Source organism: Mus musculus, chromosome 11 (assembly GCF_000001635.26).
Source record: "Mus musculus strain C57BL/6J chromosome 11, GRCm38.p6 C57BL/6J".
NCBI lineage: Eukaryota > Metazoa > Chordata > Mammalia > Rodentia > Muridae > Mus > Mus musculus.
Genome location: NC_000077.6, coordinates 23,144,013 through 23,216,101, shown reverse-complemented (window position 1 = coordinate 23,216,101; position 72,089 = coordinate 23,144,013). Strand labels below are relative to the sequence as shown.

The 72,089-nt window shown below is 43.0% G+C and overlaps 1 long non-coding RNA gene and 1 pseudogene across 1 annotated transcript; one reads left to right on the top strand and one right to left on the bottom strand.

The window, feature by feature from the left end:
• Positions 1-43,195: 43,195 nt before the first annotated feature.
• On the top strand, positions 43,196-43,304 carry Gm24398 (annotated as a pseudogene).
• A 6,422-nt stretch (positions 43,305-49,726) lies between these two features.
• 1700061J23Rik (RIKEN cDNA 1700061J23 gene) lies at positions 49,727-63,962 on the bottom strand. Its single transcript, NR_131065.1, has 3 exons — positions 63,865-63,962; positions 50,791-50,931; positions 49,727-50,024 (listed from the first exon to the last, which is right to left on the bottom strand). It is a non-coding gene; the product is annotated as an RIKEN cDNA 1700061J23 gene (long non-coding RNA).
• Between the last annotated feature and the right edge of the window lie 8,127 nt (positions 63,963-72,089).

Below are 72,089 nucleotides of genomic sequence, written 5' to 3'. Positions count from 1 at the left end.
CTTTGTAATAACTCCAGCCTTTCTCAAGTTGACACACAAAATCAGCCAGTACAATATGTGAATATATATATTATGTATATAGGTGATGTATATATAAATGTATGTATAAATATTTAAATATCTGATATTAAGGATGAATTGAAATCCAGGCCCCTATTTATTTATTTATTTAAAGAAAAATAAATATACTTCTGTGCTAATTAGTTTTTATTGTCAACTTGACACAACCTCAGGTCATCTGGGACGAGGGACGCTCAGCTTCAGAATTGCCTGGTGCAGATTGGCCTGTGGCCTTGTCTGTGAGACACTGTCTTAACTGATGGTTGCTGTGGGAAGGCCTAGGCAAGTGTGGATGACACCTTCTTTATCAGTCAGGGTTCTCTGGAGTTACGGGACTCATGGGATGTCTCTTTATAGTAAGGACATTTATTGTGATGACTTACAGTCTGTAGAACAACTGACCCAACAATGGGCAGCTGTAAATGGGAAGTCCAAGAATCTAGCAGTTGCTCCGTCCAATGAGGCTAGTTGTTTAAGTTGATCTTCTGTAGAAGTAGGTTCCAACAAATGTGCTGGCAAGTAAGTACAGGCAGTCAAAGAAGAGTGAATCTTACTTCTTCCAATTTTGGCCTCCAGCAGAAGGTTTGTACCACCATACCTGGATCTGGGACTTGCTTTGTCACAGGCTGACCTTAAACTCAGAGATCTCCTTGCCTCAGTCTCCTGAGATTAAAGGCGCATACTACCTTGCCTGGGCCTAAGCTTTTCTTAGCTACTATACCTCAAGATTTCCATGTCAAGATCCAGGTCAGAAACTTGTGTCTTTCAGTCTCAAGATCTGGATCACAGGGCTGGAGAGATGGCTCAGTGGTTAAGAGCACTGACTGCTCTTCCGGAGGTCCTGAGTCCAATTCCCAGCAACCACATGGTGGCTCACAACCATCTGTGATGGGATCTGATGACCTCTTCTGGAGTGTATGAAGACAGTGACAGTGTGCTCATAATAAGTGAATAAATCTTTAAAAAAATGATCTGGATCACAGGTGTGCCCTCCACACCTTCCAGATGTAGTCAAGCTGACAACCATTAGTAGCCACCACACCTCCCCCAGGCAGGTGAGCCATTAGCCAGTAAACAATGTTCCTCCCTAGTTTCTGCTTTAGATTCTTGCCCTGAGTTCCTGCTCTGATGCCCTCAAGTAACAGATGAAAAACCCCTTTCTCCCCAAGTTCCTTTTAGTCACAGTGTTTTGATAAAACATAAAAAGAACAACTTAAAAAAAATTTTTTTTTAATTAAAGACAGGGTTTCTCTTTATAGCTCTGGTTGTCCTGGAATTCATTCTGTAGATCAGATTGGCCTTGAACACGGAGATCTGCCTGCTTCTACTTTCCAAGTACTGGGCTCAGAGGTATGTGCCTCCACACTTGGCTGCAGTGGGTGTGGCTGTAGCAGAAGAACCATGCGCTAAAGAGAAGTTTATTTCTGTCTCCCAGTGCCACCAGCAAACCTGTATATTCGTGTCCTGCACATTTGTTGTATGACCTTCATTCCAGTTGTAGTTCACAAATGAAATATGAAAGGGGTATTTGTTTATTAATTAAAGAATTAGTTGTTTTTCATTACAAATAACATCCATTTCCAAAGGGTGTTAGAAACCCTAGTGACAGATGTAACAGCTTATCCCCTTGTTAATTTAGATATAGAGCACAAAGAAGCAGCAATTGAGCACTTGTTAAAATGAACATTTTTAGCCAGGCTTGGTGGCTCAGGCCTTTAATCCCAGCATTCAGGATGCAGAAGCAAGTGGATCTCTTGAGTTTGAAGCCAGTCTGGTTTGAAGCCAGCCTGGGTGACATAGGGAAACTGTCTTGCCCCACCATCACACTCTCCTCCCCCAAAAGACAGAAATTTAAGATGCTTATCCAGGCTTTGGTGACATGTGTCTATAGTCCCTATACTTGGGAAGCAAGAGCAGTATTGCAATTTCATGTCAGCTAGTACTGCATCAAGAGATCACATCTCAGGAAGAGACAAAGAAGGAAAGACAGAGAGAGGATGGAGGGAGAAATTCTGTATTCTACTATGATTTACCTATTTATTATTATGTTTAAGATGTGTGTGTGTATCTGTGTGTAGGTATGTGTGTATGAGTGCAGATGCCTTCAGAGGCCATAGGATTCCCATGGAACTGGAGATGTGACCCAATTGATGTGGGTGATGGGATCCTAACTCAGGTCCTCTGCAGGAGTAGTGTGTGCTCTTTACTGCTGAGCATGTCTCTAGCATGCATTCTGTATGGTAAGTGATCCCCAGGAGACTCATGGGCACTTGAAACTTTGAGAAGTGCTGGTTACTCAATGACCATAGACACTGTTGTGTGAACACTGGTAGGGCCTGAGGTGAAAAGGCTAGTTTGCTTTGATAGTGTACATAGAGCAAAACGATGGTGGGATGGGTAAAGACTCGGAAAGGGCTCCCCTAGGTCAAATGGAGCTCAGTGCAAATGAATTCCCTCCATCCATCAGGAGGATCCTGCTCTAATGGCTCCAGGAAAACAAACTAGAATAAACAAAGAATTCAGCCCGAAATATAACTAAGTGTGACCCAATTTATTTTAATTAATTTCTTTATTTCCAGAGTGATCTATACAGTTGATCCAATTTGCTACTTTCTCCTGAGCATATGACGTATCGACAGTCATGCATTAACTAAAGGAGATTAAATAATAGCTTCTGAGTGCTTGGGACCAGAACTGTCGGTTCACACCTCCCCTTTGCAATGAGAACGTCATGATAAAATCAGGTGAGAGATCATATATGGTCATTGGCAGAACAGCAGCCCCAGATGAGGTGCCCACGTTAGAGAAATCCCGACTCTGACTTAGGCAAGGTAAAACACACTAGCGCTTTTCAGATGGAGATAAACAACAATCCAAACAACACAGAGTACTCTTTTGTTTTCCTGTGTACGTGTGTGGTGCAAACACTCATGTGCATTTGTATCTCCCTCAGTGTGTGCACATGGATGTGTAAGCCTGTGGAGGCCCAGGGTAGGTGTCAGGGGTGTCTTCAGTAGCTGTCCACCTCATTCATTGAGTCAGGGTCTCTCAAGTGAACCCAGAGCTCACTAACCAGCTTTGTGGGGGGTGTTCCCTATTTCTGCCTTCAGTGCTGGAATTACTGGTGTTTGTATGTGTTCTGAGATCCAAACTAATCCTCCTGTGTTCATGAATAGCACTTTAATGGAGTTGTCTCTCCAGTCCTGTATTGTAATTGCTTTGGTTTTGGGATGGAATCTCATTATGGAGCCTTCCCCGGCTTTGTAGATCAGGCTGGCCGGGGACTTACTGCTTAAGCCTCCCAAATGCCAGGCATGTATACTGAACCGAGCAACAGCAAATTTTTAGCTGGTGACCAGCCCTGGCACTTGGGGGAAACAGGTAGATGAGAAGTTCAAGGTCATCCTTAACTGTATAGAAAGAAGGTTTGAGACTAGACAGGATCTTGCTCTGCAGCTCTGGCCAGCCTGAATGCTGCAGAAACCTTCAGCCTTCTGCCTGCCAAGTACTGGGAGTGCAGAGTGCAGGTTTTTTGTTTTTGTTTTTAATTTATTTATTTATCTATTTTATATGTATGAGTATCCTGTAGCTATCTTCAGACACACCAGAAGAGGGCTTCAGATCCCAATACAGATGGTTGTGAGCCACCATGTATGTGGATGCTGGGAATTGAATTCAAGACATCTGGAAGAGCAGTCTGTGCTCTTAACCACTGAGCCATCTCTCCAGCCCCAGAGTGCAGGTCTAAGAGCAGCTTTCTCTATGAAAAGATTTTATGACATCACTGTTAAATTTGATCCCTATAGAAATTGTCAAGCTGGGCTGGTGAGATGGCTCAGTGGTTAAGAGCACTGACTGCTCTTCTGAAGGTCCTGAGTTCAAATCCCAGCAACCACATGGTGGCTCACAACCATCTGTAATGAAATCCGCCGCCCTCTTCTGGTGTATCTGAAGACAGCTACAGTGTACTTAGATATAATAATAAATAAATCTTAAAAAAAAAAAAAAGAGGGCTGGTGAGATGGCTCAGTGGGTAAGAGCACCCGACTGCTCTTCCGAAGGTCCAGAGTTCAAATCCCAGCAACCACATGGTGGCTCACAACCATCCGCAACAGGATCTGACTCCCTCTTCTGGAGTGTCTGAGGACAGCTACAGTGTACTTACATATATTAACAAAATAAATCTTTAAAAAAAAAAAAAAGAAAGAAAGAAAGAAATGGTCAAGCAAACACGGGAGTGTGGTGGCACACTGTCTGGAATCTCAGTGCTTGGGAAGAAGTCAAGAAATCAGGAAACTCAGGGTCGTCCTCGGGTACAGCAGGTTTCAGCCCAGCCCGGGCTATGTGAGATTCTAAGTAAAAGAAAAGAAAAGAAAAGAAAAGAAAAGAAAAGAGAAAAAAAAAAAACTAAATAAAAACAAAGAAAGAGACTAATTGAGATGGTGTTGTCGTCAGCGACCCCATCTCGCGGCAGTGAAGTTAGAAAGTGGGGCCTGAAGAAGCGCCTGGTCCTGGAGACGCTTCTCTTCCCTCAGCCACATTTAGAATTCACAGAAAATATTTAAAAGCCTCTGCGAGGTAACTTCTAATCCCCCATGCAGTTTTGAGCCAATCCCACCCTTGAGGCAGCCACGCCTCCCGGGAGCAGAGGTGGAGGGGCGCTATTGTTCTGGGTTTCCTTTCTTTGTCCACTCCCGCCCCTGCCTCCGCTGCCTGGCCACCTCAGCCTTCCCCCTCTGCTCGGGGCCTGGGTTTTCCCTGCTCAGCCCGTTAGTTCACAACTCACAGTGTTGCACCCGTTTTTAAACTTCCTTTTCTCCAAAAAGAGCATTTCTGTAGTTCCCAAGGACTGTTCCGTCTAAGAATAAACACTGGCATTCAAGCGGAGCGAAGGGATCTACTTATTGGGGCTTGTTTGTTTTGAGACAGAGTCTTACCCTGTAGCTGAGACTGGCCTGGAACTGGAGAGCCTTCTGCCTTCACCTGCAGAAGTACTGGGTTTACAGGTGTGTACCACCAAGCCAACTACAACACACTTCTGTCTGAGTCGTTGGCACACTCTGTAGAATAAAGCAACTAGTCATAGTAATTGGTTACTTAAAAATTTAAAATCAAACCCAGCATATCAGATGTACATATGAAATTTGGACACTGCCTCCAGCCCTCATCCCCTCACCCCCTACCCCCACCCCACCCCCCACCACACCCCGTGGCAGCTTCCTGAAGGCAAGGAACACTGGTGTCATGTGACACTGCCCACTCTGCTCCATTCTAAGGATTTTGATCAGTGCATAATTGTAGCCCAACAGCTCACAGTCCCTCCCCCACACCACAGTAGACTCAAAGTCAATACACACAATTAAGAGGTAAAATTGTATTATTACTTATATAAGGAGAGCATCAGGACTGATCCCAAAGAAGTGTCTCGGGAGGGAGCTTTCACTGGGAAGCGAATCAAATCCATACAGAAAAGTCTCTTCATGTAGAAGTAGACAGTTTTCTGAGCATGTAGTAAGACAACATGGTTTTTCACTTAACATACTGATTGTTTGTTTGTTTTGTTTGTTTGTTTGTTTTGTTTTTTTTTTAATTTAAAGGGGGGGGGATAGACTGGGTGGTGACAGATACCTTTAACCCAGTATATGGGAGTCTGACACAGGTGGATCTCTATGACATGTCTAAGGTCAGTCTGGTCTACATAGCAAGTTGCAGGCCAGCCAGAGTTACTTGGTGAGATCCTGTCTCAGAGGACTAGAATTTTGTTCCCTGTGTTCACATCAGGCGACTCATGGTTTCTGGCCTCCATGAGCACACATATGTGTGTATACATACACACATATGTGTATACATACACACTTACACATAGGCCAAGTGTTACATTTATAAACAGTCCTGATCAGTAAGTTACATTATATTGAAACAAAGTGCTACAACATAAACTTCGAAATGAAGGTTAAAGAAAAAAAAAAAAAAAGAATTAAGTTGGGAATTGAGGGTAGAGTGTTGACTCAGCAGTTAGGAGTGCTTGTTTCACAACCAGGAGGACTGGAGTTCTGATTCCAACAGCCACATAAAAAGCTGTGTGTTCAGTACGTACCCAGGTGTGAGTGGAGCTGGTACTGGAAGATCTCTGAGGGTGGCTGGCTTCCAGCCTAGCCCAGAGAATACGAGCTATAGGTTCAGGCAGAAACTCTGCCAAGAGGCAGGAGAGATGGCCGTGTGGTTAAGAGCACTGGGCCGTTTTCCCAAAGGACTTAGGTTTGAATCGCAACACCTACAAGGTGGTTCACAAACATCTGTAACTCTAGGTCTCGGGATTCTGATGCCTCCCTCTGGCTTTTGCAGTAATCAGGCACAGACACAGTAAACAGATACACATAAAGAAAAAATATTCCATAATAATTAAAAAAGGAATAAGCTGAGAATGATAGACAAGATACCTGATGCCTTCAGGTGTCTGTACCTGTATACACATGTGCACATACACTTACACAAACTCATACGCACATAGATAAATAAATAAATCATCTAAAAAAATAAAAGAAGGGCCGGGCAGTGGTCTCGCACACCTTTAATCCCAGGCAGAGGCAGGAGGATTTCTGAGTTTGAGGCCAACCTGGTCTACAGAGTGAGTTCCAGGACAGCCAGGGCTACACAGAGAAACCCTGTCTCGAAAAAAACAAAATAAATAAATAAATAAATAAATAAAGGTTTGAAGTGGAAATTTCTGGTTTCTTTGGAAATTCAATTGTGTCATATGATGTTTCCTGGGGCAGACAGGTGAAAGGAAGTTTAGAATATTGCAGCAGGCACATGTAAGACATGTTTTGCTGAAGTGGACATGGGATGTGACCCCACAGACGGTGGGAGGGGCTCTGACATTGGCTCACCTTGCTAGTTGTCACTGATGATGCTGTTGTATTGGTTCACCTGGCATCACTCTGCTGGTCTTCCCTTGGCATGACTTCATAGAGAGTAACTCACCAAAGAACTTCTGATGTTCTGGTGACTTCTTGTTCTTCTGCCACACAGGCCGCTTTACTGAGCCTCACGGTTTCTTCTGGCTGGAACTGCAGTTCATGCGTGGTGATTGCCGAGTGGATTGGAGTGCATCTGCTGATGATTTGTGTCTGTGCTTTGCTAAAGGACTTCAGACAACAAAGATTGGAATCACCCCCAAAGAACTGTTTCTATAAGAGGTCCACAACTCTGTTTCCTATCTTTCCCCATGACCTTTGCTGGGTGGTGGGCTAAAAGGGAGGTTGAAGCGTTTAAGAACCCTTATTAAAGTAGGTTTGGAAAAAATCAAAGCCTACAAAGGTTGTGATACAGTACAACAGATTTCTCCCTTCAGGAAGAAGAGGAAGGCTAGGAAGGTAGAAACTGGCAAAATTCTCCAAGGCTCTTCACTAACTATACATGGAATAAACAACTATTTAGGGAGTAGGCACTGACCAGTAGAACAGCAGAGAGCCAAGCTCTGGGACCAGAGAGCTACCATCAAGGCCTGCAAGGAGCTCCAGGCCTGAGGCTGCTATATCCTCAACTATTTTGGGGTGGACTTAGGTGATGTATCTGCTTTTTAAAAAAAAGATTTATGTTTATTTCTATGTGTGTGTGTGTGTAACTGTGCCGTGTGTGTAACTCTGTGCCGTATGCTGGTGCCCGAAGCGATCAGAAAAGAACATTAGATTCCCCTGAAGCTGGATGTGGGTGCTGGGGATTGAACTCCAGTCCTTTTCAAAGTCAGCATGAACTCTTACTGGCTCAACCATCCATCTCTCTAGCTGCTTCTTCTTTCCTCCCTCCCTCCCTCCCTCCCTCCCATCTCTCCCTTCCTTCCTTCCTTCCTTCCTTCCTTCTTTCCTTTATTTCTTCCTTTCTCTCTCTCTCTCTTTCTTTTTCTTTCTTCCTTCCCTTCTGTCTTAGTCAGGGTTTTTATTCCTGCACAAACATCATGACCAAGAAGCAGTTTGGGGAGGAAAGGATTTATTGGGCTTACACTTCCATACTGCTGTTCATCACCAAGGAAGTCAGGACTGGAACTCAAGCAGGGCAGGAAGCAGGAAGCAGGAGCTGATACAGAGGCCATGGAGGCACGTACCTTACTGGCTTGCTTTCCCTGGCTTGCTCAGCCTGCTCTCTTATAGAACCCAGACTACCAGCCCAGAGATGGTCCCACCCACAAGGGGCCTTTCCCCTTGATCACTAATTGAGAAAATGCCTTACAGTTGGATCTCATGAAGAAATTTCCCCAACTGAAGCTCCTTTCTCTGTGATAACTCCAGCTTGTGTCGAGTTGACACAAAACTAGCCAGTACACCTTCTCTTCTTCTTCTTCTTCTTCTTCTTCTTCTTCTTCTTCTTCTTCTTCTTCTTCTTCTTCTTCTTCTTCTTCTTCTTCTTCTTCTTCTTCTTCTTCTTCCTCTCCCTCCTCCTCTCCCTCCTCCTCTCTCCCTCCTCCTCTTCCTCTCCCTCTCCCCCTCCTCTTCCTCTCCTCCCTTCCTTTTCCCCCCTCCTCCTCCCCCCTCCTCCTCCTCCTCTTCTTCTCCTCCTTCTCCTCCTCCTTCTTCTTCTTCTTTTGAGACATTCCTACTCCTGTAAGAATGCTCTTAACCATACCCTGTCAGTGACCCCAGTAAAAACTCACAGTTTCCTCAAGTTGGACTTTGTGTGATTATTACTTTGGTCTGTTGTAGGCTTCCTTTCTGGGATGTGTGTTGTGTTTCCCTGGGAAAATTCTTCCACATATCAAGGAAGATCACTGACCATTCAAGGCCAACCTGGTCACTGTGAGCTCAGACACACAGGCTACACAGTGAGACTCTGTCTCAAATTAACAAAGTAAAGGTTATTCCAAGTCACTTAGAAGAATAATTCTGTTAAATTGCCTGGTTCCTTGTATGTTTTTCCTGATTCCTTTACTGATGAATGAGAAACCACTGTCTGTCTGATGTATAAACTGTCTATTCTCCTGCCTAAGAAGATTATGGTTTATAGACTTAATTGCTTTTTGTTTGTTTGTTTTTGTTTTTGTTTTTTTGTTTTTGTTTTGAGACAGGGTTTCTCTGAGTAGCCCTGACTGTCCTGAAACTTACTCTGTAGACCAGACTGGCCTCGAACTCAGAGTCTGCCAGCCTCTACTTCCAGAATGTTTTGATTAAAGGTGTGTGCTGCTGCCACCACCACCTAGCACATTTCATTTTATAAAAACTCAGAGTTGGGCCCAGTGTCACTATCCTGTAATTCCAGCTACTCAGGAGAGTCAGATAGGAGATCATGAGTTCAAAGTCAACCTGACTAGCTAGTGTGAGGCAAATCTGGCTACTCTGAGATACCCTAACTCAAACACACACACAAAAGGAGGAGAGGAAGGAAAGAAACAAAACTTTTTTTTTTTTTTTTTTTTTTTTGAGACAGGGTTTCTCTGTGTGCCCTGGCTGTCCTGGAACTCACTTTGTAGACCAGGCTGGCCTCGAACTCAGAAATCCACCTGCCTCTGCCTCCTGAGTGCTGGGATTAAAGGCATGAGCCACCACGCCTGGTTAAACTAGAATTTCTTGTTTTGTTTTTTGTGAGTTTTCTCTTTTAAAGATTTATTTCATTTTATTATTTTATTTTATTTTGTATATATGACTGTTTTACCTGGATGCATGTTCTGTACCATGTATTTCTGATGCCCACAGAAGTCAGAACAGGTGTCAGATGCCCTGGAAGTGGAGTTACGGATGGCTGGGAGACACCAGCGGGTACTGAGAATTGAACCCAGTTCCTCTGCACAGCAACAAGTGCTTTTTCCTGTTGAGCTGTCTTTCCAGATCTTTTGTGAGTTTTCCTAAAAAGCATTTGTCCTTGCATTCATGAAAACTTTCTAACTTTCAGTGCAAAAGCCCGAAGTGGGTATCAAGTGTCCTTTGTCACTCCACCTATTCCTCTGAGGCAGGGTGTCTTCCTGAACCCAGGCTTACATTGTGTGTGCTGGGCTAGGAGCCGGCAAGGCCCAGTGATTCTCCTATCTCTGCCCTCACTTGGAGCTGGGATTATAGGCACACATGTAGGAGAGCTGACAGCTGACCGGTTGATGAGTGGGATCTAAACTTTGTTCCTTAGGATTATACAGCCAAGTGCTCTTACCCACTGAGTTGAGCTGTCTCTCCATGTGTGTGACTATGTGTGTGTGCTTGTGAGTGTGTGTGTGTGAGTGTATGAGTGTGTGTGAGTGCACGTGTTAGTGTATGTGAGTGTATGAACCACTATGCCCAGCTTACTCATTCATTTGTGTGTGTCTGTGTTTACATGTTTCTTTCTGTGTATGTGTGTACATGAATGTGTGTGTGTATTCACACCTGTGTGTGGAGGAGGTCAGTCTGCCTTGGACATGGTCATTGGGATCAGCTTAGGTCCTATGCTTGAATAGCAAGCACCCTACCAGCTGAGCCTCCCCAGCTCAGCAGACTTTTATCTTTACAGCTTTAATATTGCTTCTATTTTAGATTGTTAACACACTATATTGGGGGTTAATATTAAAAACTCAGAGTCTGAGGGATGGTTCAGAGGTTAAGAGTTCTTAATCTTTCCAGGGACCCAAATTTGATCCCCAGCAACCATGAGAGGTAGCACAACTGCCTGCAACTCCAGTTCCAGAGGATCTAACCACCTCTTCTGTACTCCAAAGCACATGTACTTATTTATACATACCCAGACATAGACACATATGAACACACACATATATACACAGATTAAAAAAAATATTAACAGCAGGGCGGTGGTGGCACACGTCTTTAATCCCAGCACTTGGGAGGCAGAGGCAGGCAGATTTCTGAGTTCGAGGCCAGCCTGGTCTACAGAGTGAGTTCCAGGACAGCCAGGGCTATACAGAGAAACCCTGTCTCAAAAAAAAACCCAAATAAATAAATAAATTAATTAATTAATTAAATTCTACTGGGAGTCAGGTATGACATATGACTATAATCCTAGAAGTATGGAGTCCGAGGAAGGTCTAAGGTCAGCCTGGCGTACACAGAGAGCCACTGTCTCAGAAAACTAAAACAACAACAACAAACAACTGATCTTTCATTGTTCCTGGGGCATAGCTTACTGACAGAGCTCTTGTCTTGCTTGTGTTAGCCTGTGGATTTTATTCTTCACTAACAATAAAATGAAATAAATAAATCCTTTATAAATAAAGTGTTGGGAAACAGGTGTGGTGGCTCACACCTGTAAGCCCAGCACCTGGAAGGCTGATGTAGGAAGACCACTGTGAGTTTGAGGCATGCCCAGACCACAGAGTAACATGAAGGCCAGCCTGGTGTACAGAGCAAGACTGTCTCAAAAAAGAAAAACAAAAGACACCCCCCCCCCAAACACATACACAAGAAGCAAAGACCACTCACACTCATTACTTGAGGGGTGGAGGCAGGAAGATTAGGAGTCCAGTGTCAACATCTTAGCTGTGTAGTCAACTAGAGGCTAGCCTGGGGTACATGAGACCCTGTCTCAACACAGCTACATACCTGCCAAAAATGGAGAAAGAATTTCTATTGCAGGAGACACAGGTGTGGAAACACTGTAGAGGACACAGGTGTGTCACTAGGGTGGACCTCCGTGTTTAGCCCCTCAGTAACAGCAGCAGGCCCACGGAAAGCTGTCTTTTTCCTCTTTTCCTGTGTGTAGGTGGGGTTGAACCCAGAGCTTCACCTTGTGCCTGTTTAGCAAGCTCTCCACCACTGGGCTCCACCCTTAGCCCCAGTGGAGTTCTTCCTCCCAGCGGGCTGAGTGTCAGGGATCCAGAGAGGTGTGCTAGCAGCGTCGACGCTGTGTCTGACACTGCTGACGGGTAACTACGGGTGACGAATCTTCTGCTGCACAGCACCGCTGCAGCTCTGGGCCCAGAGGATAGGGAGAGAGGGTCCGGTGATGTTCTAGGTCCGCTTTCAATTTCTGAGGACATGAAGAGGGAGGAGACCAGGTGATGCCAGGCCCAAAAGGAAAAGAAACCCCAAACAAGTCATATGGAGGGTGTGGCGGGAGAGAAGAAGGGCAGGCACTGAGAAGAAAGACCTTCCTTTGGGGCTACACAGTGAAGGCAGAGGAAGATGGAGCATCCGTTTTCTGAGGCAGGTCATGGGAGACCTGTTGTGGGAAATATGAAAAAATGAACCAGCACGCTCCTGCTCTTGTGCCGGCAACTCTCTGCCCAGGCAACTCTGCCCCGGCTGCCTGGCCGGCCATACACTGGCAGGCAAGGGCCAACCTGTTTTATCTTGTGGAGACTCTCTGACTCAGAGCTCCAAAATCTTTCCACCCAGCTCACTAGGTTCCCACTGGCGGGTCGTTACCACGCTAGCTCCATGCTTCAAAGCCCCCACGGCCTTTGCGGTGCACATCAGGCGAACCAATGCTTCGCCGCGGTACCTTTGTCTTTGGAACCCAGTAGAGTTTCTGTGAGAAGAAAAACACCACACAAACTTAGCTCAGAAACAATGGTAACTCAATCTGTGGGTGCAACCACTAAAACTTTATCTTGTAAGCCCTATTAAATCTGATTCCTCCAGCAGCGAATCCAGACAGCAGGAATCTCTAGCAGCTACATCTTACCCTTACGTGGTGTTCTTCCTCTCCAGGTGATTCGACTGAGTTCCAGAGAGAAAAAGAGTGTATTGGGGTCCTTGGACCTGTAATATAGGTGGTTGCAGTATACTTGATATGGGGGCTGGGAATCGAGCTCAGGTCTTCTGCAGAGCCCCACATGTTCTTTTAACTGCTAAGCAATCTCCAGCATCCTGTACATGGGCTTATTATCAGTTGTAACCTGAATCCATTGAAGGTTGGGGCCACTTTGCTTCTGTCTCTTGGCCAGGAAGTAATAGGTTCTGAAATGGTGGGAATCCGTGCTGAGATAGGAAGGCAAGGACACACAGCACAATGGCTAAGAAAAGAAGAGATATGGTTGTTTGGCTGAGGATAACCTTGAACTACTGATCCTCCTGCCTTCTGCCCTGAGCACTGGGGTTACAGCATGTACTCTGACGCTTGGCTTATTATACATCATATTCTCCTGGTCTTGGAGGCAGGGTTCACAATCATCAGCTGGCACAGAACTTATGGTGTTTCTTCTGGCTCAGTGCTCTGAGTACCGAATCACAGGTCAGTCACCACCAGTACAACATTTCTTAAGTTGATGTGTTGAATTAAAGACTAAAAAAATTCCTTTTGCAGAATGAGTTGTCTGTTTCTCAATGGAGTTTAAACATATGAATTAGTCGTTCAAATTTTGTAGGTAATGTACATTTACTATAGCTGTTTTTTTCCAAAACAATATATTGAAAAATAGGGCATGTCTATAGTGATGTATGATCTTGGTGGGTGGAGTCAGGAGGATATAGAATTTAAGGCCAGTTTGTGCTAAGGAAAACAGAAAGAAAAAATAAAAGAAAGAAAGGATAAAATACTTACTGTCATAGCACAGCAAGTGGTCTGTCAATATGTCTTTCTCTGCGTGTGAGTGTGTGTGTGTTCAGCCCATTTCTAATTTCTGATGGAGTTGAGTTGTGTAACCTAGGTACCTCTTGGAGAACCAGAGATCATTTTAGCTTGATACATTAATATTTAACAGACTTGCGACTGATGAGTTGAAGATAAGAAAATTAATTCACTCTCCCTAGGTTTTAATTTCTTGATAGAACCACAAGTCTGTGCCAGGGCTAGGCTGCTCCTGGAGGTGGTTTTGGCCTCTAGACTCTGGAAACAGAGCCAGCTCCTCCCCTGGGTTTCATTCATCTTTGTTCTCAGACAAGTGTCTCTTGATTGGCTGCTGATGTCAGGATACCTTTATCCCCCACTGTGTACTAAGATCTTGAGCTCTTAGAACATAGATTGGGAGAGAAAAATTCTTTGCTTAGATAATGCTGTCATTTAGCAATTCAGCTTTAAACACTGTATTCATAATGAATTACAGATAATTAATTGGTCCATTGGTCTTACACATTGGCTGAATATTCCACAGAATTGAGTAGATTGGTTTTCATCAGCCCCCAGCAACCTGGGCCTCTGTTCGTTTCTCAGTTTTTTACTTACGGGCTCTGTTAAAGGAAGGTATCCTAGCAGCCGTCTCTAAGCTACAGTTTTGTGGGTTTGTAATTGCAGGATCTCTCTAAGATACGGGGGGGAATCACCCCTGAGCATAGCGTGTGGTATACCCTATAATCCCAGCACTTGGAAGCAGATCCAGAAGGAAACATGTACATTTAAGGCCAGCCTTGTGTACAAAATGAGTTCCAGGCTGGCGAGGACCACAGATTGGGATCGTGTCTCAACCGCACAGAATGGGCTGAAGAGATGGTGAAGAACACTCGCTGGGTTTGTAGAGGACCTGGGTTCAGTTCCCAGCATCCCACATGGCAGTTCAACATCTGTAGCTCCAGTTCTAGGGTACCTGGTGTCCTCTGGAAGAGTGGTCAGTGCTCTTAATCGCGGAGCCATCTCTCCAGTCTTGTTTTCCAGTTTCTATAAGACGAGCTCAGGAGCTCCAAATTTCTTGTGATCCCCAAGACCTCTCAGTGTTTCTTCTGTTTTGAAGTCCTTCAGCTTGGGACAACTGAAACATTTATTACACATTTCCCTTTCTCAAGGCATATGCTCCTGGTGAGACACTGCTTTAAGAACTAAGAGGTTAGCCGGGCACTCGGGAGGCAGAGGCAGGTGGATTTCTGAGTTCAAGACCAGCCTGGTCTACAGAGTGAATTCCAGGACAGTCAGGGCTACAGAGTGAGTTCCAGGACAGCCAGGGCTACACAGAGAAACCCTGTCTCTAAAAACAAAACAAAACAAAACAAAACAAAACAAAACAAAACAAAACAAAAAGAACTAAGAGGTTAATGAGTAAATGATTTACATTTTTAATGTGTGGGTTTCATTTAGGCAGCAGAGTAAAGCTAGTAATTACTCTCAGGTGGCTGACATATGGTTCCTTGGTGAACTGAATTCATATAATTACAACTATTCCTGGAACATCCTTTTGAAAGCAACCACTCTGGAATCAGTTTGACAGTTCCTCCAAAAATTGGACATAGTATTACAGGAGGATCTAGGAATACCATTCCTAAGCATATACCCAGAAAATGTTCCAACATGTAATAAGGACACATGCTCCACTATGTTCATAGCAGCCTTATTTATAATAGCCAGAAGCTGGAAAGAACACAGATGTCTTTCAACAGAGGAATAGATACAGAAAATGTGGTACATTTACACAATGGAGTACTACTCAGCTATTAAAAACAATGAATTTATGAAATTCTTAGGCAAGTAGATGGATCTGGAAGATATCATCCTGAGTGAGGTAACCCAGTCACAAAAGAACACACATGATATGCACTCACTGATAAGTGGATATTAGCCTAGAAGCTCGGAATACCCAAGATACAATTTGCAAAAAACATAAAACTCAAGAAGAGGGAAGACCAAAGTATGTATACTTCGATCCTTCTTAGAAGGGGGAACAAAATACCCATGGAAGGAGTTTCAGAGACAAAGTTTGGAGCAGAGACTGAAAGAATGACCATCCAGACACTGCCCCACCTGGGGATCCATCCCATATACAACCACCAAACCCAGACACTATAGCAAATGCCCACAAGAGCTTGCTGACAAGAGCCTGATATAGCGGTCTCCTGAGAGGCTCTGCCAGTGCCTGACAAATACAGAAGTGGATGCTCACAGTCATCCATTGGACAGAGCACAGGGTCCCCAATGAAGGAGCCAGAGAAAGTACCCAAGGAGTTGAAGGGGTTTGCAGCCCAAGAGGAGGAACAACAATATGAACTAATGAGTACCCCCAGAGCTCCCTGGGACTAAATCACCAACCATGGTGGGACTCATGGCTCTAGCTGCATATGTAGCAGAGGAGAGCCTAGTCAGTCATCAATGGGAGGAGAGGACCTTGATCCTGTGAAGGTTCTATGCCCCAGTAAAGGGGAATGCCAGGGCTGGGAAGCAGGAGTGGGTGGGTTGGGGAGCAGGAGAAGGGGATAGGAGGTTTTCAGAGGGGAAACCAAGAAAGGGGACAACATTTGAAATGTAAATAAAGAAAATATCTAATTAAAAAAATCACTGTAAAAAAAAAGAAAGCATGAACTGAAACTTTCTAGATTGCTTTGGTAAATCTATCTATCTATCTATCTATCTATCTATCTATCTATCTATCTATCTATCTATCTATCATTTACCTTTATCACCTATCTCTATATGTAGCTCAGGTTGGCCATATGCTTACCCTCCTTCTGATCTGCTTCCCAAGTCCCAAGGACTGAGATTACAGATGTCCACCATCCCTCCAGTTTTCTTCATGACATTTTTTTTTTTCGAGACAGAGTTTCTCTGTATAGCCCTGGCTGTCCTGGAACTCACTCTGTAGGCTGGCCTCAAACTCAGAGATCTGCCTGCCTCTGCCTCCCAAGTGCTGGGATTAAAGGTGTGCGCCACCACGCCCAGCTTGATTTTGTTTTTGAGACAAGGTAGCTCAAGCTGGCCTCCTCCTGCTCACAGAGTATCTCAGGGTTTTCCTTTGCGTTCTTGAGCTATCTGTTCCCACATTCCAAGTGCAAGGAATGCTGGTGTGTCTTCTCAGAGGTGATCATGGTGTTGTCTCTAATATTTGCATTAGAATGTGTTCTCTGTGCTGTATACACCTAGATTTAACTATCCAGTTATGGAAATATAGGATGTTGTCTTAGTTAAGGTTACTATTGCAGTGATGAAACACCACGACCATAAGCAACGTGGTTATTTCACCCAGTTCATATAACAGTTCAACGTCAAAACCCTCAGGACAGCAGGGACCTGGAGGCAGGAACCTGGAGGCAGGAACTGATGGAGAGGCCATGGAGTGGTCTTCCTTCTAGCTTGATCTTTATGTCTTGCTCAGCCTGCTTTCTTATAGAACCCAGTACTACCAGCCCAGGGACTTTGGCATCACTCGCAGTGGGCTGTGCCTTCCTCACCAACCACTAATTAAGACGATGCCCTATAGCTGGATCTCATAGAGATAATTTCTCAATTACGGCTCCCTCCTTTCAGAGGCAATCGAGAAAATGCCACCATAAAATCCAGCTGTAGAGTTTGGTCAGTAGTGGCACACACCTGTAATCCCAGCATTCTGGAGGCAAAGGCTCTGAGTTCAAGGCCAGCCTGGTTCACTTAACTGACTGATGTGAGGTGGAATCTCAAGGTTGTCTTGATTTGCATTTCCCTGATGGTTAAGGATGTTGAACATTTTTTCAGGTGCTTCTCAGGCATTCGGTATTCCTCTTTTTTTTTTTTTTTTTCGAGACAGGGTTTCTCTGTATAGCCCTGGCTGTCCTGGAACTCACTTTGTAGACCAGGCTGGCCTCGAACTCAGAAATCTGCCTGCCTCTGCCTCCCAAGTGCTGGGATTAAAGGCATGCACCACCACGCCTGGCTGAGAATTCTTTGTTTAGCTCTGTACCCCATTTTTTAATGGGGTTATATGAATTTCTGGAGTACAGCTTCTTGAGCTCTTTGTATATATTGGATATTAGTCCCCTATCAGATTTAGGGTTGGTAAAGATCCTTTTCCAGTCTGTTGGTGGTCTTTTTGTCTTATTGACACTGTCTTTTGCCTTAGAGAAGCTCTGCAATTTTATAAGGTCCCACTTGTCAATTCTTGATCGTACAGCACAAGCCATTGCTGATCTGTTTAGAAATTTTCCCCTGTGCCCATATCTTCGAGGTTTTCCCCCACTTTCTCCTCTTTAAATTTCAGTGTCTCTGGTTTTATGTGGAGGTTTTTGATCCACTTAGACTTGAGCTTTGTACAAGGAGATAAGAATGGATCAATTCACATTCTTCTATATGATAACCGCCAGTTGTGCCACACCATTTGTTGAAAATGCTGTCCTTTTTCCACTGGATGGTTTTAGCTCCCTAGTCAATGATCAAGTGACCATAGGTGTGTGGATTCGTTTCTGGGTCTTCAATTCTATTCCATTGATCTACCTGTCTGTCGCTGTACTAGTACCATGCAGTTTTTATCACAATTGCTCTGTAGTACAGCTTGAGGTCAGGCATGGTGATTCCACCAGAGGATCTTTTATTGTTGAGAATAGTTTTTGCTATCCTAGGTTTTTTACTATTCCAGATGAATTTGCAAATTGCCCTTTCTAACTCAGTGAAGAATTGAGTTGGAATTTTGATGGGGATTGCATTGAATCTGTAGATTGCTTTCAGCAGGATAGCCATTTTGACTGTATTAATCCTGCCAATCCATGAGCATGGGAGATCTTTCCATATTCTGAGATCTTCTTCAATTTCTTTCTTCAGAGACTTGAAATTCTTATTATACAGATCTTTGACTTCCTTAGTTAGAGTCACACCAAGGTATTTTATATTATTTGTGACTATTATGAATGGTGTTGTTTCCCTAATTTCTTTCTCAGCCCATTTATCCTCTGTGTAGAGAAAGGCCACTGATTTGTTTGAGTTAATTTTATATTCAGCTACTGCACTGAAGCTGTTTATCAGGTTTAGGAGTTCTCTGGTGGAATTTTTAGGGTCACTTATATATACTATCATATCATCTGTAAATAGTGATATTTTGACCTCTTCCTTTCCAATTTGTACCCCCTTGATCTCCTTTTGTTGTTGAATTGCTCTGGCTAGGACTGGCTAGGTAGGGAGAGACTGGGGAGCCTTGTCTAGTCCCTGATTTTAGTGGGATTGCTTCAAGTTTCTCTCCATTTAGTTTAATGTTGGCTAATGGTTTGCTGTATATTGTTTTTATTATGTTTAGGTACGGGCCTTGAATTCCTGATCTTTCCAAGACTTTTACCATGAAGGGGTGTTAGAGTTTGTCAAATGCTTTCACAGCATCTAATGAGATGATCATGTTTTTGTCTTTGGGTTTGTTTATATAGTGGATTACGTTGATGGATTTCTGTATATTAAAACATCCCTGCATCTCTGGCATGAAGCCTACTTGATCATGATGGATGATCTTTTTGATGTGTTCTTGGATTTGGTTTGCAAGGATTTTATTGAGTATTTTTATATCGATATTCATAAGGGAAATTGGTCTGAAGTTCTCTTTCTTTGTTGGATATTTGTATGGTTTAGGTATCAGAGTAATTATGGCTTCATAGAACGAATTGGGTAGAGTACCTTCTGTTTCTATTTTGTGGAACAGTTTGAGGAGAGTTGGAATTAGGTCTTCTTTGAAGGTCTGATAGAACTCTACACTAAACCTATCTTGTCCTGGGCTTTTTTTAGTTGGGAGACTATTGATGACTGCTTCTATTTCTTTAGGGGAAATGGGACTGTTTAGATTATTAACCTGATCCCGATTTAACTTTGGTACCTGGTATCTGTCTAGGAAGTTGTCCATTTCATCCAGGTTTTCCAGTTTTGTTGAGTATAGCCTTTTGTAGTAGGATCTGATGATGTTTTGGATTTCCTCAGGTTCTGTTGTTATGTCTCCCTTTTCATTTCTGATTTTGTTAATTAGAATACTGTCCCTGTGCCCTCTAGTTAGTCTGGCTAAGGGTTTATCTATCTTGTTGATTTTCATCAAAGAACCAGCTTCTAGTTTGGTTGATTCTTTGAATAGTTCTTTTTGTTTCCACTTGGTTGATTTCAGCCCTGAGTTTGATTGTTTCCTGCCATCTACTCCTCTTGGATGAATTTGCTTCCTTTAGTTCTAGAGCTTCTAGGGGTGCTGTCAGGCTGCTAGTGTGTGCTCTCTCTAGTTTCTTTTTGGAGGCACTCAGGGCTATGAGTTTTCCTCTTAGGACTGCCTTCATTGTGTCCCATAAGTTTGGGTATGTTGTGGCTTCATTTTCATTAAACTCTAAAAAGTCTTTAATTTCTTTCTTTATTTCATCCTTGACCAAGGAATCATTGAGTAGAGTGTTGTTCAGTTTCCATGTCAATGTTGACTTTCTATTATTTATGCTTTTATTGAAGATCAGCCATAGTCCGTGGTGACCTGATAGAATGCATGGGATAATTTCAATATTTTTGTATCTGTTGAGGCCTGTTTTGTGACCAATTATATGGTCAATTTTGGAGGAGGTACCATGTGGTGCTGAGAAGAAGGTATACCCTTTTGTTTTAGGATAAGATGTTCTGTAGATGTCTATTAAATCCAATTATTTCATAACTTCTGTTAGTGTACATGTGTCTCTGTTTAGTTTCTGTTTCCAGGATCTTTCCATTGGTGAGAGTGGGGTGTTGAAGTCTCCCACTATTATTGTGTGAGGTGCAATGTGTGCTTTGAGCTTTACTAAAGTTTCTTTAATGAATGTGGCTACCCTTGTATTTGGAGCATAGATACTCAGAATTGAGAGTTCATCTTGGTAGATTTTACCTTTCATGAGTATGAAGTGCCCCTCCTTGTCTTTTTTGATAACTTTGGGTTGGAAGTCAATTTTATTCAATACTAGAATGGCTACTCCAGCTTGTTTCTTCGGACCATTTGCTTGGAAAATTGTTTTCCAGCCTTTCACTCTGAGGGAGTGTCTGTCTTTTTCCCTGAGGTAGGTTTCCTGTAAGCAGCAAAATGTTGGGTCCTGTTTGTGTAGCCAGCCTATTTGTCTATGTCTTTTTATTGGGTAATTGAGTCCATTCATGTTAAGAGAAATTAAAGAAAAGTAATTGTTGCTTCCTGTTATTTTTGTTGTTAAAGTTGGGATTCTGTTCTTGTGGCTGTCTTCTTTTAGGTTTGTTGAAGGATTACTTTCTTGCTTTTGTTAGGATGTGGTTTCCGTCTTTGTATTGGTTTTTTTCTGTTATTATCCTTTGAAGAGCTGGATTCGTGTAAAGATAATGTGTGAATTTGGTTTTGTCGTGGAATACTTTGGTTTCTCCATCTATGGTAAATGAAAGTTTGGCTGGGTATAGTAGCCTGGGCTGGCATTTGTGTTCTCTTAGTGTCTGTATACATCTGTCCACGATCTTCTGGCTTTCATAGTCTCGGGTAAAAAATCTGGTGTAATTCTGATAGGCCTGCCTTTATATGTTACTTGACCTTTTTCCCTTACTACTTTTAATATTCTATCTTTATTTAGTGCATTTGTTGTTTTGATTATTATGTGTCGGGAGGAATTTCTTTTCTGGTCCCGTCTATTTGGAGTTCTGTAGGCTTCTTGTATGTTCATGGGCATCTCTTTCTTTAGGTTTGGGAAGTTTTCTTCTATAATTTTGTTGAAGATATTTGCTGGCCCTTTAAGTTGAAAATCTTCATTCTCATCTACTCCTATTATCCATAGGTTTGGTCTTCTCACTGTGTCCTGAATTTCCTGGATGTTTTGAGTTAGGATCTTTTTGGCATTTTGCATTTACTTTGTTTGTTATGCCCATGTTCTCTATGGAATCTTCTGCACCCGAGATTCTCTCTTCCATCTCTTGTATTCTGTTCCTGATGCTCGTGTCTATGGTTCCTGATTTCTTTCCTACGGTTTCTATCTCCAGCGTTGACTCACTTTGGGTTTTCTGTTTCTACTTCCCTTTTTAGGTCTTGGATGGTTTTGATCAATTCCATCGCCTGTTTGGTTGTGTTTTCCTGTAATTCTTTAAGGGATTTTTGTGTTTCCTCTTTAAGGACTTCTACCTGTTTAGCAGTGTTCTCCTGTATTTCTTTAAGTGAGTTATGAATGCCCTTCTTAAAGTCCTCTACCAGCATCATGAGATATGATTTTAAATCCTAGTCTTGTTTTTTTGGGTGTGTTGGGGTATCTAGGACTGGCTGAGGTGGGAGTGCTGGGTTCTGATGATGGTGAGTGGTCTTGGTTTCTGTTAGTAAGATTCTTACTTTTTTTTTTAAGATTTATTTATTTATTATATGTAAGTACACTATAGCTGTCCTCAGACACTCCAGTCAGATCTCGTTACAGATGGTTGTGAGCCACCATGTGGTTGCTGGGATTTGAACTCCTGACCTTCGGAAGAGCAGTCGGGTGCTCTTACCTACTGAGCCATCTCACCAGCCCCAAGATTCTTACTTTTACCTTTTGCCATCTCTGGCATTAGTTGTTCTAGCTGTCTATGGCTGGAGCTTGTTCCTCCTGTGATTCTGTTGGCCTCTTTCAGCAGTCCTGGGAGTCTGGCTCTCTCCTGAGTCTCAGTGGTCAGAGTTCTCTCTGCAGGCAAGCTCTCCTCTTTCGGGGAAGGTGCGCAGAAGTCTGGCTTTCAGACCTGCCTCCTGGATGAAGATGAAGGCCTGAAACAGGGCCTGTCCCAGAAGATGTGTTGCCTCTGCAGTCCATACTCTCACCTGCACAGACTGGTCTCCGAGGGACCCAGGAAACAAGATGGCTCCCTTACCTGCTCCAGCAGTCAGAGTCCTCCCAGGTGGACATCTCTCCTCTGGCAGGGAAGGTGCCCAAATGTCTGGAGCCTGAAATGGGGTCTGTCCCAGAAGCTGTGTTGCCTCTGCAGTCTGCTTGCTCACCCTCCCGCAGTCCGCAAGCTGACCTGAGCAGACTCTCCACTACTTTCTAAGGTGTCAAACCAACAATTGACCTTGATCTTCTGAGCATCCTGCTTTCATCCAGCCCCATGCCTGCTTTGTCAGACAAAATTCTAAACTAACATATTGCTCCAGGCACGGATTGTTTTCTAATACTTCAGTAACTAGTGCTGATTGAATTGTGGAGTCTTATTCCCAGGGATTACATTTTTTAAAAAAATTAGGGACTGGAGAGATGACTCAGCAGTTAGCACTAGCTGCTCTTCCAGAGGACTGGCATTTAGATCCCAGACCCCACATGGTATCTTTCATCTCTCTGGACTTCCAGTTCCAGGGGGTCCATGTTCTCTTCTGACCTCCTCAAGGGCTAAGCATGTATGTAATGCACACATATACATATGTGCAGGCAAAACCCATGCACACATTTAAAAAATATATAATATAATATATATAGGCAGGGTCTCGTGTAGCCTAGGCTGGCCTCAAATCATCATGTGCCTGAGAGTGACCTGCAATTACTACCTTCCAAGTACTGAAATAACAGGTGAGGAGGTTTGAACAGTTATGGCCCCCACAGACTCATGTGTTTGAATGCTTAGCCAAAGAGAGTGGCACTAATAGGAGGCGTGACCTTGTGAGAGGAAGTGTGTCACTGTGGGGGTGGGCTTTGAGATCCCCTATGCTCAGGCTATACTCAGTGCAGCACATAATCTTCTCCTGCCTTCAGATGAAGATATAGAACTCCGGGTTCCTTCTCCAGCACCTGCATGACACCATGCTTCTCATTATGGTAATAATGGACTAAACCTCTGAAACTCTAAGCCAGTCCCAATGAAATGTTTTTCTTAATAAGAGTTGCCTTGGTCATCGTGTCTGCTCACGGCAGGAGAACCGTAAGACACCAGGCATGCCTCATATCAGGCCTTGCTCAGGAATGATCTCTGCTTCTTTCTTTATTGGGAATCATGTTTTAACTGTAGAGACAACTTCTGGATTAACATAATTATTAATCCATAGCGTCAAAGCTCATAGTCCAGTGTGACGTTTGCATGTGCTGGATACTATCTGAATTCCAGATGCTGTTTCAGGAAGTTAAACCTACATCATGCTGAAGGCCTCTGAATTTGAGGACAGATCCTGGAACACTAAACAGTTGTTTCAATTGTTTGAGACAGACGCTTGTTATCTGGTTGGAGCTCAGCTTGAATTTAATCCTCTTGCCTCAGCTTCCAAGTTCTGGGTTTATAGAAATGTGCCCTTCACTGACTTTCCCACATCGCCCATGTGACTTAAGGTGACTTAAGGCTGCCTCCTACCTGCCTGGCAAGGGGCTCTTCTCTCCTTCTTGTTTTCTCAATTGTCCCATGTTTTTCTAAGGTACTGTCCTGGCCAGGGGTCTTCATAGTTGTCACTAGGGAAAGCAGCTGACAGAATTAGAATGTTCTGCGAGTCCTGAAGGCTCTTCCTCTTTATCCTCACCCCCAGGTTTGTGGCAGCAATGATGTGAATGTCCCCTGCTCCCAGCCAAAAAGGATCAATGTATGTGACTTGCTGAAGAGCAGCAGATAGGCTGGCAAATCACCTTTTAAAAATATTTATTTATTTATTTATTTATTTAATTTTATTTTTTTCAAGACAGGGTTTCTCTGTGTAGCCCTGGCTGTTTGTAAACCAGGTTGACCTTGAACTCAAAGATCTACCTGCCTCAGCCTTTGAGTGCTGGGAATTAAGCAAAGACCTTGTACACTCAGGGCAGCCCTCTGCCCAGTGTCCCAGCCTGCAGCTCCTCAGTCTCTATGGTGCTTGCTACATGAGGCACTGGAAACATTGGCTGCACTTATTTGTTTGTTGTTTGTTTGCATGAAAGGTGATCTGTCTTCTGTAGCCCTGGCTGGCCTGGAACTCACTGGAACCTGGAAAATTGTAGGCCAGGGTGGTCTTGAACTTTCAACCTTCTTTCTCCCTCACCCTTAACAGTGCTGGGCCACTACACTAGGCTTTGTTTATTGCACTTTCCAGGTTTTGAAGATGGTGAAAGACAGCTGGTGAGGCACAGAAGCTGAAGAGAAGAAACCATTTGCTGAGTCTGAACTAAGCAACTATGTCACAGTAGATATTAGTCCTGTTCAATGCTGCAATCCTGGATGCCCAGTATTAAGGTTCAATAAACTATTCTTGCTTAACTGAAATCAATGTTTGGTTTGAGGGGCCATTCCTGAACCCCAACAAATCCATGCAAATCTGTGGCCATTGCCTGAAAAAACAAACATAGCAGAACACCTCAGCTGGTCATAGTAGCACACACATTAAATCTCAGCATCTCGAGGCAGAGCCAGGATGATCTCTGTGAGTACAAGACTAGAATGGTCTACATAGCAAGTTTCAGGACAGCCAGAACTACATAAAAAGACCTTATTTCACAAACTAAAACCCAAAACACAAACTATTCAAAATAGAAATTTTGCTCATGTCACTGGAGAAGCAATATTTTCTTACAGACTATTGCAGCTTCTGGTTTGCCTACCAACTTCCTGCATTCACCAGAGATCTCTTTCATCATCTCTCACATCAGCCAAAGTAGCCCTAATACTTAGAAAGTACAAACTGGGCCAAGGATATGGCTCAGTGAGTACATCCCAATGTAAGACCAGAACTCAGATCCCCAGCACCTTCATAAATGCTGGGGTGACATGGTGACTCACTTGTAATCTTAGTTTATCAAGAATTGGGTACAGGGCCCTCTCAACAACCTGGCTAGTTAGATTAGTCAAACTGGCCAGTACTGGGTTCAAGTGAGAGACTACACCTAAATGTAGAGAAGAGTGACTGAGGAGGCACCAGCATCACCTGTTTATGCCCATGGGAACACACATGGGGCAGGCTGTAATGTAGCTTAGGCAAGAGGGCTTGCCTAGTATAGTATACTCAATGCCCCAGACTTGATCCCCACCATCATAGCACTTATCCATCACTTCACAAGGACATGGAGGTAGGAGCATCATAAACTCAAGGTCATTGTCCACTACACAGCAAGTTCAAGGCTAGCTTGGAAACTTTCTACAACAAACAAAATTAAATAAAAACAAAAAATTATTGTGAGGAGCGGGTGTGGTAGCAGTCCCAAGATGGCGTCCAGGACTGCAGCTAAGTCTTATGACTTGCACCTGACTTCCTCATACACCTGAAAATAAGCCACGACCATCGTGAGAGCTGTGCAGGTGCACCATGATGCTGGCGGTGTAAACAAGTCCATATTTGGTGGAGACATGCCCCTGCCGCCCTGATTAGCTGAAACTGTGTGCCTGGTGAGGTGGCATGGCCTGCCATGAGTGGATGGGGGCTGAGAGTATATAAGAGTGAGATGCCCGGGGTTTGGGGGAGAAAAAGATGAAGGGAGAGAGATGAAGACAGGATCGACCTAAGACAGGAGCCATGGCCGATGGACAGATTTGCCCAGACCTAGTCCAGCATCATATTATTAAACAAAAAAGAGGGAGATGTAGGAAGCCAACTCTAAGATGGCGCCGGGCACCAGGTGTGCCGTTGTCATAAGCAACATCAGCACAGGTGTAAGTCCAAGTCTGGCGCCAACCCCTCCCAAGCAGGTACATGCAAATTAGGTGCCGGCAGACTGACCAATCCCAGGGGGCCACGAAGCCTTTCCCTGTGCTGGAGAGTATATAAGCAGACCTCCCTGGGTGCCCAGGGTCTCTGTAGCAGCATCGAGGCGTTCCTGCAATAAAGGCTGTTGAGAAGAATCCAACCGTGTTGTGTCTTCCTTGCTGGCCAAGGTGGGTGGAACAAATTATAAACACAATTATGTTTCTCTCTTATTAAAGAGCCCCCACGTCAGGGGAGCCCAAAGAGTCTTGCATGGTGTCCAGCCTTTGCCTGTTTCCCTAGATCTGTACTGGACTCTTTCAATTCCTTTCTAGCTTCTGCAATTGCTGAGTGTCTTTCCCCAGACTTTGAATAATTCCAACATTGCTTCTAGGTCTTGGTACATTCTGATCCGTAGTAAGGCTCTCCTGATACCACCTCATGTTTCCTTAGGTTTCATATTTATCTACTTGACATCTATGAGTCATAGGACCAAGCTAAAGGCCAGGATTTCTATTATTTTAACAAGATTTGTATTATTTTCATTTGTGTGTGTGTGTGTGTGTGTGTGTGTGTGTGTGTGTTGGGAGGGTGGTGCCAGAACTTGTTGGATCCCTTGGAGCTAGAGTTACAGGCACTGTTAGGAAAACACTCAGCCCCTCTGGGGAGCAGCAAGCACTGTTAACTGCTGAGCCATCTTCCCAGCAACTCAAAATTATTTTATCTCCTTTGTAGACTATCATCAAGGGTGCACAAAAATTGTGTTTCAAAGCCTTGGATTAACCCCAAATGTATAACCTTAGTAACTTCCTTTAACACCCACACACCAGGCTAGTGTTTCTCATTCCATAACCTCACACTGGGTGAGGTGCCCGAGTACTGAAGCCTGGCACCCCAGGATCATTATTAGTCCTGTTGTTATTGAGAAGAGGGTCCCACGTAGCCTGGTGTAGGCTCACTGTGTAGACAATGATGAACTCAAACTTCTGATCCCCTTACATTCTTAGTTCTTGTATGGTAGATACTCAGTGTTTGTGACAGGGAATTAATCTAGGCTTCATATATGCTAGGTAAGCACTCTATCAACTAAGCTAAATTTTTAGTCATACCTGTGTGTATGTCTCTGTATGTGTGTGTCTGTATGTGTGCCTGTCTGTATGTGTGTATCTCTGTATGTGTGTGCCTGTCTGTATGTGTGTATCTCTATATGTGTGTGCCTGTCTGTATGTGTGTATCTCTGTATGTGTATGTGTGTCTCTATGTGTATCTCTGTATTATGTGTGTGTCTATTTGTGTGTGTCTGTCTGTATGTGTGTGTATCTCTGTTTGTGTGTGTGTTTCTAACCATATAAAATATAGAATTTTCTAAGCATTTTATATATTTAAGACAGGGAGTTACTATGTAGCCAGAGCATTCTCAGACTTCTGATGCCACTGCTTTGGTATTGAGGCATCTCCCATGCCAGCCTTGCCTTTCCCACAGAAAACACATGAAGGTTCTCGACCCTGCTTTCACATTCTCCATTTCTGCTTTCTGACCAAACTTGGCACCTCTGTACCAGATTCTACAGGGTGTGGCCTTTCTCTTCTCCTCTCCTCTGGAGCTGTAGGGGACTTTCAGTGGCTTTAACGTCTACACATGCTGTCATTGAGTCAGTTTTGCAAGTTATAACCAAAGTACACATCCAACTACCCTATCAACAGTGGCTTCTCTTAGAGGAAATTACACCTGCTTATTTTCTTTAAAATATTTTTCTCAGTGTGATGTTTCCATACCTATTTCACTTCTGTTTGAAAACTAAGGTAGGTACCATAAAGACTGCCCCTGGTCAGGCTGTGAACACCTTTAATCCCAGCACTTGGGAGGTAGAGGCAGGAGGATATCTGTGCAAGGGCATCCATAACTAACAAACTACATAGCAAGCACCAGGACAGCTAGGACTACATAGAGAGACCCTGTCTTAAGAAAAAAAAATCCAAATCACTCTTAATCATTTTTATGTCATCACTATTTGACTCAGAGTAGACAATTAATATTTACTAAATGATTATAAATGCATTTAAAAGGAGTTATTGTTAAGATAAAGAATAGGGGGATAGTGCTCAATTTAATTTAATTTAAAATTATTTTGAAATTATGGGTGTGTGTGTGTATGTGTGTGTAAAGGTGTTCACAGAATTCATAAGATGGTGTCAGATCCCTTGAGTGAGGCTGGACTTAGAGGTGATTGTAAGCCACCCAAGGGTGCTACGAAATGAACCCAGGTCCTCTAGAAGAACAGAAAGCACTTATAAGTTTTGAGCCATTTCTACTGCCTTTGTTTATTTGGTTTTGATTTTTTAAAAATCTTGGCAACAAGGTCATAGGACCTAAGGCTGGCCTTGAATTCATTATGAAACTGAGGATTACCTTAAATTTCTGATCCTTCAGCGTTCACCTCCCTAGTGGTGGACTTACAAGCACACATTACCACATCTTCACATCTCCATCCAGGTTGTGGATAACACATCACACACAGACACACACACAGACACACACACACACACAGACAGACACAGACACACAGACATAGACACAGACACAGACACAGACACAGACACATACACATACACAGAGAGACATGTATTCATGCTTACTGAAGCAGAGCAAACATGATTTGTTAAGGGAAAATAAAACTCATGAGAGTAACAGGCAATTCAAGGAGGAATATCAGGAAGTGTATTAAAAAAAAAAAAGAAAAGAAAAGAGAAAAAAAGTTTTCCAAGACTGAGGCTATAGCTTGATGGTAGAGTACTAGGGTATCAAACGAGAGCCTTGGTTTGATCCTCATAACTGCAAAAAGAAAAAGTAATACAATAATAAAAGTACAGTGATACAATAAAAAGCCATCTTATATTACTATCCTCCCAGAATCTTGAAATATAATAATTTTTCTTCTTTATATTTTTTATTTTTAACTATTGTTAAATAGTTCTTTGTAGTTGAAGTGTGGTGTAAACACAATGATATTTACTTTGGAAGTACAGATGTTAAAACTCCTTGTATTTTACAAGCTTAAAGTAGGAATATGACTGCTATGCAATGCAAAATTTGCTATTTAGCTGAAAACAGACAAGGCACTGGCCTTCCCATCTATTATAACTGGAGGGGAGCTTCAACCACCAGCTGAAAAAATAAACAGAGGGTCAGCAGGCATTCCCTCAAAACATTCCAGAGCAGAGACTTCATGTAAACGATCTAAAGAGCCAATGCCTCCTGATTAGAATTCATAGTTGCAAAATTCATACAGAGCAAAGGGTCCTGGAAATTAATGCCGATTGCGGAGAATGAGTTACGGGACAAGGAAATCATACTTGGGCTCAGAGAAATTCAATCCAGTTTCATAGTCTTAATTTCTCACCGTCTAACAGCTGTGCCACAAGCAGAGCTCTGGCTCTGCGCTATGGTGGGTGGGGCTATCAGTCCCGTCTGAGTCCTGCGTGTTCTTTTCAGAGGCACCACAAGGGAAAGGTGGGCTTCTGCACTGCTCTTCTGGCTGGTGAAAGATAGCCTGCTGACCCCATTTGGGCCCTACTTTGTAGGTTAAAATTTCCTCTTACCTCCTGCTGGTACTGGGGATTGAACCCCAGGACCACACGCATATGAGACAAATACTCTACTTGTGAAATAAGTATCTACTTTCTATCTTATGAGATAAGAAAGTAACTGTCAGGGGCTGCAAGAAAACTCAGTGGCTAACAGAGCCACTGAAAGGAAATAAAATTTGAGACATTACATTGATTCATGTAATTTATGTCAAATAGCCCAAAGAGTTGTTTGTGAGCTTTGAAACCTGGGGCTGAAAACATAGCAGAACAGGCCAGGACATGCCCGGGCAGGCCTGTCATTACATGTCCTGACTGGCCTGGTACCTCCCTATCTCCTGCCCTTCTGACAGTCTGTTGATGTTTAAATGGACCAATCATGTGAAACAGCGCCAATTCCTCCTCCAGCCCCACCCCTTATCTATAAAAACCCCTAGCTTCCAAGCCTCGGGGTCGAAACCACTGTCTCCTGTGTGAGATACGTTTTGAACCGGAGCTCCGCCATTATGGCTCCACCATGTGGTCCACACCTCTGTCTCCAGCGGGAGATATGTGTCAGCCCGGAGCTCCGTCATTAAACTACCTCATGCTTTTACATCAAGATGGTCGTCTGTTCGTGATTCTTGGGTGCGCACCAGACGGAAATTGAGTGGGGGTTTCCCCACTAGGTTCTTTCACCACATGAGTTCAGTGACCTGAGTTTCAATCCCCAGAGCTTATGTAATGGTGGAAGGAGAGAACTGACTCCAGGAAGTTGTCTTGTGATATCCATACATGTGCTGTGGCACCCCATCTCCACACACATTTCATGCACTCACACATATGCACACACAATAATAATGATAATAATAATAAAAGTCAGGGCTCTGTGTTTAAGAGAACCTGGGCTTGGTTCTCAGCACCCACATTGTGGGTCATAACTATGTGTAAGTCCAGTTCCGAGGGATCTAATGCCCTCTTCTGGTCTCTGTGGGTACTGCATGCATCTTATATATAGACACACACAAGGGAATCACATAAAAAGTGAAAAAGCAACTGTCACTGTGTTCCAACTCTGTGGATTAAATATCTGTGTATTGTATGGTGACTGGGCTAAATATTCTTCAGATCCTCGGCAGCCAAACTGGTGCTTGATCAGGTAAGCATCTTGGGGGCCTTAGTTAAGGTCAACATTCCATCGTACATGTTGTGGGGGTCTGTGTTGCTCTTACAGAACTCACTAGAGTAGGTTCACACAGCTTGAAGATGACTGTGATGTCAGCACATTCCTCCCTTGTCAAAGCATGCTGTGTGCAGAGCTGGATAGGCCTGTCTGTCATTCTACCTGGTCTTTTGTGCGCTCAGGTCAGTTGGCAATGGTAGGGCTGGGCATACAGTTTGCCATGTATCAGGTCAGCTATTGCTGACCAGCTCCATCCCCCGTGGTTTTCCATTCCTGTATGTGCAATTGATGTCCAGATAAGATTTCTTTTATTTCTAATCAAGAATATGAATGTGACACTCTCTCTCTCTCTCTCTCTCTCTCTCTCTCTCTCTCTCTCTCTCTCTCCATGTCCAAAGAAGGTAGAAGTAGCTAGAGTTACAGGTTGTAAGTTACCTGGTATGGGTGCTGAGAATTGAACTTAGGTCCTCTGGAAAAGCCATACCTGCTGTTAACAAGTGAGCAATCTCTCCAGCCACACCCCCATCCCTTTTGGGATAGTCCTACAATGTTGCCTGGGCTGAACTCCTGCCTTAGTCTCTCAATCTCTCAATTTCCCAAGTGCTAGATGTGAGCCACTACACCCAGCTCTGCCCCACATGTTTTAATTTTATATATTATTTTTGGGAGAGTTCTTATTCTCTGATATAGAGAAGATTGCTAAACAACATGCATGTTAGACTTCAAAACCTCTGTGAACTCCAGAAAAAAAGCATATAATGGGCTGGGGGCAGGGGAGGTACTGAGCTGGTAGAGTGCTTGCCTAGCATGGACAAGACCTTGGTTTAGATCCCCAGCACCACATAAAACAGACTGTGGTAGCACACCAGTAATTTAAGCATTCAGGAGGTAAAGTAAGAAGAACAAGGAGTTCAAGGTCATCCTTAGCTACATAGCCGGGGCTACATGACACCATGTCTTTATTTTATTTTATTTTTTAAAAGATTTATTTATTTTTACTATATGTAAGTACACTGTAGCTGCTTTCAGACACTCCAGAAGAGGGTGCCAGATCTCATTACAGATGGTTGTGAGCCACCATGTGGTTGCTGGGATTTGAACTTTGGACCTTCGGAAGAGCAGTCGGGTGCTCTTACCCACTGAGCCATCTCACCAGCCCAACACCATGTCTAGAGAAGAGAAGAGAAGAGAAGAGAAGAGAAGAGAAGAGAAGAGAAGAGAAGAGAAGAGAAGAGAAAAAAAAAAAAAAAAGAAAAAAAAGGGAAAGAAAAATGCGTCGTCCTGGTGATTCATGAAGTTTGTCAGTCCAGAAAGTGTAAAATAGCTCATTTAGCTATGATATCTCTGAATGTCCACTTGGATGGAGAACTGTAACAAGGCAGTAATTGTTTAAAGCATCTCATGCCCTTTTACCATCTGCCCCCTCCTTTGCCTTCACCCCCAGCCCTATGGTACTCATTCACATTGCAAGAATGACCCCAAACCTCTGTGTAGTCCTGGCTGTCCTGGAACTCACTCTGTAGTCCAGGCTGGCCTCAAACTCAGAAATCTGCCTGCCTCTGCCTCCCAAGTAACAGTTCTTAATTATAAAAGAAACCACGTTGATTATAGTACCTTTGGAAAATTTGGTCTAGGACAAACAAAGAAGGAAAAAAAAAGCAACCCACAAGTGATTGTGGTGGGGCAGGTTTTTAATCTCAGCACCCGAAAGTCAAGGCAGGAGGATCCCTGTAAGTTTGAGGTCGGCCTGGTCTATATGGTGAGCTTCGGGACAGACCAGCCAGGACCACATAGTGAAACCCTGTTTTAATAAAATAAAATTAAGCAAAAACTTCAAACAAAATATAATCTCACAAACCTAACCTCCAATGCCACGTCTCCACTTTGCATCTCTTGCATCCACAGTTACACAGCTTCAGAAATCTGGATGATTCCTTGTTTGTTACTTTGTAACATTGTGTTTTGGAAGGGTCTTACTCTGTAGGCTAGACTGGTCTGGGACTCATGATGATCCTCGCATCAATGTCTCCAATGCTGATATTACACTCGCCATACCATTAGCATCTGGTTGTTTTAATTTCCCAATACAATGTAACCATCCCCCTGTTCCATCACTCAGATCTCTAGTTATGTAAATGGACCATGTAGATGTCACCAGTCCTATATTTATATAGGACTTTAGTTTGTGACCTTATTCTTAGAATAAGAGCATCTCCATAGGCATATGTGCATGCACATACAGACCCACACACACATTGGCACATGTCTCTTATACTTTGTAGAATAATAAAGGAAACTCATAGTAGCAGATTTTGGGGGGCGAGAAGTTAAGAGCATTTTTCAGACCCTTTTTAATTTTTTTATTTTTTGAAGCAAGGTTTCTTTGTGTGTCTTTGGTTGTCCTGGAACACATGCTGTAGACCAGGCTGGTCTTGAACTCACACAGAGATCCACCTGCCTCTGCCTCTGGAGCACTGGTATTAAAGGTGTGTGCCACCACCTCTCAAGTTGTTTCTCAGATTCTTGATTCATACTAAACATTTGATCATCTTCGGCTCCCAAAAGAAATTCAATACACTTTAGTCTGTTTTTTTTTTTAATTATCATTTCATGTGCCTAAGTCTTATTGCTTGCAAGTATGTGCATGTACCACAAGTGTGCCCAATAGGGACAAAAATGGAGTTTTAGACAGTTATGAGCTGTCATCTGTTGCAGGGAACTGAATATTGGTCCTCTGGAAGAGCACCCAGAGCTCTCAACCATTGAGCCATCCCTCCAGCCTCTTATTTTTGTTCTTTGAGACAGGGTCTGATATATCCCAGACTGGACTTAATTTCATCTTGGAGATATTCATGAGTTCAATCCCTGGGTCCTACGTGGTGAGAGAGGAGAACTAATTCCTGCAAATCATTCTATGATCTCTATGCACGTGATTACACATGTGTGCATGTGCACACACACAGAAAGAGAGAGAGACAGAGACAGAGAGACAGAGACTTCATTACAGACATGCACACTCAAAGCAGAGCGGCAGCCTTCACGGAGGGAGGCTGGGGTTGCAGGCAGCATACTTAATGGCTGAGCTTAAGGGGAGGGCTAGGGTGGATTTCCTAGAAAGGTTGGAGTATCCAGAGTAGTGTCTATTCCTTCTTCACATCCTTACATGGAGTTTTGGGGGGTGTTGTTTGGTATATAAATGGTAGGTTCAGCCAAAACTACAATGCCAATAATATGGAAATGTCATAATGAAGCAAAGAACATTAGTGTCCGTATCAGTCAGCCATGCCGGTCCTAGAGGTTCTGGCAACTCTGTTTTTCCCTCACTGTTTGAGTGGTCATGTGATATCCGCTATACTGCTTCTTTGCTGTTGCGTCAGCCTTCAGCAAATATGCTGTGGCATCGTCCTCTATTGAATTTACTCAGCCTCATTCCGTTATGCTTCTCTATATAGCCCTGGGTCTCTTGGAGCTTGCTATGTAGACCAGGCTGACCTTGAACTTGTCAAAGAGATCTGCCTGCCTCTGTTTCCCGAGTGCTGGGACTAAAGGGGTGAGCTTGATGTTTAATTCATTTTTAATTAGCCACTTATAGTTTTCCTTATAGAATTTTCATATCTTCTTAGCTTTGGTTAATTCCCCCACCCCACTACTCCCTCATCTCCCGGCTGCTTGTCCTTGTTGCACTCTCTGCCCCCCACGTTGTCCTTTATACTGCCATATTACAGCTGTGCTGGTGCCCTGTTGCCCTACTCTCAGCACCCATACACCCTGCCCCTCCCGCATCTTATGGGCTCCTTTCTAGTTTCCAGCCTCTACCCAGGCTTACTCCCTCCTAACTGCACATACTTAACAATTAGAAGCTAGGATCAACTTTTGAGAGGGGAGGTATGGTGTTTGCCTTTCTGAGCTTGGGTTGATGTATTCATTACTTTTCTATTACTGTGGTTTATTTGGCAGTTCCAGAGAATAAAGGCCCATAACGCCAGGGAATCATGGCAGCAGGTAGAAAGAATGGTGACAATGGTAACAGAAATTGCTGATGGCTCACATCTCTAGCCAGAAGCTGGAAGAAGGAAGCACACAGGGGATGGTGAAAATCTTGTAAATGCCCTAAGTCCACTTTCAGGGGAGTGTTTCCATTAACAAGTCTACAATTCCAAATCCTACCTGAACAGTGCCACACACTGGAGACCAAGCAGTTAGACACCTGAGACTATGGGGGTGGGGGGCATTTCTCATTCAAAATACACCACACCTACCAAACTTAATGTAATTTTTCTAGTTCCATTCACTTTCCTACAAATTTCAGAATTTTATTTTTTTTCACAGCCAAATAAAATCTCATTGTGTATATGCACTGTGTACCACCCATGTATGTACACATCCAGTTTTGATTGTGTTTCCTAGCTGTCTGGACAAAGGCTTAATAGATGTGCATGCGTGCAGCAGGATGTAGAATCCTTTGGACACATGCTTTGGAGAGCTACAGCTGGGTCACATGCTGGCTCCATTTTGAATTATAGAATAGATTTATTTTATTATTTTATGTATATGAGTGTTTTACCTGCATGTATGTCTGTGTTTTATGTAGGTGCCTGGTGCCTGCAGAGGTCAGAAGAAGGTGTCAGATCCTCTGAAACTGGAGTTATAGACAGTTATGAGCTTAGGTGGGAATTAAACCCAGGTCCTCTGCAAAAGCAAGTGCTTTTAACTGCTGACTCGACTTTCCAGCCCTTAGTTCCTTATTTTTTCATTTACATATATTTACTCGGTTTTTATGTGAGCTTGTGTGAAGACATTTACATTCTAGATATTAGCCCCTTGTCTGAAATATAACTGGCAAAGATTTTCTCCTAGTTTTGACTGAACATTCTGTTGACAGTTCTTTTGCCATGAAGAAGAGTTTTTGAAATGATATTTATTTAATTTTATTTGAGTATTTGGCCTGTATGTATATATGTATGTATGTATTATGTATGTATGCATGTATGCATGTATGTATGTATGTATGTATGTATTATGTATGTATGTATGTATGTATGTATGTATATGATATATATACCTGGTTCCTGCAGAAATCAGGTCCACTGGAATTGGGGCTATGGATTGTCATGAGCCCCCATGTGGGTACTAGGAACTGAATTCGGTTCTGTGCCAGAGCAAGACATTCTCTTAACTGTTGAGTCACCACTCCAGAGCTGTGAAGAAGGCTTTTAATTTCACACAAATCCAATTGTTAAACATTTCCTGAACGACTGGAATCCTACTCAGAAGTTTCTCAGCCATTTCTGCACCCTGAAATGTTTTCTCTTCAGTTACAGTATTTCATTTTTCATTTTAAATTTTTATTATCTATCTCTCTATCTATCTATCTATTTGTCTATCTATCTATCTAATTTTCAAAATGTGCTTTCTTAGTGCAGCCCTGGCTGTCCTGAGCTCACTCTGTAAACCAGGCTGGCCTCAAACTCAAAGATCCACCTGCTTCTGTCTCCCAGCTAACTACAGGGATTAAAGACATTGTTAATCTTGTCCTATTTTGTTTTATTTTGAGAATTTCATACATTGAGTACTGTAATTAAGCATTTTATGAGATTTTTTTTCAGGGGTGTTTTTTGCTATTTGTATTTTTGAGATAAGATTTCTTTGTGTAGATTCCTGGCTGTCCTGAAACTTACTTTGTAGATCAGGATGGTCTTGAAGTCAGAGAGATCCACCTGTCTCTGCCTCCAGAATGCTGTGATTAAAGGCATGTTCTACCTTGTCTGGCAGCATTTGTGTATTTTTTTCCCATTTATTTATTTTTTAAAGATTTATTTGTTTGGACACACCAGAAGAGGGCATAAGAATCCATTACAGGTGGTTGTGAGCCACCATGTGGTTGCTGGAAATTGAACTCAGGACCTCTGATAGAGGAGTCAGTGCTCTTAACTACCGAGCCATCTCTCCAGTTCAGCATCTTGTGTTTTAAGTTGAGGCTTTTGGGTTGATTTTTTTGTTTTTCGAGACAGGGTTTCTCTGTGTAGCCCTGGCTGTCCTGGAACTCACTCTGTAGACCAGGCTGGCCTCGAACTCAGAAATCTGCCTGCCTCTGCCTCCCAAGTGCTGGGATTAAAGGTGTGAGCCACCACGCCCGTCTCAGAATCATTCTTTGGAGCAACTCCCATCTGTGTTGTCTGGAAATCTGCAGTTCAGTTCACAGGTCAGCAGTTGCAGCTCGATCCACTCACAAACACTTCATGGACACACCAGCAGTCCAGTAGAAAGGGTATAGCAAACACAAATCAGCATTGGTCCTAGCAGAGACAACCAGGCCTCAGCCTTGACTTGAGTCAGAAGTGGGAACCAGGAGGGACCAGGAGAGACCAAGATGGGCCGGGAGGGACACCAGGATAAGTTCTCAGCTGTGCCTTTCTCAGTGAAGTGATCAGACACAGACACACAAGCTTTGCATAGCTAGCTCTATAAGCAAGCCAGCTTCAGTCTCCATCACTGGCTGTGGACTCCCTTTTATATGCCCTCCAAACATCACGTGTCCTCCATGGGTCTTGCCTTAGCACGTGAGTCTGTCTCAGCTGACATCACTGCCAATTAGCTCTAGTCCTTGGAAGTGACAAGGAACTGCAGTACACCACCAGGAGGTTTTTTTGTTTTGTTTTGTTTTGTTTTTTTTTGGCACATTTCTCTCCATGGAGTCCTGACAACTACGCACCGTAAGGCAGATTAATATGTGTGTTGTTAGCAAAGAATCCTTCATCATGTGTCCTTGCATGTGCTTGCCTTAGCAGAACATCCTTTCTCCTGTGTCTGCATCAGCAAAATATTCCTGCAGAGTCTACCTTAGTTTTTCACCTGTGTCCACTTGAGTGCTTGCTGTGGAAGCATGAGGCCCCTGAATCTAGACAAGCATTCAAAGACAGATTATCAAGAGCAAGTAGCTCTGCCCTTGAGGTACTATCAACTGGTAAATAGTAGGTTACAAAGAGCATCCAGGTAGGAAAAATTGTCACAGAGAACACTTCTCCATGTGTTTGCCTCAGCAAAACACCATTCAGCTGACTTTCCAAAGAACTCATAAATTTCCACTTCATCCATCAGCCTTTTCTGAAACACCAACAGGTTTTCCTCTTGCCCTTGTATAACCGCCTCAACTGGAGGTTACCATGTGCTGTCTGAGGCCTCAGCGACTGGAACACTCCTCCATTGTTGATGGGAGTGCAAACTTGTACAGCCACTATGGAAATCAATATGGCGGTTCTTCAGAAAATTTGGAACCAATGTATTTCAAGATCCAGCTATACCACTCCTGGGCATACTCCAACTTATCACAAGACACTTGCTCAACTATTTTCATTGTGGCTTTATTCATAATAGCCAGAAAATAGAAACAACCTAGATGTCCCTCAGCTGAAGAATGAATAAAGAAATTGTGGTACATTTACACAATGGAGCTAGTTTTCAAATGCTCATAAAATTCTTCTGTGAAAGTAGCATCACATTTGATCCAGGACCCTAGACGTTTCCACAGTGATTTGACATTAGAGTTCACCTAGATGTTCTCCGTGACATTCTTTCCTACACGGATGCTCTTTGTAACCTACTGTTTACCAGTTCATAACACCTCAAGGATAGGGCTGCTGCTCCTGATAATCTGTCTTTGAGTGCTGCTCATCTAGATTCAGGCCCCATGCTTCCACAGCAAGCACTTTCCTCAGACCCCAGGACACTGATTTTGACATATCAGACATGCCAAGTGTAGAGACTTGCTTTAAGTTTTTTCTTTTCTTTTCCTTTCTTTTCCTTTCCTTTCTTTTCCTTTCTTTTCTTTTCTTTTCTTTTCTTTTCTTTTCTTTTCTTTTCTTTCCTTTCCTTTCCTTTCCTTTCCTTTCCTTTCCTTTCCTTTCCTTTCCTTCCCTTTCCTTTCCTTTTCTTTTCTCTTCTTTTCTGTCTTCTGCCTACAAGAGATGTGAGTCTTCATACAAACTCCAATGAAACCAGATGTGATGTCAATGCCTATGATCAGACATTCAAGACCATCCTCAGCTATATAGTGATCCAGAGACCTGTCTGGGTCACGTGATGTTCTGTCTTACAAACAGTCAGCAGAGTGCTTGTTGTACAAACCTGAGGACCCAAGATGGCCTGCATTGATTCCCAGCACTCGCACTGCCTTAGTTCTGATGTTTCTTTGATTCACGATTCCAGGTTACTGTCACTGTGGGAATCCTGGATGGCAGAACTTGAAGCAGCTAGTCATCTTATATTCACAGACCAGAGCAGAGCAAGCATGGGAAGAGGTGACTCAGAGGTTAGCGGTTCTTCCTGCCAGGCCTGCCAGCCTGAGTTTGCTTTCTCAAGGCCCACAGGGTAGAAGAGCGCTGAGTCCTGTAAACTGACCTCTGACCTCCATGCATATGCCATGGCGTGCACCCCTTCCCAGTACACACAAATAAAAAGGGCAGAGAGCAATAAATGAGTGTAGGCCAGCACTCAGTTTGCTTTCTCTACTCTCACACAATCCAGGGTCCCTGCCCCAAAATGGTGCCTCATAAGTGGGTGGGTCTTTCACTGTGTTAACTTACTTTCTTTCTTCCTTCCTTCCTTCCTTCCTTCCTTTCTTTCTTTCTTTCTTTCTTTCTTTCTTTTTTTTTTTCAAGACAGGGTTTCTCTGTGTAGCCCTGGCTGTCCTGGAACTCACTTTGTAGACCAGGTTGGCCTCGAACTCAGAAATCCACCTGCCACTGCCTCCCAAGTGCTGGGATTAAAGGTGTGCGCCACCATGCCCTGCTTCACTCTGTTAACTTGATGTAAATGATCCCCTGCAAACATGCCTGCATGCCCTTCTAGGTGATTCTGGATGTCATCAAGTAGACAATGAACACCAATCATTGCACACATAAGAAGTCCTGCTTGGTGACTTGCGCTTTTTACAAGGCCTGGGAAAAGCAGAATACACAGATTCCTGGAGCATAATGGCCCCCCAGTCTAGAGAAATCTGTGATCTACAGGGTTGGGAGAGATCCCGTCTTGATAAACAAGGTGAAGAGGGAGCTATCCCAAAAGCTGTTGCCTGTACCTGGGATATGTTTGCCTTGTCTGGCCTCAATAGGAGAAGAAGTACCTAGCAGCACAGAGAATGAAGTGCCAGGCTGGGGGGATACTCAGGAGGGGTACCCCTTTAAAGAAGAAGGGAAGGGGGGCTATAGGGAAGGATTATGGGAGAGGGTGGCCAGGAGTTGGGGGCAGTGAACAGGAAGAGGGCCATGTAAGGCACAGGTTTTATTTTTCTAGGGCATACCCAAAGTGATCCACTTCTCCCCAGTGATGATGTTTAAGTACCTATGACCCAGACCCAGTCATTTCCAAAAATCCCATCAATTGACAGCCACCCTGACATACATGAATGTTTCTAGTGACATTTCATTTTCAAATCATAGCAGAGATCTTCCTGGTTTTCATACTTGATCTTGAGTCTTTGGAGCCTGTTTACAGTGAGGCACCTGACTCCATCATCTGGCATTAGTGCTTTCCACAACCTGCCAAAACCCTTAGGTGTTTTCTTGGGTGGTTCATTCTCATATAGTAGTATTCTATCCAAGTTTATTAGCAAAAGATTTAACAGTCATATTGAAAGCTGGGAGCTGGTAGTTCTCCAGAGATGGAGTCTTTGCTGCCAGATGAAAAAAATATCTGACCCAGTTCCAAAATCTAATATTAAAGGTTGTTTTTGTTATTGTTGTGGTTTTGTTTTGAGACTGAGTCTTGTATAGCACAAGCTGGTCTCAAACTTGGCTTGGTCTGTGGTCTGAGGATAAGTTTGAACTTCAACTGCTCCTGACTTCATTGCTTGGGTATATGCCACCAATCTCGCTTTATGTGGTGCTGGGCATCAAACTCAGTGGCTTGTGCTGCCTAGGCAAACACACCTTTATCTAAGTTACCTCCTCAGCTCGAGAATCTGTTTCCTCAAACCATTTTTTTTTAAACCAAACTATCTTAGGTTGGGTTGTCCAGGAAATGGATTGACATAGATTTTCTTGCAGCTGATTATTAATACATGCTTTCCAACTCAGTACCTGTACGACTGCTGAATGCACTGATGTAACCGCAATACCAGCATAATTTCGGAGTGGATGGTACTGCCCATCGGCTCTTCTTATCCCTGCACTGAACAGTCATCAGATGCAGGCTCCCAGGCTGTCCTGAGGGATGTGGCCGTGGGGGAGGCGGCTCTATCTGCAGGAGGGCAATTCCCAGAGAGAATGTACATGAGAGTTGTCACCCTCCACCCTTCCCAGCAGCTGAGGGGTGATCTGGGAGATACACCAGCACTTACCTCAGAGATTACAACTAAAATTTTAACAGAGGATTAAACAAAAGAAGGAGTCAATAGTAGTCACTAGTGACTCCTAAAGGTACAGGACAATAGGAAGAATTGTCAGAGAAGTCTTGGTGTACTCCTACAGAGACAGAGTCAGGAGGATCGGAATTCAAGGTTGTCCTCAGCCAGGTTTATGTGAGATGCTGTCTTAAGACAAAAGTAGTCACCAGAAAGAAGGAAGAAGGAAAGCAGAGAGCCATGGGAGTCGTCTGTAGAGGGATGGGGGTTTTAATCCAATGTTGTAACATTAAAAAATGAAAAAATCCAGGCAGGCAAGCCCAGCCTGATGGCTCACACATGGAATGCCAGCTCTCAGGAGCTGCTTGTAGAAGAGTTACCAGGTGGAGTACAACCTTAGCTACAAATGAGGTTAAAGCTAGCCTGGGCTACAATACCTCATCTCAAAAATAAAATACAAACAACAGAACAGGACAAAACTCCACGGTAGAAAGACCAAAGGGTTTAATTTTAGTTCACCCAACAAGTGAGACCAGAGTCCACACCAGTACACGTTTTCTGATATATTAACATTCTCAATTCTATTTTTCTCTCTTGAATCTTTGTAGGTAACTTCTTTTTTATCTCCCTTGGAGCAGCTGATTCATAGAAGTTATATACTGTTGTTTGTGGAAATTTGGTTCTTAACTTCATTATCTCCTACTAGAAAAAAATTTAGACTAGATATCATGTGATGTAGGCTAGGCCCTGTCTTACCATGTAGATGAAGATGAGCTTTGGAAGTTTTTGATCTTTCTGCATCCACTTCCCCAGCTCTGGGATGAAAAGTGTGGCACAGTGCCTGGTTTTTATGCTCCAGATTGAAACCAGCCTCACCTGCTACACAAGAGTTCTTCCACCTGAACAGCACCATCAGCAAAACATTCTGTCCACAGCGGCATTATCAGATGGGAGGGAGTCACTAGTAATCTATAAATTAATATACATGCACACACACCACACACATACCACACTCATCACACCAAACACACACATACCACATACCACACACATACTACTTCATACACACACATACCACATATACACACATACCACACCACATACCACATACATACATATCATACCATACACACACACACACACACACATACATTCACACCAATCCTAGCTAGCATTCAGGAGGGAGAAGTAGATGGTTGCTGCAGGTTAAAGGCCAGTCTGGGCTACATATTGGTGCTATCTTAAAGGAAACAAATTTACAAATAAACAAGACACAATTCTATTGTGATTCAGAAATTGTTGTTGTTGTTGTTGTTGTTGGGCAGATTGGCTGCTGGTCAGTTCAGGAGGAGGCAGAAGTGACTCTGTGTGTTTCTGTCCCCTGCTCTGAGTACACTGCTGGGTTATGCTTTGTTTTGTTGTTTGGGTTTTGAAAGGTTCTGATGTAGTCCAGTCTGTCCTAGAACCCCTAATGTTCTTGCCTCCTGTGGCCTGTGTGTAGGGGGGCATCAGGGGCTGAGGTGTTGGGGATTGAATACAAGATCCCATCTACACTCGCTAGTTCTACCTCTGAGCTACGCACCCAATCCCACTTTTTTTAGAAAACAAAATTTGTCATGGTATGCCAAGAACGCTTAATTGAAAACACTCAGCAGAAGCAAGGGACTGAGCCATCACAGAACTACAGCAAACTGGAACTGTCACCTCCGTCTAGGCTTCCAGACTGGTGATTATTTTAGAAAGAAAAACTGTTGAATAAAGGATCTGTGCTGAGAGATGGTAATAATTCCAAACAACCTGGGAGTTTGTCACCAGAGCTCTCACCTAGTCAGAGCACATTGGCCCAACATATTAAGAAGGCATTGAAAATGATGGCTTAGCATGCCCAGAGAACTTTGTGAGAAAGCCCTGCTTTCTCAGAGCCTGTTGTCACCACAGCCTTTCCCACAGTTAAGAATTAATATTCCTGCCCCGGAGGCCTTGCAAGTGTGCTTGCAGTGTCACGTGAGAGGAGAGAGGCTATGTTTCCGTTCAGTGTTCTGACCTATGAACATCTGAAAGACCAGCAGCCTAACATTCTTTGAAAACAGTGAGCCTAACATGACTACCAGAACAGCCCCAGGGGCCTGGACAAGGAGCTAATCTGAGATGGCCACCAGTCTGGTAGATGATCCCTGCCCAATGCCATAATGCATGAGCGGAGGAGCATAGCACTTCTGAGACCACTCTTGAGATGATTCCAGACACTCAGAGACCCCACATGCCACTATGAGGAGCAAGTGGTGGAGAGATGGAAGAGAAGCAGAAGGATGGGGCACAATGAAGAGAGGCAGAGCTGGAGACTTAATGGTAGTGAGGAACAGCTTAATGTGAGTAGCTGTTGATGGCACCTGGGACCATGGTGGGATCCTGGCCTGTGCTTGCCACCTGGGGCCATGTCTGGGTCTGTGGCCCTGCAGCACCAAGCGTCTGTTACCAACAAAGGCCAGGTGGACGTTCCTGGTCTGGTCTGCTGCCCAGGCACATGTTCATGTCTGAGAGTTGTACAGAACTGGCCCCAGCCCTCACCTGGGTATTGTGGAAAGCTGGCCCCGGGAGCCTGAGATCAGGAGAGTTGACCTTGCCCCCTCCAGCTGTATGTAGTACTTGGGAGAGTGGGTCCTGCACCTTGCCTGGGCAGCACAGTAGAGCTGACTCTGGTGGCAGGGCATGGGTGGGCTGGCCCCTAGGGTGTGAGTGTGGGAGAGCTGGGCCTGCCACATGTCTGCCCTGTAGAGACAAAAACAAGGGAGAGTTGTGGCCTCACCCCCGCCCCCCACTCCTTGCTACCTACAGCAGACAGGAGAGCTGGCCCCATGAGCACAGAGTGGAAGAGATGGCCCTGTGTCTTATCTGCTGCAGCAATCAGAAGAGCAGGCCCTGCACCTCACCTGGGCAGCACAGTAGACCTGCCCCTGAATGTGGGGGTTGCAGTTGAGTCAACCCTGAGGTCATGAGCACAGGGCAATGTTCTTGTCTGCTGGGTGGGTACTGAGGGAGAGAAGCCCTTCTCCCCTCCCTCAGCCTTCACCATCTCTGGCAGATGGGAAAGCTGGCTCTGGGTCATGAGTGGGAGAGCTGGCCCTGTCCCTCACTAGTGGTGGCACTAGGGAGAGTGGGCCCTGTAACTTCACCTGGGCAGCACAGTAGAGCTGGTTTCGGGGTTGCTGGTGAGCCAGCTCCTGAGGGCATGACAGTGGAAGAGCCAACAGACTGACGAGCTCAGATGCCTCTCAAGCTCAGTGCCAGGGCTTTGAAATGGCACACTCCCACATCTACCCCATTACTGGGCTGTTGATGCAGAGCAACAAGAAGATATCTGAGAAGAGTCCCAGTGAGGTTAAAGTATAGATAGAATAGTAGCAGCCAGAGAGGCCTCTTACCAGACCGACAAGTCATTGCAATGAACATTTGCAAGCAAAGAAGTATGCACAAAAGGGTATACTGTGGGACACACTGTGACACACTATACCTTCCACAATGAGATTTCTTTTTTTCTTTGTTGAGGGAGAGCTTGCGAGAGGGAGGGCAGGTATTGAGGGGAGGGGGAGATGAGTGGGACTGGAGTGCATGATGTGAAACTCACAAAGAATCAAGAAAAAGTTTTAAAAAAAAAGGAAAAGAGAAAATGAATAAGTAAAAAAGAATTAATATGCTCCAGTCATATGCTGAACTGGTTGGTGTACAATTAACAAGCAAGCAAGCAAGTAGCTGGGGCAGAAACAGAAGGATCTTAGAGTTCCAGGACACCAGGGCTATATGATGAGACTCTACCTCAACAAAACCAAACAAAAGAACTAAGTCTCCGGGGCAAGTACTCAGGAGAAACAGGACACCCCCCCCCCCGCCCCCATAAAACAGGAAGGGCAGAAACTTCCTATTCATCTGTTTTAATAAACTGATAACAATTTTAAAAATGTATATGGATGTTCTGCCTCATGTATGTCTGTGTACAGATGTGTGCCTGATGCCCAAGAGGATCAGAAGGTGACACTGGACTCCCTGGAACCAGACTTGAAGGTGGTTGTGAGCTACTAAGTGGTTGCTGGGAATTAAATCCAGGTCCTCTTCATTTCTGAGAGATCTCTCCAGCCCCAACAACATTTAAAAAATGTTTTACTCCATTTTACTACATATGTGCCTGAAGCCCACAGAGGACATCTGGTGGCTTCAAATGCCCTAGAACTAGAGTTAGAGGTGATTGTGAGCATCTGTGCAGGTGCTGAGAAGCCAAGTTCTCTGTAAGAACAGGAAGTACTTTCAACCACTGTTGCACCTCTCCAGCCCCACCCCAAGCTCCTTATTTGTTTGTTTGTTTGTTCATTTGTTTTTGGTGAGCTTTGAATTCTCCTGCATCAGCCTGCTTAGTGCTGGGATTATGGGTGTGGAGCACCATGCCCAGCTGACAACTTCTTTTAATAGGCATATACATATACATATACATATACATATACATATACATATACATATACATATACATATACATACATATATTATATAATTATTATATCTATTTCATTCATATTCTTTATTTGTGACCTGTAGAAGCATATTGGGGTTGCTGGAGAGAGGGCTCATTGGCTAAGAGAACTCACTACTTTTCTCAAGGACCAGAGTCTAGTTCCTGTACCCAAGACAGACAGCTGATAACTACCTATAACTCCACCTTTAAAGTATCTGACACCCTCTTCTGGTCTCCATTGGCACCTGCCCTCATGTGCACATACCCATGAATACAGACATATACACACAATTAAAAATAAAATATATCTTTAAAAGTATGCATTCTTGGGCTGGGGAGATGGTTCAGTAGATAAACTGCTTACTGTGTAAGGAGTTATCTCTAGCATACACGAGAGCCAGGCGTGGTTATGTATGTAACCCAACACTTGGAGGGAGAGATAAGAGAATTCCTGGGGCTTGCTGCTTAGTAAGTCCAGCCAACCAGTGAGCTCTGGGTTCAGTGAGAACCTGTGCTTAGCAAGCTTGAGGCCCCTAGTTTGATCCTAAGCATCATAAAAAAAATAATTCTGGGCCAGCAATACATCTGCATAATACCTAATGATTCTAAACACACTTTGTTTCAGATTGTTCGTGTGTTGTGAACCTTGGGCTGATTCCAATTAGGCTTAACTTCAACATACTAGGTGGCTATTCACTGTTTTTTCTTAATTTCTGTTGTTGTTTCTGAGACAGGCTCTTGCTCTATAGTTGTGAAGCTCACCATGTAGCTCAGGTTGACCTTGAACTTGCAGTGTTCTTCTATCCTCTGACTCCCAAGTGCTGAGATTGCAGGATGTGTCACTACACTTGATCTAAATCGTCAGTGATGTTGAGCATAACAGATTACATTTTCCTTCAAAATACATTTACATGTAAATAAAGTAAACTATGAATATTCAATTCTGAAACGGAAAACAGAGTAACCCTCCGAAGACAATTAATCCTGAGACTTAAGATCTCTATTCATGTTTTTGCACTAAAAAAAAAAAAAAAAAAAAAAAAAAAAAATGGATCCAAACATATGGCCATTGTTTTTGAAAATACCTGAAGACTGGAATGTTCAGTTTCTAATTAGGATCTTTTCCACTTTGTGTGGAGACCATTGAGAAAGGCAGCCAGTTTTCTCGGGAGGGAACCCACTCAGTTGAACTCACGGAGCTGCTGAGTACAGTCCAAACTTCAGTGCATGGGTTCACAGTGAGAAACAAATCTTTCACAAACCTAAGGCCTTCCATTGGCATAATAAGCATTGCATTTTCTCCCAGTAGGTGGGCGTTATTTCTAGCAATGTTCTGTACCATAAAACAAATTTAAGTAATTTTAAAGGGTTTTTTGTTTTGTTGTTTCCAGTTTACACAAAGCTGGGATTAAACTCAAGGGTAACAGAGGCATGCTAGGCAAGCACTCTATCAACTGAGCTGCATCTGTGGAAGTTTAAATGAGAAATGCCCCCATAGGCTCAGACGTTGGAACTCTTGGTCACCTGTTTGGCAGTGTTCTGTGGGAGACGCCATCGAACCTCCAGGAGATGCTATGGAACGATCAGGAAGTGTGGCTTTGCAGGAGGAAGTGTGTCGCTGTAATCAGCCTAGCATCACTTCAGGTCTGCTCTCTGCTTCTCATTTGTGGTTAGAGGTCTGATCCCTCCATTGCCGAGCCTTCCACGCTGTGACGGGCCCCCTCTGGAGCTGTAAGCCCAAACAAGTTTGCTTCTTTTTTAGGTTGCCTTTGGTCGTGGTGTTTTATCACAGCAACAGGAAAATAACTAATACATCAACCCAGGCTCAAACATTTTAAAGGGTTAGGTGCAGTGGTCAAAGGTTAGGTGGTAATTTCAAGAGGCTGAGGCAGGAAGAAGCTGGGAGTCAGAGGTTAGACTGGGCTACATAGTGAGTTTCAGGCTCAACAGGACTACAAAGTAAGACATTATCTCAAAGGAAGAGTGACGAATTTAAAGGAAAGGTTAATTTTTGTCAACTTGACAAGGTACCAGTGCCTCAGACCTGTGTCAAGTTGGCAAAGCCTTCCCAATATGGGTTAGGTTTAGAACGGTAAAGCCTTCCTCTGATCCGACTCCAGGTGCTTATCCACAATTCCCAATGCGAGCAAAAGCCAGCCACTACAGCTTCCTCCTCCAAGCCGTTTATAGGTAGAGACTGCTCCCTTCTATTCCCCTGTGCTTTGTGTAGCAAACCTGTGGTGGTTCCAGGTTACTGCAGTAGTTCATGCCACTCCATCAGTGTGGACAACCCACCTGACCCAGCTGTTCTGTGTGCCCATCTGTTGTTTCTTCATTCCCTCCATACCCCAGTCAGGTTTCTAGACCCAAGCCTCACAGGATTCAGTAGACCATAATGCAGAGCATCACCGATCCATAACATAAATCCATAACAATCCATAACAAAGCTTGTACAGGATATTTGTACACTGTGAACCCTGAGACTGTGAAACGGAAAAACCTGTTTCTAGTTGTGGTGTGGCTCAGCCCTAGCACACACCCTTAACCTAAGAGCTTTTTGTTTATTGTAAACAAGATTAAATAAAGTCAACCATAGGACAAGAGGTGGAGCAGGCAACCAGTTGACAGGGAGTGAACACAGGAAAAAGCCCTAGAGAGTGACAGGAAGGCATAGAAAGATACACAGGAAGTTAGTTTGGAAAGTTTTTAAGATAGCATGGTGAAGGAGAATGGATTTTTTTTTTTCCTCCTGGGAGGTTGGCTGAGGAGGAAAGTCAGCTGAGTACTTTCTCTGCCTCTCTGAGCTAGTAGGCTTTCACCTTAGCATCTGGCTCCTGAATCTTCATTTTGGTAAAACAAACTATTGGAATTTTGTTTTCCTAAAAACATCAAAAACCCTTGGGTCTCACTGGCAACTGAGAAGTCACAGTGGTTTTGATGACCATGGGCCTTTGTAGCCATTAGTAAGGGAGAAGTCTTTATGTGCAATCCCAGAATGGAAAGATGGAGGCAGGAAGATCTCAGAGACCAGCTTAGGGTATCTGGTGAAGGGTTGTCTCATTTCCAGCCACCTACCCTTCAAAAAACAACAAACAAACATAAGATCAAGAATGAGGCAGGAAGGGCTGTGGGTAAATGAGCATGGAAATGTGCAAACTTGATGGCATGAACGTCATCCCTGGGACAGGAGAAGTGGCACTGGAGAAGCCTTCTAGACTGGAGAAGCCTTCTAGACTGGAGAAGCTGTCTAGACTGGAGAAGCTGTCTAAACTGGAGAAGCTGGGTAAAAAGTGAGAGAAGGGTGTTCTACGGGATGAGGTAATGTTACTAGAAACATCTAACTACGGTGACTTTTTTCTTTCTTTAAAGAACAAACCCATTAGAGGCATCTAGAAAGCCAGAGAGTGAAGACGAGGAGGCCATCATTACTGCCAGGAATGACATTAGGTTGCCCAGTTTATGTAAATTTACATCATGTGATCAGTAAAAACATTTACATAGTCTTGGCATAGGGTGGTGCCTTCATGTGAGTTCAAAGCCAGCCTGGGTACCTTAGGGAGACCCTGTCTGAAACTAAAATAAAGAAGGGTTGGAGTGTAGCTTAGTGTTAGAGAGCTTGCCTAGCATGCACAACCACTTGTTAGGTCATTGGAACCACCAAAATCTTGATGCAGTCATGTACATAACATAAAACATTATTTAGTCATAATAAAGAATTTAGAGCATGCACACTCACACAAATACTAAACAAATATAAAACTAATAATGAAGTTTAAAGAACTGTGCTGTGTATGGTGGCTCATGTCTGTAACTCCAGAATTTTAGGAGTGGAGGGAAGATCGGGAATCCAAGGTCAGCCTCTCCTACACAGGGATTCAGAGCCTGTATGGGTTGCACCAACAAGACAACACAGAAAAACTTAACCAACTAAACAACAGTAAGAAGATTGTGTCCCGCAGGATTTTTAGTACTTTCACTACAATAGTTCAAGTTCTTTATCTAGAGGATTGCTTTATTGTATCTTTGTGACTGGGTTTGTTACATAGCTCAGGCTGGCTCTGGGTTCTCAAGCTTCCCGGGTGCAGTGTGAGCATGCCCAGCTTGGGGGCTGCTTCCTTTAGGCTTTGTGTTTCTTCCTTGTAATTAGGTTGTTGTTATCTCCTGGTGTCAGTGCTTCTCGATTTGGATTCTCTCATCCGGCGCTGCTGTGAGCCTGGAGAGCAGCCACTAAAGCTTGTTTTATTCCATAAACTGAATAGGAGTTGGAGATTGTATTGTAAGCTTGACACTTCACATGCTGGAAGTAGAATATAACGAAGGATTGGACTAGATGGCAAGATAGCCACAAAGGGAGAGAAAAATGTAAATTGGAATAAGGCAAACAATAAATCTAAGGTTAGGAGTGGTGGCACACACCTGTAGTCTTAGTACTTGGGAGGCTGAGGCAGGAAGATTGCTTTGAGTTTGGGGCCAGCCTGGGCTACATAGTAAATTCAGAGCCAGCCCAGGGTATGTAATTAAATGATCCAGCACAGAAGGAAATTTCAGAACTCACCAAAGTCATGAGTTTTGACACATCCACCCTTGGGCATGTCTTATTCCTCTTCTGAGTGTCTCTCTTTCTTTCTTTCTTTCTTTCTTTCTTTCTTTCTTTCTTTCTTTCTTTCTTTCTTTCTTTCTTTCTTTCTTTCTTCCTTCCTTCCTTCCTTCCTTCCTTCCTCTCTTCCTTCCTTCCTTTCTTTCTTTTTTTTTGGTTTTTTGTTTTTTTGTTTTTCGAGACAGGGTTTCTTTCTCTGTATAGCCCTGGCTGTCCTGGAACTCACTTTGTAGACCAGGCTGGCCTCGAACTCAGAAATCTGCTTGCCTCTGCCTGTGCTGGGATTAAAGGTGTGGGCTACCACACCTGGCATGCCTCTCTTTCTAAAGCCCACAGTGGTTACATCTACTTTCAACATTTTTCCTAATAAATGTCTGTTTCATGCTGGTTCCAGAGCCCCAGAGTCTGGGATCTCTGAGGAGACTCTCAGGCTGCGACAGGTGGTCAGTAAAACTGTATCCCTTACCAAACCAATGCTGATCAAGTCTGGTGTGGTAGCTCACACCAGTTCTGGAAGCACTTGGGAGGTTGAGGCACTAGGATTGCCTGTTGTTGAGGTTTACCTAGTCTGTAGAGTAAGACTCTGTGTGTGTGTGTATCCTTAAACCTGGAAAACAAGAGGATACAATTAGCAATGTTTTTTTCTTCTCCCTCTCTCTCCCCACCCCCCAGCACTCTGACCCATAGGTTCTTTATTTGTATCTCATTATGGATGGTTGTAAGCTACCATGTGGTTGCTGGGATTTGAACTCATGACCTCCAGAAGAGCAGTCAGTGCTCTTAACACTGAGCCATCTCACCAGCCCAATTAGTGATGTTTTAAACAAAATGCTGAGAAGCAGTGGGGGTTTTTTTGGTTGTTTTTTATTTTTGTTTTGTTTTTCTTTTGCAGTTCCAATGACAGAGCCAGGGCCTACCTAGCATTTTCTAAGAAGTTATTCTACCATTAAGCCTCAAGTGTCACATCATCATCATTATCATCATCATCATCATCATCACCATCACCATGATCATTATTGTTGAATCAAGAGGCTAGAGAGATAGCTCAGAAGTTAGGAGTAATTGGTTGTTTGTGCAGAGAACCCGAGTTCAATTCCCAGGACCCCCATGGCAGCTCATAACCAACTATAACTCCACTTTCAAGGGATCTGATGCTCTCTTCTGGTCTCAGCAGGAACCAGACATTCACATTGTGCATAGACATACATGTGAACAAACACTCATATACATAAAGTAAATAAATCTAAAAAAAATCAATTAACAAAAAAAACCAATGATCTGTAATGGTTAATTTACAAAGTCAACTAAATTCCATTATTCCATTTCATTCATTCTTATATCAATTCTAGTTTTTCCTTAAGCATTCCAGATATTCTTAACTCATTTTTTTTTTTTTTTTTTTTTTGTTTCTGATTTTTTGAGACAGGTCTGTCTGCATAGCCCAATCAGACCTCTGTCTTAGCCTCCTTAGGGCTGGGATTAGAGGTCTAGGCCACCACCTGAGAGATATGCTCTTTAAGTACTAGAAAACTATATTTCAAAGCATTTCTCACAGCATCTTCAATGAAAGTGAAATAATTCAAAAGTGTAATTGATTGTAGATGCTCCCAAGAGGGAAAGCAATAAAAGTGGCTGTTTGTGGGTAACAAGGACCTCAGATGGCCCTCATTCCCTGTCAGCCTTGTCAACAAGACAGGCTGCAGTCACTGTCCCCTGCTGCGAAGAGGCGGTGATCACATCAACTCTTACAAAGAAAAGCATTTAATTGGGGCTGGCTTACAGGTTCAGAGGTTTAATCCTGTACCAGCATGTGGGGGGTGGGGCATGGCAGAGTGCAGGTAGACATGGTGCTAGAGAAGGAGCTGAGAGTTCTACAGCTGGGTCTAAAGGCATCAGAGGGGAAAGAAAGGGGGGGAGGACGGGGGACATTAGGCCTGACTTGAACGTTTGAAACCCCAGAGACATGTGTCACCCAAGATGGGCACATCTAGTCTTTTCAAAAAGTGTCACTTCTTAAGAATTCAAATCTATGAATGAACCTATGGGGGTCATTCCTATGTAAACCACCACATTCCACTCCTTGGCCACCGTAAGCTTGTAGCCATATCATAGTGCAGAAGTACATTCAGTTTAACTTCAAAGTCCCCATAGTCTGTAAGTCTCAACACTGTATAAAAGTCCCCATAGTCTATAAGTCTCAACACTGTATAAAAGTCCAAAGTTGAAAGGCTTTTCTGAGACTCATGCCAGTTTCTTAACTGTGATCCCTGAAAAATCAAAATAAGAAAGCAGATCACATACTTCCAACATGTAATGGCACAGGACACATATTACCATTCCGAAAGGGAGCTTAGTGAGGAAACCCTGGGCCTAAGCAAGATTGAAAACCAGTAGGACAAACTTTGAATTCTGAATCTCCATGTCTGATGTCAAAGTAATCTTCAGATCTCCAACTCCTTTCATCTTTGTTAACTGCAACACAATTATTTTTCTTGAGCTGGTTCTATTCCCCGTTAGTAGCTCTCCTCAGCAGGTACCCCATGGCATTTCCAACATGTTGGGGTCTCCAGTGAAATCCAGGCTTCACCTTCACAGCTCACACAATGGCATCTCTGGGCCTCCATGCAGGGACACCCCTGACACAAGCCTGGCCTCAGTGGCTTTCCTTAGCTGTGGAGGGAGATTCTATAACCCCTTTCTTGTATCCTTGATTCTAAAGCCAGAGTGATGTGGCTGAAGATGCAAAGTTCTGCTGCTTGCTGGGGCTGGAACATGGCATTTTAAAATTTAAATTTGCACTAGATTTCTGTTTTTGATGGCTTCCTTCACTGCTTAGTCCTTCTTTAAATTCTCTTGCATGAGCTGGGAGCTTAGCAAAGCAGGGTGTTGCCCTGAGGTCACCATTCTCTTGATTTCATTTAGCATCAGGTTTTCTTTACACGTTTACCTTCTTGAGCACAGGAGTTAGCTCCATTACACTTCCTGGTGTTCTTTTCTCTTCACACTGTACATTTTGTCTTTTTTCTTGCTCAGCGTGCTCCTTTTCATTATAGATCTGCATAAGTATCTGCTAATAACCACATGACAGAGTCAATACTGGCCTGTTTTGAAATCTCCTCTGCCAAGACCGATTAATCCAAACCTCTTCAGTTTAGCCTCAGGCAAATTTTGGGGGCAAGGGAAAAAAGTTCTTTTGGGGTATCCTTTGCCAAAATATCACAAGAACAGTCTTCAGGCCACTTATTAGTATTCCCCCGTGAAAACTCTGCATTCAGGACATCATAATCCTCCCTGCATCAGCATCTCTGTCTTTTCTGCTCTTACTGGCAGCCTTGCTTAAAGGGTTTAACTGCTTCCCTAATTCAAAGTTCCAAAAGCACATTCACCAACAAGCCTTGGTCAGGCCTATCCCAGCATTATCCCACTCCTGGTACCAACTAAGACAAGTCACTGTTCTATTGCTGTGAAGAGACACTATGACCACAGTAACTCTTATAAAGAAAGCATTTAATTGGGGCTGGCTTACAGGTTCAGAGGTTTATTCCTGTATCAGTATAGTGGCATACAGGCAGACATGTGCTAGAGAAGGGGCTAAGAATACTACATACAGATCCACAGGCAACAGAAAAAGAGAGACACTGGGCCTGGCTTGGACTTTTGAAACCTCAAAGCCCACCTCCAGTGACACACTTCTTGCAATAAGGCCACATCTCCATGCCTCTCCCTAAGCATATGAACCTATGGCCTATGGAGCCACTCTCTCTCTCTCTCTCTCTCTCTCTCTCTCTCTCTCTCTCGCAGTCAATTCTGAGACTGAAGGCAGGTTTAATTTTTTCCAATCTGCTTTCATACTATTTTAATTGCATGTAAGTATTAAGGGCCAGCAGTACAATAAGGAACTAGCAAGGCAATAAGCAAAGTCCCTTGATTATTCCCATGGCTGTTGTTTCTAAGGGCTTGTCAGAATGACCAAAATACCTGAGCCCACTTCCTTGTCCAAGCCCAAAATCTTGCCTGAAGCCTACTTCTTTTGTTCCACCCTAACGTTAAGATTAAAATTCCTGCCGTAACCTACTTCCCTATTATAGCCTAAAGTTAGATTCTTGTCTGAGCTTACTTCCTTGTCATGGCCAATGTCAGATTCTTGCCAAGAAGACCCCAAAGAGGCTCTCCACAAGTCCCCCTTTTTTATTTCATAAATAAGACTGCACCTGTCTTAGAGGTTCTGACAAGAATGCCTTCCTTACCCATTGTGGAATTAGCATTATCAAAAGCAATGCCATTCTGTCCTAGGTTGGTAAGGCTCTGTGCAGAACTTACCTGTCCTTGGCTGCCAGCTTGTTAAATTAATAACTCTCTTTGTGGGTTCATTTTTAGTTTCAAACCATGTACTTTGGTCACCAACATGTTGATGTTAAAGGCAAGCTTTAACACAATGGGCAGGAATAAATGTATTCCCAGGACAAGAAGGGATAGCATGATCAAGCCTTTTATGTCATTCTTGAAGCTTAACAAAGATGGAAATATTGACCTTAGGCCATGAATAAATATATATGTTTATATTGGTTTTTCGAGACCAGGTTTCTCTGTGTAGCCCTGGCTGTCCTGGAACTCACTCTGTAGACCAGGCTGGCCTCAAACTCAGAAATCCCCCTGCCTCTACCCCCAAGTGCTGGGATTTAAAACATGTGCCACCACTGCCCAGCTAGGCCATGAATAATTTTACCAGCAAAATCTGCAGCATCAAAGCTCATCAGAGCAACATTTTTTAAATTCATAGTTAAAACAGAGAGGTTTTGGAATTATATGCTAAATACACTGCAAGTGTCCTTTCCCAATTATAGTGACTATCATTGTAAATTTTAGGAGTAACACAAATCCATTGGTATTTAGCATGACAGTCGAGATGGCTTCTTACTCTTAAACTCTGATCCTCCTCTCTAATTTCAGTAGTATTATAAAGAACATAAATACATTGTTCCAAATGCCTATCTAAATCCTCTTGAATGCTCAGAACATTAGTAACATTTTTTGCTAAATGATTAACAAAAATTGCGGACTTAACTTCTTGTGACAAAGCAATTGCAGAAGCTGTAATTAAACTTGCTATACCAGCAATGATCAAGCCCACTACCTTCTTGCTTCTGCTTAAAGCCTGACTCACTTCTTCTAGTATCTGCAACCTTTTTTCAGAATACCATGGTCCTGTAATACAGTCAATAAAACAAAAGCTGGTTGATAGACCACCATAGCAGACATGTCAGATTTCAACACATTAACACAATTAGGAAGTGTAAAATCAATACAACTTATATTGAATACTGTAGATCAAAAGTAATTTTAATACAAACAATTAATAAAAGATTGGGATCTCTAATACATGAACTTGTTTGAAATCCAGATCCTGTCACAATTTTATCTACCACTAACATAACATCATAGGTAACTACAGCTAACTTCCAAGTATATCTTTGAAAATATCCAGAACCAGCCTTCCGAATGAAGACTGTTATTTCTAATATTGAATTGATTTCTAGACCAGTCCATGATTGTATCAGAATAACTAGTCACATTAAAAGAAATAGAAGAGTCATTATAACAACTTCTCTATTTGACTAATTTTTTCAAGGCAGTTTCCAGTCTCCATGTTCTTTGTCTCATAAGGTCTAAAAGCTTGAAGCAGGGGAAAAGCCAAGAGAATTAACATGTAATCCAATCACATATACTGCCTTCCTATTAGATGAGGCATCTGTAAATACAGTAAGCACATTTTCTGTGGGCTGCATGCATAAATTTACAGGAAATACAAAAGCAAGCATAGAGATAAATTGTAATAACTTGTCTTTTAGATAATGATTATCAACTTTTCCTAAAAAAATTTGCACATGCAATAGGCCAAATATCAGTATTTTGCAATAACCAATTTAATTGCTGTTTGGAATAAAGGAATAAATATCTCATCAGGTTCTTTCCCAAAATATTTCCGTGATTCTATCTTACAATTTTGTATTAACACAGCAACTGCTTCATAATAAGGTGTTAGAACTTTATTTGGAGATGAAGAAAGATGAATCCACATTAATGGTTGCTTTTGCCAAAGGTCTGTGTAGCAGTAACACACGCAAACAGCCTATTGATCAGTCTATATGATGTATCTATTGTTGACTAATAGCTTCCTCTACTTTCTGCAAAGCTATTCGTCCCTCATTAATTAATTGTTGAGGAAAATTAGGATTTGCACCCCCCTTGAGGGTATCAAACAGGGGTTTAATTTCTCCCATGGTAAGCTTAAGGTAAGGTCTTAGCCAATTAATATCTCCTAACAACCTTTGAAAATCATTTAGAGTAAGCAAATTATCTTTTCTTATTTGAATTTTCTGTGCTACAATTTGTTTAGGATATAATTGATGTCCCAAATATTGAGAAGGTCTTTGAATCTTTTCTGGAGCAACAACTACTCTAAAATTTTGAAGCTCCTTGTATAAGAGCAAAGGCTTGTAGTAAAAAACAAAAAAACAAAAAAACAACCCCCCCTTCAGAAGGATCAGCTAATAAAATACCATCCATAAAATGAATAATAGACACTGAAAGATTCAAAGTCCTAACCTCTTGTATTGAAGCAGCGACAATTTTTTTTTAAAACATAATGTAGGGCTAGTAGCCATTCCTTGAGGCAAAACTTTCCAATGATATCACATGGGCTCTTTAAAATTACAAGCAATCTCACTAAAACAAACCCTTTACAATCATCTGGATGCAAAGGAATAAAGAACAATCCTCCAAATTCATAATAATTCTATATACAGTAGGCAGGCCAGTTTATAATGCCTCTACAAGTTCCATAGCCTCATTAACTTTTCATAAGTCTTAAGTTTGAACTTTGTTTTTAACAACACCTTGATAGATCTGTAAAAATGATGTTTTGGCCTAAGAGTAACCCCCCCCCCCAAAAAAAAAAAAAAAAAAAAACTTCCCTAGGCAGGGTTTGCAAAACAGAAGAAATGCCAACAAATCTCACAGAAGCTGCTCTGATCTTTGCATTAACTCAAATGTAAATATTTCTTAGTCTGAGCCTATTGCCTCAGGCCTGGCCCAAGGAGTACCCCTCCTGCAGTGAGGACAGAATCCAGGGGAGCAATTTTGCTGTCTGTTTATGCCTCTAATTTTTGGATAGTCTTTTTAAAAATGATTTATGCCTCCATACTTAAAACGTTCCTTATCATCTTGGTGCTGTGAAAGCATTGCTTGTACTGTAGTCTCCTACAAGGCAGCAACCATAGCCAGATCCTGATTGTATGAGGGTCCAATTTCTGCACAAAGACGAATGTATCCAGATAAGTCTGTCTTTGCTTTGTATGGCCAGATGGCCACATGGCAGATTAGCATTCTCATAGAACGATGTGTAACAAAAGGAATTCCTGCTTGAGGGTCTCTAAAAATTCTACTAGCTGCTTTTAGTAGTCTATCCACAAATTCCTGAAAGGGTTCATCAGGAGCTTGTTTGATACCAGATAGATTCCCCCCTGAAATCTCCTTTCCAATCTTGGGGTTGGGGTTGAGGTGTTAAATTTGCTTCTACCACTATATTCAATAAAGCTTGTGTAAAAGGGGCAGCAGGCCCATACTGGCCACAGCTGTTTTTAATGTTTATTACTCTAGCAATCATCTTAATTACAAATATATAAATTTCTCTTGTAACACCAAAGCACAACCACAATTTTGGAAAGCAAAATCCAATTCTAACAGTGTAAACAATCCATTCTCTTTAAAATCAACACCAAAAGCATTATTTTCATGTAACAAAGTTTGGCTGCCAGTTCTTATATACAAACGCAAGATGGTGAAGCCTCTAATACCTCATTAAAGAGACACTGTTTTAAATCTTATCCTTTATAAGTCTAGTTTCTAGGATAAGAATTACATAAAATATTATCCCAATTTAGAAGTATCTTTAGAGACCTGTTTCCCTGGGTTGGCTCATGCCACATGTTGTAGTTCTGAATTATTCCAACCCAGAGTTACCAGTTTTAAGCCAACTTTCTGTTAGCAATGTTACAAATTTTTAATCAGACCCAATAACATATAAGCCAATAATCTATAACCAAGACATGCAGAACATATTTATATCAGTCAGAAACAAAAATGAAAAGGCTGCATACATTTACTTATTTAAATCAGACAAAATTCTTAATTTTTCTAGCTGTAATTTCAAGAGAGGAGCTCCTTGTTACCTGCTGAACCCAATAATCACAGTCACAGAGGTTTTTGTAGGAAAAACAACCATCAGCTCCTTTACCATAGAAGCCAAAAAGTTGCTGGTCCCTTTAAGAACAGCTTTTGTAGACCATTAGCTCCTGGCAGGGCTTCTCCAGTTGTGCTAGACTCCTAACTACAGGTGCAGGGCTCCAAAGGCCAATTGAGACTGCTTTTTTTTCTCTCTCTCTTTTTCTGAAATGAGATAAAACTAAATCAAGGGCTGAATACTCAGCAGATAAAGTTTTAACTTTTTTCTTGGGCTGGTGAGATGGCTCAGTGGGTAAGAGCACCCGACTGCTCTTCCAAAGGTCCAGAGTTCAAATCCCAGCAACCACATGGTGGCTCACAACCATCCTTAATGAGATCTGATGCCCTCTTCTGGTGTGTCTGAAGACAGCTACAGTGTACTTACATATAATAAATAATAAATAAATCTTAAAAAAAAATGTCTTATTTATTAACTTTTTTCTTTTGAGCATGAACCACAGAACAATCAAACGACAAAACAAAAACACAGACTTAACATAAAAGTCAGTTTTGATGGACATGGACGGATTGGTGCGCCAAGGACAGACAACAGACAGAGAGGGAAGAGAATTAGACATCCCAAAGGGACCCAGATATCCTACGTAAGGGGCCCAGAATCAAGCATTCCTCCAGTAGGAGGCAGAGAGGGGGCAGGATGTCTCCTGACCTTCTCCTGTCCCTAGGAAAGCTCTGAAACAGCTAAGTTCATTTTCTTTCTCTTTCACCACCATTCTTATTCAAACCACCACAGTCATTTAAGAAGAGAAGGCTTAACTGAAGAATTGTATATATCAGGTGGCCTATGGGGGATTGTCCTGATTACTAATTAATGTAGGACGTCCTGGCCTACTGTGGGTGACACCATTCTTAGGTAGGTGCCCATGGGATGTGCAAATAGACTAGCTAAGCATGAGAATGTGAGCAAGACAGAGAACAAGCTAGCAAGCATCACTCCTCCATGGTTTCTCTCTCCAGGTTCCTGTCTTGACTTCCCTCAATGATAAATTGTGATCTGGAACTACAAGAAAATAAACCCTTTCTTCCCTAGGTTGACTTTTAGGTCATGATGAACATGTGACATTTTGGTTAAAGATCTCTGGGAGTTTCAACAATTCAATTAAAAGGAGATTTTGCTTATCTTCTGCAGTATACAAAAGATTAAAATAGTAACTAAAATTTTGACTAGTTAAGTATTTAATAGTCAATACCTACTGATATCAATATAACTAGATATATAATGGTTCAGGAATTCCACAAACCTTTAGGAATGTTCATATTAATATGTATCCAAGTATAACATAGAGAAGATTAAATGTCACCCTTATTCAATGATGTGTCTCATGTTAATTTAACAGATCAAACAAGCCTACTGAGTTCATACTCTCTCTCTAGAAGAAGAGTAAGTCTTCTGAAATCCTCCATGGGCCCTATGGAAAATCTCACATTTAATTTGGGATCAAAAGCAAAGTAGAATTTCTTTTTTCAGGTGCTGGGGAGAAAGCTTAGTAGGCAATAGCACTTATTAGAAATCATGAGGCCCTGAATTCAAATCCTCAGGACCCATGTATAAAGTATGGTGTTACCTCATGTCCCTATAAGCCCAGAACACACACACACACACACATACACACACACACTCACAGAGGAACATGCAAACACAAAAATATATAAATACACATTATTAAAAAAAATTTTTTTTGAGACAGGTTCTCTGTTTTGCCTTTCATGAGAATGTGAAAGACTCAACTACAAGACATTACTTTTCAGAAGCCAGATTTTCCAGTGCCACATAGGCCAGGCTATAAATAGATTCCAATATTGTTTGCTCCTTTGTAATAAGAAGCTGCAAGTAGAAAAGCTTAAATTTTTGTTCAGCAGCTAATGTTTCAGCAGTATATCTTATTTGGAAATGACCTAGATATTCATAGACTATCCATAATGGTATTGATTCATTTAGACAGGGACTCAGATATCTCAGCGTAGCCATGGACGCTTGATGTTTATGCTCTTCCATCCTCTGACGTGACCTTGGCTACCACACCTCATTCATCAAGCACTTAGTTCAACTTAGCACAACATTGATGTTTTGTTGCTCAGACATGGAGTTCTTTTTGTGTTTTTCACTAAGATGTTTACTAGTCACTCGGCAGTGCTGAGGACATAGCTCCAGATTAAGGCATGTTGCTTTAGTTACTGTGTCATTGCTGTGACCAAACCCTGGACAGAAGCAACTTAAGGAAGGAAAGGTTCATTCTGGCTCAGAGTTCAAGGGAACAGTGGTATAACCTGGTGGGGGAGTCACCATGCAAGATTAAGACAGCTGTCATATTGTATCCACACTCAGCTGGTCACTTTGTGCCCATATTCAGCTGGTCAGGTTGTGTCACACTCAGCTGGTCACATTGTGTCACACTCAACTGGTCACATTGTGTCCACACTTAGGTGGTCACATTGTGTCACACTCAGATGGTCACATTGCATCTGATACACTCAGAAAGCAGAGGGAGATGGACACTGGTACTCACCTCAACTTCTTTTTCTTTAGTGTAGAACTCCAGCTCATGGCAAGGTGCTGCTTACATTTAGTGTTTCCCTGCCTCCACTAACCTAATCTAAAAAACGCTTCACAGACATGCAGAAGCTTGTTTCCATGGTGATTCTAGATCCTGTTGCATTGACAATCAAGACTATTCAATACATAAGGCAACAAAGAGCTCTAGGACCAGGTAGCACCCAGCTGCTTGCAATTGACCTTGATTGTACCTTTTATTTTTCAGTTGAATTTATAATTTTGTAGTCTTAAACATATGCAAGGCTTTTGAGTAGTGAATACTGGTAAAAGAAATTTTATATTTGATGCTGACAGACCTACATCAGCTTTTGTTTTCCCCTTGGAGTCAGATTCAAAGTTGACCAGGCTAACCTTGTGTTTGGGATCTTCCTTTCTTAATTTCCTTGGTATGTGGGATTATACATCATCAGGCCAAGAGTCTTAGTCAATGTTCTATTGCTATGAAGAGATATGACAATCAAGGCACCTTATTTATTTATTTATTTATTTATTTTTAAAAAGCATGTAATAGTGAGCTTGCTTACAGTGTCAGAGGCTGAGTCTATGACCATCATGGTGGGGTACAGGAAGATAGGCAGGTGTGGTGCTAGATCAGTAGCTGAGAGCTTACATCCTGATCCACAAGCAAGGTGAGGGCAATGTGGTGGAAGGGGGAGAGAGTGAGAGAGAGATGGAGGTGGCAGGGAGAGACTGGGCTTGGGCATGAGCTTTTGAAACCTCAAAGTCAGCCAGGCGTGGTGGCACACGCCTTTAATCCCAGCACTCGGGAGGCAGAGGCAGGCGAATTTCTGAGTTCGAGGCCAGCCTGGTCTACAAAGTGAGTTCCAGGATAGCCAGGGCTACACAGAGAAACCCTGTCTTGAAAAACCAAAAAAAAAAAAAAAGAAAAGAAACCTTAAAGTCCATCCCTAGTGATACACCTCCTCAAAAGGCCACACCTTCTAATCCTTAACAAACATTTCTAGCAACAGCAGGTCAAGTATCCAAATATATGAGCCTCTGAGGCCACTTTCATTCAAACGACCACACCAGACTAAATATAACTTTTGTATTTGTCAAAAGTTTTTTGTTTTGTTTTGTTTTTTCGAGACAAGGCAGCCCTGGCTGTCCTGGAACTCACTCTGTAGACCAGGCCGGCCTCAAACTCAGAAATCCTCCTGCCTCTGCCTCCCAAGTGCTGGGGTTAAAGGCGTATGCCACTGGCTATCAAAAGTATTTTTGAGCTGAACTTGAAATGCACTTGCACTTAGTCTTCAAGGGCAAAGCTAACCTCAGTGGTGACTAAAACCCAGTGAGTCTTTTAATGGCTCATCACTGATAAGACTTGGATGGTTTAGTCTTGGACATAAGAAATGTCCCTAAAAGTAGGGAGAATACATGCAATCATCAAAGGTAGTCCAAGAATGCAAAGCCCATGGTTTCAATAGGTCAGAGAAAGTGGGACAGTGAAGATAAACTCCCCGAGAAAGGACAGGCTCAGCTGTGTTGGCTGCTGGCCAGCTGAAAAGCTCAAAGAAGGTGTTCTTACAGCCACAGCGCCATCTTTAAAGACCCCAAACAAGGTGAAATGAAAACTTTATTCTTGCTGGACAGTGGTGCGCTCTCCTTTAATCCCAGCATTTGGACGGCAGAGGCAGGAAGATTTCTGAGTTTGAAGTTAGCCTGGTCTACAGAGTGAGTTCCAGGACAGCCAGGGCTACACAGAAAAAACCCTGTCTCAAAAAACCAAGAAAGAAAAAGAAAACTTTATTCTTATTTCCTTTTTCTGAGGAGCCACACAAACGGCAGAAACAAAAGATAGGAACCATTTCCTGAGCCGTGTCCTCATACCCTGACAAAGCTCCCGAGAGCCACATGGCCAAGGAAGTTCTAACACAGATCTCTCCTGACAATCCAGAATTAGAAAGCAATAGATAAGAAAACCTTGTATAAAATACAAGTGACCAGAAGCAACTTAGGTAAGGAAAGGGTTTCTTTGGCTGATGGGCAACAGAGATTCATCGCTGAGGGAAATCAAGGTAGGAGTTCAAAGAGGAGACTGAAGCAGAAACCAGAAAAATGCTGCTTACTGGCTGGCTTTCAGGCTCTTCATCAGCTATTCTTCTTATATGACCCAGGCCACTGGCCCAGCAATGACAATGTCATGGCCTCCTACATTAATTAACAACAAAGAAAATGCCCCCAGACTTGTCCACAGGCCAGTCTCATGGAGGCAGTTCCTCTACTGAGGTTCCCTCTTCCCAGCGGGTCAGGTTGGCAGCTGAAACTCATCATGACGCCTCACCTTCTTAATGGGGAGGGAAGCACACAGAGATCTGGGAATGCTAATAGTTGTGAGAATTCCTACCATGTTAGACTTTTTGGTTTTGTTATGAGTGGAGTCTCACTCTGTAGATGCAGGACTCTCACTGCAGTCTTTGCTGTGGCCAAACTTGTAGTAATCCTCCTGCCTCAAGCTTCCAAATATTGGGATTACAGGTATGAGCCGCCATGTCCTGTCCCATCTCTTCTGGGTTTTGTGCGGTTTCCCAGGAGCCCATCTGAAAATGTGGAGTAAATAAGGTATTGTGGATGGCTGTTCTCCCAGCATAGCAGCATTGCTGTCTTAGAGAAGCTGAGATTAGCCCCGAGATCCCACATCAGATCTGTTCCCACACAGGAGGGGTGCGGTCATCAGATGTTTACCTGAGAGTCCAGTCATCTCCTCTCTGTCTCTTTCACAGATGTCTGTGGATCTGCCCTAGCAGCATGTGACTTAGGAAGCTGATAGAGTACAAGAGAGTGGAAAGTTAGCTGAGGGGGACCCCATCCAGGCAGCTGTGGGGATGTTGCAGTCCATGCCAGGGTGTGGTTTCAGTGATGTAACTGAAGGCTGGAGACACTCCCACTACAGTGAGGTAAACAAATGGGCTCAGTAAGCTAGAATTGAATGGAATCATCCCTTTGGTCTGCTGGTGCTGCCCTGTCTGAGGTGAGCCGATGATTCTCCACCACTCTCAGGAAAAGTTCAGGGAACAAGGGGTGTCTCAGCCCTTCGGGATCCCATCTTTGTTGCCAGAGACTTCAAGGTGGAAAATTCCATTTCTGCCCTTTCTAGTGTCCTTGCTGGGTCTAAGATTAAATGGAGATGACACAGATTAACAGGAGAAAAGTATAATACAAATTTTATGTGACATGGAAGCCCAAAACAAACAAACAGCAACCCCTCAAAAGCCCTGAAGACTGAAAGAAACACTTATTGTAGGTCACATAATTACTGAATGGACCAAAGACAAATGAGCTGTAAAATTGTGGTTAGGTGCTGGGGCTGGGTAGGTGGAAGGCCAGGGCAGCTTACCAAGGCTTGTGTGTGTTCAGAACTCTCTCCTTCAGGGTGGGGGTGCTGTTGTTCTCTAGGGTGGGGAGGGAATCTTTCACACAGGATTGTCATCATCTGCTTTTAACAAACAACACTGAAGGTCAAGTGATTTTTAAAATTGGTATTTAACTTTTAATAGATTACTACTACTACTACTACTACTACTACTACAACTATTGGCTGCCACAGCACTACTTTTGTGAAGGTCAGAGGATAACATTTGGAAGTTGGTTGTCTCCCTGGTCACAGATCTCCAGCCTTTACTTACTGAGCCATCATCTCTCTCTTTCTTAAATTTTGGGGGTTAAAAAAGTTTACATATATATATATATATATATATATATATATATATATAATCTATTTATTTTGAGACACAGTCTCTTTGTAGCCCTGCTGTCCTGTTTTCCATATAGCATAGATCCACCTGCATATGGCTCCAGAGTACTGGGATTAAGGGTGTGTACCACCCAGCAACATATATATTTTGAAATTTTATTTAAGGTTATGCATATGTGGGGGAGGGCTGAATGTATATGTGTGTAAAGATATAGTTTTTTTTTAAATTATGTTCTCATACACATATTAATATATGTATGGAAAGAGAGAAGAAGGAGACAGTGTATGGAGAGAGTGTATGTGTGTAAAACTTGGGCTGGAGAGATGGCTCAGCAGTTAGAGCACTGGCTAGTGGGGTGGTTCCTGGAAGCACTATTTCCCTTTGGCCTCTGTGGGCACTGCACGCATATGGTGCACAAACATACATACTCAGTGCTCCCTCATACACACATAAAGTGAAAAATAAAGGAAGGAATTGCAAAGTGATGGCTTGCTGTGCAGACACCTGCCACTAAGCCAGAGTACCCGAGTTTGGTCTCTGGACCCAACATGGTGGAAGGAGAGAACTGACTCCTGCAAGCTACCTGTGACCCATCCACATGCACCCTCCATCACACAAGTACATCAAAGACATAATAGTAAATGTAAATAGTAAAAATTTGTTGGGGGGGATTAGCTTCAGCAACGACGTCATTTGGCTCACAGTGATAAAGACTGAAAAAAACAACAGGAAGTATCAAGAAAAGCACCAATCTGAAGGAAGCCTAATGTGGAGAAACTCCGTTGTGAAAAATGCTAAATATAAGGCCTGGAGACGTGTCTCTGTGCGCAGAGCTCTCGATGCTGCACAGGACCCCCTCGGAGTCACTCAGATGCTTTTACGCTTGTGTTTGATACCTCTGAAGATGTTATTGCCTGAACAATGAGGTTGGTGGTACCTGTCCTTAATCCCAGCACTCAGCAGGCAGAGGCTGCCAGATCTCTGAGTTTGAGGCTAGCCTGGTCTATTGAGAGAATGCCAGGGCAGCCACAGTGAGATCCTGTCTTTAAAAGAGGACTGATGATGATGATAATCTGGGATGGAAAAGGGGCACATCACCCTTTGGTTATATGAGGAAAGAGGACACACAGGTGACTTCCCCAAAGCGTTCTGTAATTGAGACTCTTGGAAACCTTGTCTTCACAGTGGTGAGTCCCCAGTTTGGAGACCACTGGGATAGAGAAAGAAAAGGGCTTATCTGTGTAAAGAAAATATTGCCACCTAGTGGTGACTCAAGTCATGAACACAAGGACCTAATGGTTCCCTTGACCTTTGAAAGGACATCTGTGGGAAAGACATTTGTTGGTTCAGCTCCTTTTTTTTTTTTTTCCAGAGAATAAGTTTTTCTTTAAATTTAGATTTATCTATTTGTTTTATATGAGTACTCTGTCACTGTCCTCAAGGGCATCGGATTCCATGACAGATGGTTGTAAGCCACCATGTGGTTGCTGGGAATTGAACTTGGGACCTCTGGAAGAGCAGCCAGTGCTCTTAACCTTTGAGCTATCTCTCCAGCCCAAGAAATTATTATTATTATTATTATTATTATTATTATTTTGGTTTTTCGAGACAGGGCTCCCTATGTAAACCAGGCTGGCCTTGAACTCAGAAATCGGCCTGTCTCTGCCTCCGAAGTGCTGGGATTAAAGGTGTGCACCACCACTGCCCAGCGGTTCAGCTCCTTGTATCAAAATACCCATCGTTGAAATGATATGTAACCCATTGTACCATCTACATCACGTTACTTAATATTCTGAAAAAGTCCCCTAGGTGATGAAGTTACTTCCACGCACAAGACCACGGAGGATTAGAGAAGGTTAATTAGTCCACAATTATATTTTTATTTATTTACTCAAAATCCAATTATCCAGCATTATTACACAAGTAGCATTATCTTAGGCTTCAGGAAGGGGCTTGGGGGATGGGTAAATTCAAAACACCTGTCCTTAAATTAATCATAATCTACAGTGCTGAATTACAAAGGTGGAATTGGGCTTTTTTGGTTTTTGTTTTTTATCAAAATCACTAAGACATGCCCACATTCTTCCCATACACCGTGGGACAGTAAACACAAGTGTAAGGATGTCTGGGTGACCTGAGCTTGCGGTGTGGAGGAGGTTGGCTCACTGGATGACAGTGTCAGCTGAAGGAAGGGCTTGCCCTCCGGTCCTCTCTGAACCTCCTGCTTATAACCTGCTGTGGCTTGGGAAGCAGATAATGAACTTTGTTAAAAGGTTGAAACTTTGATAAATATCATGAAAGTGAATAGCCCCAACCCCAGCAGCTCCCTGTGGAGTTGGGCACTGGTACTAGCACCACCCAAGACTCACATCTGTGTTGTTCTGTGCTGAGCTGTGGTTGCTGAGTTAGTCGGTGTGTTCTGTGTGGGCAGCACAATAGACCATTGAGCTGTAGTGAGAAGTCGATCTAGAAATGTTCTTTCTTATCTCAGCAGGCCCGCTTCCCGCCTTGTGTTTAGGATCTCCCTCCTCGGGCAGAAATGAAGGGGGTATTGTGTGTTTGATTTTTGCTTTTCCTGATCCTTGAACCTTCCTTTCAGTACATCTAAATGACACTATGGGCATGGGTGGCACTTGGAAGGAAGAGGCAGGTGGATCTCATTGAGTTGAGGTCAGCTTGGCCTATATAGGCCAGCCATGGATACTCTGGAAGACCCTGCCTCAAAACCAAACCAAAAACAAACCAAAACAACCCCCCTGTATATTTACTGTGTCTCTCTCCCTGCTGGAATGTGCGCTTCACGTGGACAGATGTTTACTTATCGGTTGGTTGAATCGGACCTGCCATGAGCTGAGAGCTCAGTCAATATTTGTGAATGAGCCGAGAGAAAACCGTCTCCCCGCCTCAGATGGCCACTCTCTATAAGCACAGCCATTCTGGCTCAGTTTTCCTAAACAGAGGCCAACTGCTTCACTTGACAGCTCAGCGCATAAAGCAGGGTTGCTACTGCCTTGGTTCAAGAAATGGATATCAAGACACCTGCCCAGGGCCTCCCCTTCTCTGGGACTTGAAATGAGATATTATTAATGAGGTGCACAAGGCTGGAACTTCTAATTGATGAGGCTAAGCCAAACATGCCCATAAGGGCCAAAGATGGAGACAATCCAGAAGAGAAACTACAGCAGCATCGTGAAGCCCCCATGGATGTTGGTCTTGTAATGGAGCCTGGCACTGAAAACTCACAGCTAGCCTTACAGAAGATGCTGTGAACCAGCTTAGAACAAAACAAAACACAAAACCCAGGATCTCTATACATAGCTTTGACCATCCTGGAACTCACTATATAGACCAGAAATCCAGAGACCTGACTGCCTTTGCCTCCCAAGTGCTGGGATTAAAGGTGTGCACCACCACACCAACATATCTTTATTTTTAAAAGAGATACAGAAAAATCTTTACAAATGAGCTAACATAATGTCTGGAATTTACTCCAGGTTGATCCCAGCGGAGATTGAAATGAGGCTGACCATGGTAAAGATTGTTTGGTGTGCGCATAGAAGAAACTCATTGTACGGGTGCTTATTTTCCTGTGCTAAAAGTTTTCAGTAATAGGTCAGAATGAAAACATTAATAGAAAATGGAGAAAAAAAAACAGTAGTTCTCCTGGTCTTCAATATATCAGACCCAAAGCTAATACCCAAACTTCAGGAGGTGTGTTTACAAGACCATGAATCAGACATTCAGTGTCTGAATCCCGACAGCTGGAAGCTTGGGAGAGGAGTCACCCTCACAGACCTCGGGGACTTACAGTATGTGAAGAGCCAGGCTTTATCCTACTCTTTCCAGGAGACCCAGACTTAGAAATGGGCTAAAACCAACGGGCTTCATCTATCGTTGAAAGCTCCTGTGCAACCTGATTTCCGAAGAATTTTGGAATCAGAGTGTTTGGCTCCAGTTCCAGCAGTGCCAAAACAATGACCAGCAGAATTCCTGAGAGCGATTAGACTTGTATTGAATGGAGGTAAAGAATGCAGTTATCCAGGATAGAGCAGATGCTGTGCAGTGGAGCTCTGCAGGGATGGAAGAGGGAGCTGTGCATCCAGGTTTGATGTGGTAGGCAGCAACCACATAAGGCTACTGACTTGAAACATGTCACCGTGATTAAGGACTGGAATGCCCATAGTCGCAGTGTTCAGAGGTGGAGGCAGACGGTCCTGAGTCCATCACCATGCACATAGCAAACAGAAGGCGAAGGAGCTGCGTGAGCCTCTGTTTCCAACCGGCAAAAGCAGCTGTGTTTCATGTTTCATTTCATTTTAGTTATTTTTAAATTTTTGTTGTTGCTGCTTGATTTGTTTTAAGATAGAGTCCTCTGTAGTCCTAGCTGACCTGGAACTCATCATGTGCACCAGGCTGGCCTCAAACTCATAGAGCTCCTCCTGCATCTGCCTGAGTAGTAGGACTAAAGACATCTGGCCCAGGAGTGTTTTTGAAACTGTTTGTTTTGTTTGTTTGTTTTTTTGTTTGTTTTAAAGATTTATTTATACTACTTTATGTGCATGTTTTTGGTTTTTTTTTTATTTTTTTTGGTCTGCATTTCTGTATGTATACTATATGCTTGTCTGATACCTATATAGGTCAGATCTGGAACTGGAGTTATGGATGGATGTGAGCTGACAGGTGGGTTCTGGGAAAGGAACCCAGGTCCTCTGAAAGAACAAGTGTTCTTAACCACTGAGCCATCTCTCCATTCTTTTAGCTGCTTCTTGAAAGGTTTGTTCTATTTTTGATTCTGTGTAGATGTATGTATCTCTGTGTGGTTATGTGCACATTGAATGCAGGTGCCCTTAAAGGCCAGAAAGGGGCATCAAATTCCCTGGGGCTGAATTACAGACCCAAAGTGAGTGCTGGGAACTGAACTAATGTCTTCTATAAATGGACCACAGGGCCCCCAATGGAGGAACTAGAGAAAGCACCCAAGGAACTAAAGGGAACTGCAACCCTATAGGTGGAACAACATTATGAACTAAGCAGTACCCCGGAGCTCTTGTCTCTAGCTGCATATGTATCAAAAGATGGCCTAGTCAGCCATCACTGCAAAGAGAGGCCCATTGGACTTGCAAACTTTATATGCCCCAGTACAGGGGAACCCCAGGGCCAAAAAGGGGGAGTGGGTGGGTAGGGGAGTGGGGGTGGGTGGGTATGGGGGACTTTTGGTATAGCATTGGAAATTTAAATGAGCTAAATACCTAATAAAAAATGGAAAAAAAAGAGTTCTAAGTGCTCTTAACTGCTTACCTGGTTTCCAAGTCTCTGGCATTTTATTTTTGTTGTTATTTTGTTTGTTTTTGTTTTGAGGCAGGGTCTTACTATATAGCACAGCCTGGCCTCAAAGTCCTGGCAGCTCTCTTGTCTCAGGATCCTTGGTGCTAGGATTGCAGGTGACAACCTCCACATTTAGCTAGTGACTGAGCATCTAAATGTATGTGGCTGGGGGGGGTATTCTTAATTAAACCACCACACTCTTGATCTGTAGTCTATGTTGGCCTTGAACTCAGGATAATCCTGAGTTCCATGTGAGCTACTATGCCCTTCTTTCTAGACTTGCTCTTAAACTGAAGAGGGAGGATGTCCTCATCCTGGATGGAAGCAAATGAGTTTAGAGAGTGAGTGTTAGCTCTGGGACAGTGAGGCAAGAAGACAGAGAGGACAGGAAATCAGGGTGGCAGCTTGTGTCTCTCTTTTGAGACATCTCAAAGCCAGTACCACCTCTGCCCTATTGGAGGCCTGTTTTTTTTTTTTTTTTTTTTTTTTTTTCGAGACAGGGTTTCTCTGTATAGCCCTGACTGTCCTGGAACTCACTCTGTAGACCAGGCTGGCCTCGAACTCAGAAATCCGCCTGCCTCTGCCTCCCAAGTGCTGGGATTAAAGGCATGCGCCACTACGTCCGGCTTGGAGGCCTGGATATGATGCCCTCTTTCAGGCAGGCAGATGTATATGCAGCTTAGCACTTTTACAATAAATAAATAAAGTTTTTTTTTTTAAAGAAAAAGAATGAACTTAATACCAGGAGAGGGACAATGAGTTGAATAATTAATAAATTATAATTCTGCCTGGCATAGTGGTACATACATGAAGTACTAACACACAGGCATCTGAGTCATGAGTTTATACCTAACCTGGCTATATAGCAAGTTCCAGCCAGGTTAGGCTTCATAGTCAAAAGAAGAGAGAGAGAGAGAGAGAGAGAGAGAGAGAGAGAGAGAGAGAGGAGAAGCAGAAGCAGAAGAAGAAGCAGAAGCAGAAGCAGAAGCAGAAGAAGAAGAAGAAGAAGAAGAAGAAGAAGAAGAAGAAGAAGAAGAAGAAAAAGAAGAGGAGGAGGAGGAGGAGGAGGAGGAGGAGGAGGAGAAGAAGAAGAAGAAGAAGAAGAAGAAGAAGAAGAAGAAGAAGAAGAAGAAGAAGAAGAAGAAGAAGAAGAAGAAGAAGAAGAAAACTTACAATCCTAATAAAACCCAAGGTTCTAAGGGCTTTTAGCAGACTTTGGTGGTTGGGCTCACCTCTATGAGACACTCAGTGTGACTGGGGAAGACTGAGTGTCTTCCTGGCTCTGGCTGCTCACCCAGCCTTCCTTTCCTTTGTGAGAACCCCACACCACACCCATTAACAAGAAAAGCATCACAGCACAACCACCATGGCTTCCCGCTTCCCACCTCCTTGTGTTTTGGATGAGCCACAAGCAAGATTGCCTTAGGATGGAAGCAGGGCAGGATAGAGTGACTCAAGGAGATGGGCAGTTCCTCCAAATTTGACATTTAAGCAAACTTTTTTCTAAAATGTAAAAACTGAACTATTTCAGTTTTGTTTAAAACAAATGATGAAGAGTTCCTTCCCTTTAACTTAGGTTCCTACTCCAAGGAGTCTAAATTAGGAGTTAATTAAGAGACAAAGCTATATACTCTCACCTGGTCAATGGTGTTAAATCCAATACTAATGAGAAAAAAAAATCAAACGAAGTCTTTTGTGGCTGGGAACAGTTAAGTAGATTGTGGTACATTAGTGCTTTAGGGTTATTAAATCCAGTCATTGTGTCACCTGTGAGAAATACAAAGTAATGATCACAAAATGGCACAATCCAAAACTCCATGTGATTGTGTAGCCATTTCCTTGAAGTGAAAAAGTTCATCCCCAGGTGGGAGGCAGCTCCTAAAACTCAGG